This window comes from Talpa occidentalis, unplaced genomic scaffold (assembly GCF_014898055.3).
Source record: "Talpa occidentalis isolate TD23 unplaced genomic scaffold, MPIMG_talOcc4v2.1 talOcc4.5, whole genome shotgun sequence".
NCBI lineage: Eukaryota > Metazoa > Chordata > Mammalia > Eulipotyphla > Talpidae > Talpa > Talpa occidentalis.
The window spans coordinates 136,942,551-137,003,498 of record NW_023604861.1 but is presented as its reverse complement, the minus strand read 5'-3'; the positions used below and the strand labels follow the sequence as shown (position 1 = coordinate 137,003,498).

General features: G+C 47.7%; 1 protein-coding gene and 1 long non-coding RNA gene across 3 annotated transcripts; one reads left to right on the top strand and one right to left on the bottom strand.

Moving 5' to 3' along the window:
• Positions 1–10,996: 10,996 nt before the first annotated feature.
• YWHAQ (tyrosine 3-monooxygenase/tryptophan 5-monooxygenase activation protein theta) lies at positions 10,997–41,110 on the bottom strand. Its single transcript, XM_037528539.2, has 6 exons — positions 41,035–41,110; positions 40,374–40,701; positions 17,093–17,216; positions 14,723–14,886; positions 13,737–13,832; positions 10,997–12,073 (listed from the first exon to the last, which is right to left on the bottom strand). The coding sequence occupies exons 2-6, from the start codon at positions 40,665–40,667 to the stop codon at positions 12,014–12,016; spliced, it is 738 nt and encodes a 245-aa protein (XP_037384436.1). The 5' UTR covers positions 40,668–40,701; positions 41,035–41,110; the 3' UTR covers positions 10,997–12,013.
• A 516-nt stretch (positions 41,111–41,626) lies between these two features.
• On the top strand, positions 41,627–45,354 carry LOC119259566 (uncharacterized). 2 transcript variants are annotated; one of them, XR_005128498.2, is made up of 4 exons: positions 41,627–41,755; positions 41,880–42,027; positions 42,099–42,382; positions 44,149–45,354. It is a non-coding gene; the product is annotated as an uncharacterized LOC119259566 (long non-coding RNA). The 2 variants fall into 2 exon arrangements; XR_005128497.2 differs by lacking the exon at positions 44,149–45,354 and having other exon boundaries at positions 42,099–44,142.
• The last annotated feature ends 15,594 nt before the right edge of the window (positions 45,355–60,948 follow it).

The window sequence follows — 60,948 nt, the reverse complement described above, 5'->3', positions numbered from 1 at the left end:
TCACGTAAGGTCGCCAGCAGGGAAGAGAATACATTTCTATTTTCTTCTCTTCCTCCTTGTGTGCTGCCAAGTTTAATATTAACGTTCTTGTGATTGACTCATTGCTCTTCCTACAGCTGTTTTCTCTACGAAGGTGGGAGATAAGGATTCATGCTCCCCCCTCCCCGAGCTGTCCAGATCCTGTGGGACAGCTCTCCGGATCTCGGGCCAAACACTCTGGGAACAAAACTTGTTGCCAGGTTTGGGGACTGACGCCACCTACAGAACCTTATTCCATGTGTCTGTCCTTGGAAAGTAAATTAACGGTTAACAGTCTTGAAGAACTTGTTCTTTGCTTTTTGGCAAATTCCAATTTATTCTTGTTTGACAGTGAATGATAAACTGCATGAGTAATTCCCATTTTCCATCTAAATCCCCACATTTCCCACCTTGCCCAGCAGCTTCACCTCCTCACTCACCTGCCAAAGCTGCTATCAAGGAGTCAAGCACTGGGCCTCCTGCCTCTTCTCTTGCCCTGCCCGTGGGTCCTAAGAAGACCAAGAGCTCAGGCTGCAGTAGATGGAAAGAAAAGCAACACACCCTTGGGGAGCAGACCCAGGGCAGAAGGCCCGGGACCTGGGGAGTGCTTTGCATACCTTGGAAAGAGCTCAGTCGTTTTCCAGAAATGCTGGCTGGGGCAGGGAGGGCTGCCCCACCCCTAGCTAGCTCTCAAAAAAAAAAAAAAACATCTAATCTATTAGACAAAGAAACAAGCTGAGGCCTGAAGGGTTCTGGCTGAATAGGAATAAGCCTGTCAGTCCTTCTTGTGTAAAAGTGGCTCATTCATCATAAGGTAGAAAGACAAGGGGGGTCCAGTGGGTATGGCCTGTCGGTGCTGCAACCCCAGCTTGGCGTGGAAGCTGATGTGACACATCCCCAGAGCTGGGCAGTGGGCAGTTCACACAGCTGAGTGGCACCTCACAGGCATCAGGAGGTCAGAGTCTGGGATGCCCGTGGTGGGGTATGCTCCTAAGAACATCTTAGAATCAAACAGGCTGCAGGCGCCCTGCTTCCATGCCGCCTAGATTACGGTGCGCACAGGGAGAACGGACCACTGTCCCGTGGACCCTCTGCCATGGGGGCGCCCAACACTGACCTGTGCTTCTGAGGGACTGCTCACCACAGAGCTGGCCAGAGCTGCCTGGGGGACGTTCCCATTTCTTTGCTGGCTTCCCCTGAAGCAGCACGCGTCAGACAAGAGAGCCGACGCAGAATTACAACACTGGCTCACTTCCAGTCCCATGGACAGCCTGGTCGCTCCATCGAGTGACTTGTTGACTCATTTACAGTCAGATATTTTCTAGAAATACTCACAAACATCCACTCAACACTGCAGTTAGTGACATGGCTGTGAACTTTAAATGCACAAGGAATGTACTTGTCATCCTGACCAGCCATTTCCTTTGCAGTAACTTAATGCATGAAGCAGATCACAGCAGAGCTGCTGGGTGCAAGGCACCCCGAGGCCTTCCTGGAGTTTACAGAGAGGTCCAGTGATTTTCCCAAAGCCCCACGGTGAGCTCACTGCAGGGACAGGTGCCCAGGCCTCTAACTTCCAGCCCAGGGCCATCTGCTAGACTGTGGTAACTGCAGTCACCTCCTGGAGGTGGGCCTGGCTGACACGGGCTCCCCCTGTGGATTTTGAGCTCCATCCAATGGGTGTACCCAACTAATCGGATCACCCTCAAGGCCCAAACCATGCAAAAGGAAAGGCGGGGAGGCAGTCACTCACCTGGTCGCTGCCAGCACCTCAAGAGCAGGGCACTCAAGTGGAGCTCTTGATGCAAAATTCAAAAGTGAGACAACCATTTTGGGAGTTGAAGGAGGAGAACCGCACTCTCTGTACACAGGTAAGAGCTCTTAGCTCCTGGAGACGCAGGGAATTTGCCCTTGAGATTTTTGTTAAGCAAAAGGGGGCAGGCAGCCTCACTTGGGTCTGGAAAGGCTTCTCTGGTCTAGCTGTGAAGAGCGAGGAGATTGCTCTCCCCACTGCCACATTAGAAGCGTTATCTCCCGGGGGCCAGCAGGAACCCTCCTCATTCTGAACCCAGAAAGTTTGCCGCGGGTTTTCTCTCAGTGCTACTTCAACGAAAGGTCTGACAGGAGGAACAGGCACTGCCAGCCAGAAAGGCCATTCCAGACCCGGGCAGTGTTGTCCAAGAGCAACTCTCACGGACTCAGCCTGAAGCACACGGCAGTCATGGACATCGTGCCAGAATGGCTGGTCCTGAATCTAAGGGAGCTTCGGCACCAACGCTCTGGGAGAGGCAGCGGAGGGCCAGAGGGACCCACTCAATGAGACTGCAGAAGCAGACGAACCCGATGGGAGACACTCTAAGGGAATTCTGACTCCTGCAACAACAGTGCCCTCCAAACAAGAGGAGCTAGATTGAGAGGAGACCCTGCAAACAAATCGAACAGGTGGTCTTCATGACTCCAGATTGACAAACTACTGGAAATGTATTTTTGAGACACTTGGAGAAGTATAGCTATGAGCTAATAAATGCTGCTGAAGACTAGTGCAGGGGCAGGAAGGCAGAGGGCAGGATCTTTCATGATCCAGGCAGACGGGTAAAGGAGAGTCCTGGAGCCCTCAGCAGGCTCCCAGCCCCCGGCGAATCTTAACTCTTTCTGGGCTCTGGTGTTCTCTTGAGCCGCTGTTGCCCTTTCTCCTCTCCGGCGTCCCCGTGATGCCGCTCTTATAAGCCCTGGCTCAGGCCAGGTGCACCCACCTATGCATGCCCACACCCCACTCCAGGTGCCCGCCATCAGGCATGCGTGTAGGACCGCAGGGATCCATCATTGATGCTAATGGCCAGAGGGCGGAAAAGCCTGATAATTTTTCACCTACCTACAACTAGGTAACCTGGGAGACATGATAACGGCATGAAAGGAAATGCAGTATTTTTTTTTAATGATTTATTTAATTATTTATTTATTTATTTATTTATTTATTTATTTATTCATTCATACAAGCACTGGGTACAGTCAGAAGCGCGGGAGGGCGAGAGAATTCACCAGAGCCAGAGCGGGGAACATAACAGGCAGACTGAAGAAGTACACTGCTGAGGGGAGCAGCGGGCGGCAGGAGAGGTCTGCGCGCCATGTGGGACCCTCGCCGGCGGCCGGGGACTGAACAGGCGCTGCAGATGCTGCGGGCAGCTTCGCAGCCCAGCGCTCAACCGCTGCGCCACCAGGGGAGGCCCGGAAATGCCGTATTTCTTACATGTGCACTGAATTGTGAAACTGGGAAAAGACACGATGCCTGATGCTTGCTCTAAAATATTTCAGCAAAGAGAAATCAGTTATTTCATAATAAAAAAATCCAGCAAAATGCTCTAACAGTGTGAATCAAGGCCCATGTCTATCTGGGAGCCGCCCACTAGGTTCTTGCCACTGCCAGGACCTGGCCCTTGTCCGTTTTGTCCATGTGGCATAAGCTCCAGATTGTGAGCGAACATTTACCGCACACGGAACGCCTCGACTGGCTCGCCCCCCAGCAGTGCTCTGCCACGTCACCGTTACAGGCACGGTGACCTGCCCTAGGCCCAGAGCTGCGTGGCTGCATCCTCCTCACCGGCGCCCGCAGGTTCGTAGCGCCAGCTCTCCTTGTGAACAGGCGGCACCAAGGAACCCTAGACCACGTGGGGCTTGGGCCCTCCCACTGTGTCCCACACTGCCCAGGCTGCACCATGCCCTGCCCCAAACCCAGGCCACTCTGCTGCTTGCTGGACACACATGTTCCCTGAAGGCCACTGTGATCTGGGTGGTTTGGTGTTTCCTGCGCTCCTGGCTGGTCCATGCCCCCAGAGGAGCCATGAGAGGTGAGGCCGGTTCTTTCGTTTTTAAATACCTTGTTGCCAAACTCAGGTTAGAAAACACACCCTCAACAACCAAGACTTGGTCACTTCTCTTTTCATTATTTGATCTACTAGAAATTTAAGCCAACATGGGCCTCCCTGGTGATGCAAGGGGTTAAGCACAGCACTATGAAGCAATCCGCAGCCTCTGCAGCGTGAGGCAGGCCAGGGAGCTACCCACATGGCGCAGCAGACCTCTCCTGTCTTGCCCGCTGCTCCCCTCAGCAGTGTATTTCAGTCAATCTGCCTGTTTTGCTCCCCACTCTGTCTCTGATGGATCTTCTCAACCCCCGCGTCTCTGGCCTGTGCCCCAGCTTTTATATGCATAAATAAAAATAAATCTTTAAAAAAAAGAAATTTAAGCCAATTTGCAGAGGTAACTGCACAGCATGTCACCATACAAGGCACTTGTGATTTGGCCTGCAAAGCCGATCAGCCCTGCACCCTTAAACAGTCACAACATAGTCTTAAAGGCCTGCACATTATTTCTTCTCTTAAGAGGTTTGCTGGGTCCAGCGTTGGCCACGTGACCCACAGAGCCATTAATCAACTCCGCATGAAGCCCCAGCAAGTTCCTGGGCCTCTGACCCATCACCAAACTGCATCCCTGGCTTCCTCTCTCAAGCTTCTAGCCAATCTCCCATCAGCACCGATGGCCCATTAATTCTGAAGGCAGACATCTGACCCATCTCCACCAGCCAGACCCCGTCTCCTGACCAGAGGCCTTAGGGATCAATTTTTCTCATTTATATCCTTGGCATCTTGTCAAGTCATAAGATCTGTTGGGTCAGGATTAGGGTAAAATTGCATTCTAGTTCTACTTGAAAACAGTTAACGAGCAAGGACTGAGAGTCAGGGCAGTTACCCACAGGGCTGCCTGTTCTGCTTACAGAACCAACCTTAGGTGCTGAGAGGAAGGCGCTCTCATTCATTAGCATCAGGTGGGCACAAATCTCAAGACTGAGGGTCAGATCCAGAATGCGCCAACTGACTGATCTTCCCTGCAGAGAAACTCACCTGATCTGTACCTCACTGTTCGTGGTACCAAATCCTGGCCTGCAGCAGCATCACCCAGAGTTCTGAGGAACGCATCAGACCTACCCAGCCTCAGCAAATCAAAAATTCTGTGTGCTTCGGCGGGCCTCCAGCACCTGGAAGTTGGGTGCTTGCTAAAGCTTGAGGATTACGGCCTAGAGACTCTGTCACTTACCAAACACAAAACTCACAGAAGCAAAAGCATTTCTTCTTGACACTGGTTTTCTGGGTCTTGATTCTCCTTCACTTCCACACGATGACTTCCCCATTCTATTACAGCAGACAATGCCAGTTAGATGCAAAACCGTGCTTAGTAGTTTCTTTAAGCTTTGCATTCCCAAGTGACACTGTCATTTTTTTGTGCTTGTCCTTGAAAATCTAGGGCAAGAGGGCTGCTCAAAGCACGGCTGACTTTCTTACCCACAAGGCTGGTTTCACTTTCTCAGAACTTTCCATTCTGAAATGAGGCTGTCCTGCTCCTCACTCTGTTCCCACGTGGGTGCTCCACATACGTGGATTCCACAACCCTTCACGCCTGGAAATGCTTTCACACAGTGGCTCACAGGCAGGATCAGGATTGACCTTTTTATAGGTAAGAAAATTGAAGTCGAGAGGAGGGAAGCCCACAGCTGTGCAGCGTGAAGTCCCAGAGCCCAGTCCTCAGTTCAGTGCAGGGCTCCTGTGAGGACTCCGTCTTTCACAAGTGGAGGCAGGCACATGGGTGCCGGGTCTTCCACGTCCAGGCCACCTGCTCCTCGGTCGCACCATGTCTCGGGCTATGCGGCTGTGAGATAGACAAGTCTAGTGCAGAAGAGTGAATAGTCTCGTCTCATTTATTTCCCTGGATCTCAGTGTTGCCACCAATGCCGGAAAACCAGTCTCTAGAAGTCTTTCTGATGACTCCTGCAAGGTTCTTATCAAGACCCAGAATAGCTGGAAGACCACCACCGTCGAGGGGAACGGCTGAAACAAGGTCTGTCTAAACACCCTCACCTCCAGAATGCACTGCTCGGTACTGATTCTAGAAGGGCAAAAGCCTGGTAATGGCAGCAGAAAGCCAGAAACAAGTGGTTTGATCTCCCTTAGGGCCCCGAGTTATTCAAGCGGATGGTGTAGGGTGGAGTTCACCAATTGGGTGGGTGGCAGGGATGTCTGCAACCTACGTCAACAACCAGGATAGGGCACCCCCGGTGGTGCAAGGGGTTAAGCACCGCACAATGAAGCTGTCCACAGCCTCTGCAGCACGAGTTCGATCCCTGGCCAGGGAGCAAGCCACATGGCGCAGCAGACCTCTCCTGTCTCCCTGCTGCTCCCCTCAGTAGCGTATTTCGTCAGTCTGCCTGTTCTGCTCCCCACTCTGTCTCTGGTGAATCCTCTCACCCCCATCATCTCTGGCCTGCACCCCAGCTCTTGTATGCATAAATAAATGTTTAAAGAAAAAAAAAAAACCAGGATACATGTCCAGGTGCCTCAGCAACCTGAGGCTAACCCAAGCCTTAGTGGGTGGATTAGCAGCTCCCTTACACACCTGCAGAGGAAAGACGGCTGCACTCGGAGTTGAATGCAGGGGGCCTTGAACAAACCTTTTCAGGTTTACAATGCCACGGAGGCTGTCACAGGAAAAAAAAAAAAAAAGGATTTCTGCATATGATGACAGAGGTCTACTGCTATAACCATACCTGGGCCTTTAGGGCACAGCACGCACATCCCACACCTGAGTGGGGAGGGAGCGGTGGCCCAGCCCAGCCCAGCTCACATCCCCAGCAAGCGCGCCTGCAGGACAGAACTTGACTGGTTAGCAAGTTAGCAACTCCTGAGTCTTTGTTCAATTCAGTTAGCCCTTTGAATGGCATTTGACTAAGAACCCCAGATATTCCTGAAAGAGCATCTCCCAGCTCAGACAAACGAATTCAGGCACCGTCGTGAGGCCCATTGTGCTGATTTCACTCGTGGCTCAAGCCAGTTTCAAGTCCACTTAAGAGATTCCCATCCCGTGAAAGCCCGTTAAGCCTCCTCGCTAGGCCAGAACATCTAACTCTGCCGAGCTTCTGGGTTTAAGTGCATCCTTAGTGGCCTCAGCCTGTGACATGTGGCAGAACTAGCATCTGAGGACAAAGATGACAGAACTGATCTTCACCCAGTCCCTCAAACAACGTGGAATGTGAGCATCACTCTCATAAAGGCTGTCTCCCCTTCGTTCTAAAGGGTGTCATGGCACTTGCTGTCCAGCACATCCGAGGTAGGAAATGCGGCCGCTGTAGCGATGCTGTAAGGGAAAGGGACCCAGTGATGCCAACATTAAAACGGATCTTCTTCATGACAGTTACGAACCACCTACTGTCCAAGGACGTGCATTGCAAAGAAACCTTCAAGACCATCTAGGAAGAGCTTTCAAACTCACTTGAAATAAATTTGACTTCACCACCCACTGAAACTGATTTCACAAAATATTATCCCTGTCAACATGCCGTATGTCAACAGTCCACAGTTTTATTAAAAAAAAAAAACAGTAACAAAGGCTGGCTCTGATTCATGATGTATCCACTATCCACCATGGGTCATGGCCTGAACTTAAAAAGTACTTCTCTGCTACCCCTTTAATCCTGCACAAAGGGCTACTTTGCTCAGTAGCTAAGAGAACTGACTTTAGCCACCCAGACTCAAATCCTGGCACCACGACTTCCTGAGCTTAAGACCCAATTCTAGGACATGACTTCAGCTTCTGTGCCTGTTACCTCATCCATGAACCAGGGAAAACCCTACTTTGCAAATCTTAACAAAACTGAGCTGTACTGTACTCGTGAAGGTGGGAAGATCAAGCCCTCCCTGTGCCAGTCCAGGATCACATGCCGCCACTAGTCAGAGGGACGCTCAGGCCAAACCCCGACGACAGATTTCCCACCAGGCCTTAGCCCTGAGAACACTCCGCTAGCACGGACTACACGAGGGCCGCCCGCCATGCAGTGTGAAGCCAAACAAACGTGGATCATAACCTCGCCAAAATACTTGGCAAGAAATGCTTGCTTCCTTACTCTCTCAAGTTTATTAGAAAGCTCACACCTTAAAAAAAAAAGTCATTTTCACTGAAAATTTCTTTCAATTTAGCCAGTGGAGAATTGAGAATTTGGAATTATTTGCATCTGAGTTTTGGGTTGAGGGGGCTTTGGGAGTAGGAGGGTCTAGTTTCAGGCCGAACCTCAGCTAGTTGCTGGGAGTTAGCTGATCTTCTTGAACTTTTTTTCATACAAAGTTACTTCTAACATGTCCTAATATTTTTGAGATTTCCTCAAGACAAGGCTGGCAGATGAAGGGGAATAGGAGGAAGTTGAGAAGAGGAATATAAACACACAAACCTCTGAAAGGTAGTGGAAAAAGATAACAACCCCATTTATTTGCCACCATATCAAGCTGAACACCCACAGCAGGCAACAGCGGCTTAGCAATCAACCCGGTATGGCCTTGGAGTGTCATATCCAGCCTGTCACTTAATGGGCACATAACTTTGGACAGTAATTGTTTCCCCTGATCTCCTGTCCTCTTCAATCAAGGGGAAATAGAGTGGGGGGCAACTGTGTATAGTGCACAACCAACGCTGGCGGCCCACCCCAAAGGGCTTGCATTGTCTGTGGACACGCTCAAGGCAGGTCATGGGAGCTGAAGACCGGGAGGGCTCCAGCAGCCCCCACCTCCACCCCGCCCCAGGTAGTCACTATCACTTATCGCCCCTCCAATGACCAGCCCGGAAAGGGTAGCCATTTGTAAGTGAGACGTGCCCCAAGCTGCCTTTCCAAAGATGATCTTCACAGGTGGCCACTCCAGCTTCCTTAGAGACTGCTCACTGCGGAAAGCAGTTTATACTGGCACTTAGATTTGCACAAAATTCAATACTAATATATACCATATACCTATATGTAACTCTTTCACAAAGCTGATCAAGTACGAAATGCAGCAAGAAAGATGTAGATGTGACAGAGTGAAACATACACCATAACTGCCCCGATCAGCTTCAAATAGTCTTCCGAAATTAAAAAGAATTCTGAGCTTTTGTAGTTTTATTAGTAAACGGACACCTATAAATCACTTAGAATTAAGTTGGTGTACACAGTCACACGTCCTTGCCTCAAATGTATTTCACTGATTGGCTTGACTTATTAAAAAGTCCATTTAAAAATAAGTGACTAGAGGGCCTCCCCGGTGGCGCAGCGGTTGAGCGCTGGGTTGCGATGCTGCCCGCAGACTCTGCAGTGCCGGTTCGATCCCCGGCTGCTCCCCGGCCACCGGAGGAGGGTCCCACATGGTGCACTAGACCTCTCCTGCCACCCGCTGCTCCCCTCAGCAGTGTACTTCGGTCCTTCTGCCTGTTCTGCATCCTGCTCTGACTCTGGTGAATTCTCTCACCCTCCCATGCTTTTGACTATACCCAGTGCTTGTATAAATAAATAAATAAATCTTTTAAAAAAAATTTAAAAAAAAAAAAATAAGTGACTAGAACTCATCATTTCAAGTTATTTTACTTTTCTACAAGAATTGGTGCACCTCTTTCAATAGTCTTCTTAGTGTTTTCCCCAATTTCAAAAACTGTTAAGTGCAAGTCGACTGATACACATTTAAGGAACAGGCATGAATCTATTCTACCACCAAGAAAAAAAAAGTCCTGGTCTTGTAAAATCAGCCATTGCTGCTTGAATGTACTGTATCCTGGGAGGGCAATTCCTAATGCTTCTACTTTCGATAGTGTTTGAATACAACCCCTCCCAAAATATTTTGTTTAGATTGATTTTTTTAAAGATTGATTTATTTATGCATACAAGAGATATGAGGCCAGAGATACGAGGATTCACCAGAGACAGAGTGAGGAGCAGAACAGGCGGATCCACTGAAATCCACTGCTGAGGGGAGCAGCGGGGAGACAGGAGAGGTCTGCTGCAACATCTGGGTAGCTCCCTGGCCAGGTATCGAACTCCTGCTGCAGTGGCCACAGACAGCTTCATAGCGCTGATGCTCACCCCCTTGCGCCACCAGAGAGGCCCCTCACAAGTTATTTTAAATTATAAAACCTAAATGACATTTTAAAGAAAAACTGCCAAGTAAGTTCTAACTATAAAATCGGTTTAACATTAGACAATTCTGAACTACCTCTAATTTTAAAAATTAAAAGTGCAGACATGGCTCTCGACTCTCCCTTTCCTTTGAGGAAGGCTTGTCCTTATTCTCGGCACTGTGTCCACCTGGTATAAGCAAGGAGGCCGCCAAATCTGAGGGCCAAAGGAGATGCCACAGGCTGGGCCCCTTTTAAAAATGCCCGAGTCCCCTGAAGCAAGGCCAGTAAAATCTGGGACTAACGCTGGGAACAATCGGCAGAGGGCTGCGTTGGTAACTTGGGATGACAGCTTTATTCAGCACATACTACTTTATTAAGACATGGTAATTTTTTTCCCCCAATGCACAACATTCTTCCCATGTTTATAAAAATTATTTAAAATGCTATGTCTTACCGATTTAGATTGCTGAGAAACAAAATCCCATTAATCTTACTTAAACAGGCATTTTCCCAAGTACCATTCAATTCTTTCACTGCCCCTGAGAAAACAAATCAAAAGCACATTTGAGGAGATAAAGACAATCCTAAATAGCTTTAATTTCTCAGATTATCTTCTAACTTTAAATTCCCAGGTTAATAAAGACAGGTTACACACTGTGATAGAAAACCAAAATTTGGAACTCACTAATGATACCACTGAATGTTTACAAAGAAAATCTGAAAACGAAGCACGTGAGGTCCTCTTGGGCTCTGACGCGGCGTGGCTATCACGGAAGCGTAACTTCAACTCCAATACCAGCCACAGCACTCACGATCAGTCGACTTTTCTGATCTTAAAATATCCACTCGATTCCATGGAACACATAACTGGGTATCACATCTGAGGACGAGATGGCCCACATATTCCACCAATGGTAAGCCAGAACTCGGGAAAATTTTGCTCAGTCTTAGACACTTCGGATCTCCCTATACATTCTATCACAAGGCAGAGAGTATGCAATTGTTACAAAGCCATAGTACATGGTTTATAAAACGTAATTTTATTTTATGTTACTCTGCTGTTACACAGGGCATAACACTTTCACAAGGCTTTTTGGGACTACAGTCAATGATGAGCATCACACAGTAGTGGTCCAACTCTCTAAGTAACAATCACGAGACAAACTGGACACCCTCTCACACGTGCACAAATCTGCATGGAAAAGTACTAAAGTTTTAGACTTGGACTGTGTACTTTATTTTCCCTTTCGAGTGTATTAAGAAATGACATGCACTTTATTTTGCCAAAAGCAATGCTTGTATTTTGGCAACAACATGCTACTTCTGTTACACAGTAAAGTGAATACCAGAACTACAAAGGCAGGAGGTGTAAGTGAATTTTTATTGGGAAGGGAAGTTGTCAACTTCAACAGCAGCAATGAAGAGTGAATAAGGAAACTCCCTGTTGTCACAGACACACAAGCCTCCATCACACAGGACACAGGAGGCACTTGAAATTGTGACCCCTGGCCCAGAAATGTCAATGCTTTCCCATTCAATCTGATACTTCTGGATTCCTATGAACAAGGAATACATGAAGGGCATGGAGAAGTTGCCTGCTGAAAGGAAACCCAAAGAAGAGAGAGAGAGAGGGAATGCAGAAATGAGGAAGTGACGCAGAACACGCTTTAATGTAATGAGCTACATCTTCATGTCTTCACAGTAATACAAAACACAGTCACTTGCAGAACTGGTTCAGATTACTTAAATACCAGGTGCACTTTTAGTCCTCTACATAAGTGTCTGGAAGTTACTTATGTTTCTATGAAATGAAGCTATTAATACTTTTCTACAGCAGTAACTGCACACCAGGAAGGCCAGGACAAACACAAATCAAGGAATGGAGTTTTCCCAAAGCTGCAGTGTGAAAAGACTATAAACAGTTGATTCCATACACATGAATGGGTTTCTTTGCTATAGGAAATCCAAATGAAATAAGGAATGGAGATGTGTAAAAAGGTTTCTCTTGAGGGGAAGAAGGATGACACCCTGTATGCACTTAGTTTTCTGCCCCTTCTGCCGCATCACATTCTTCTCCTGCACTGTCTGATGTCCATAACTAGGGAAAAAAAGGGAACCATAGTAAGTCACTATTTCTTGATTAGGTAACTGTATCAAGCCCTACTGTGATAACAACATGAATTCTAAGAGAAATAAATTATTCAAACAAGATTACGATGAAGACTAGGAATTACGTTTCTCAAGACCCCAAGTACTAGCAGCTCCTCCCAGAGTATCTGTGTAGATCTTACCCAGTACATTTACAAAGACACAGACACGTACGCTCTTTGAATACAACCTTTAAATCTTGCCCTGTATCTTAAAATACAAAAATTTCAAGGGAAAAAAGTTAACACCCTTAATGCTAATGCTTGCTCCATTCACATAGTCCAATGGTCTTCTTGAAAGCACTATTAAAATATAATTTATGAAATTAATAAGGCAACAAATTATTAAGTGTGTGTGTGTGGGGAAGCACGATGGGGCACCTAACTGTGTTCCATTATGCAAAGTGCCATCATCTAAAAGAAGCAGGCTCACTCTGAGTTGCTGCCAAGAGTTAGATGGTAGAGGATGGAGGGCAGTACAGGGCAGCTGCATGCAGATACATGGAGGGGTCTTGAATTAGGATGTTAAGACAAATAAAACTGATCTCCAAGAATCTCTCTAATTTTAGTATGGAATGAAGAAGGGAAGTCAAATCTTATTAACTATAATCAACAGCTCTCAGAATGGGTTTCTATTAGACCAACACCGAGACACTAGTGGCAATTTTAGGAAAAGCTCAAATCTTTCATCACCTTTAAATGAGTAAGATACTAAAAACAAACAAATCTCTCTGAAGAGCTCTCACTTCAAGAAAGAAACGCCACCATGTAAGAGATGGCGTCTCCTCGGCACATCCGGGAAGAAACAGCACAGCCCAGCCTGCCCCCTCCAGAGCTGGCCATGCAGCCCGGGCCAGTGTCCGGCACGGCAACAGAGGCACTATGGTGGGGGTGAAGCGCCTTCACAACTTCCATGTTCAGGAACGCTGAACAGGAGTGGTGCTAAAAAAACAAAACATAAGCGCCACAAAGCGCTACCTAGCAAAAGATAAAACACCACCGCGAGGGGTGTGTGTGTGTGGGGGGTTCCCTTCTTTCACATCATTTCTAAATTTTCACATATCAAATGCACTTGCATCTACAAAAGGTAAGTAAAGCTCAATGTGTATTTTTCCTCCATTACTATCCAAGAAGTAGGGAGAGAAACACAAATTATTAAAAGGCAAATAAGCAAAACAGGTTTTAGCCTATGAGCAGGGGTGGAAAGAGAGGCAGTCTAATGACTAGGAAGCATCAGACACAGTTCACAAAATGATGTTATTGAAACAAGGACTTCATACTGCTGTAACTTCCTAACTTGCTGGAGCAAAGGAAGAGGTTACTGTAACCCCATACGCGCTATGTAAATACAATTCTCTGTACCTTTGCTCCAATGAAACAGTTGTGTTAATATTATCAGCCCCTGCAATCTAGGCAGCTTCTGGGGAAGGTGTGATAACACGTCCACTCAACTTGAGAGCCTGTCCACAAAAGAATGGCTATCCTACCCAAAATACTAACAAGTGATCAATATTCAATTCATGCATATATATGTAAGAGCTCCATATAACTGCCCCCAAAATAAACTTTAAGTACTTTTGCTCCTGAAAAGGAAACAAAAGAAAGAAAACTCACTGTTAGGTTGTCTCTAAGCAACTGCATGATGAGGGTGCTGTCTTTGTACGAATCTTCATTCAGTGTATCAAGTTCTGCAATGGCCTCATCGAAAGCCTGATAAACATTAACAGCTGCAGTGAACAACATTTACCTTGGCACAACCTGGTCAGTCTATAACTACAAGTCATTTTTTAATAAAATGATTTAACATCCACTTTGTGTTTTATTATCAATTAAAAACAAAACTCAATGGAATCATTTCCTCAGGGTAAGAACTTAACACGCATGACCTGAAACAAAATTACCCACACCTCCCTCAGCAAACAAGCACTTCCTAGCTCTATCACAGGACACAGCACAGCAGTGATGACCCAATATACCACCAATCATTAAGAACTTTTATTTGTGGGCCTCCCCAGTGGCGCAGCGGTTGAGCGCTGGGCTGCGAAGCTGTGCGCAGCCTCTGCAGCGCCAGTTCGATCCCCGGCCACCGGTGAGGGTCCCACATGGCATGCAGACCTCTCCTGCCGCGCCTGCTGCTCCCCTCAGCAGTGTATTTCTTCGTCTGTCTGCCTGTTCTGTTCCCCGCTCTGGTGAATTCTCTCACCCTCCCGTACTTCTGATTGCACCCAGTGCTTGTATAAATAAATAAAGAAAGAATTAAAACAAAGAACTTATATTTGCAAAAACCCATCTTCTACTCTCCCATTTTGAGACACACTGAGGAACTTAATTATTGTCTAGTGACCAAACATGGCAGGTGTTACTTTCTAAAATGCTTTACCTTTCTTTCATGATTTCTTTATTATTATTATTGTGACCAGTCTGCTTTTTAGACAGGTATTACTGCAGTTTAACCACAGTTGGGAGAGAGGAAGATGTTGAGAAGGGTGGCTGAGAAGGTTAGAAAAAGGAGGAGATACCCAAGTAGAATTCCTAAAAATGAATATACCTATTATCTCAAGTAACCTTAGCTAAAGAGGGTATTTCTAGTCACATCTTACCGTTTTAGCCAGTGTGCAGGCAAGCTCTGGGTTATTAAGGATCTCATAGTAAAATACAGAAAAGTTAAGAGCCAGCCCCAGGCGGATGGGATGTGTGGGTTGCATCTCTTTCTTGCTTATATCAAAAGCCTCTTGGTAAGCTCCCTGGGAATTATCTATCGTTTCTGTGAAGGAAAAACAAAGAAATACTGAAAACATCTCTCCAGTACACAGCACATCAACCTTCCTTTAACATGTGCTTCTTGCTCTCAGCAGAATCAGATTTTTCTCTACAGTTTTCTTGTAAAACCACTTTAGTAAACAAAAACCATCTTGTACTGCATGTTTAAAACTATAAAGTCCTTTGCTTATGTTCAATTTTTAAAAACCATGAGATTATTTTATCTCTAAGGCTGAGACAATTTTCTTTTGTTATGCCTTATTACTTAGAAAATCAGCAATTAAAGGTAATTTGACTGACGTATACAGCAATAGTATCTCAACAAAAATAACATAGCTGGAATACCCCTTCTCAAAATAATGCAAACATTTTATAAAGATGTGAATCAAAATCTTTATTTTTGTGATTTATTTGTAGAAACAATACTGATTCTAGATCTAGGTATTTTATGAAAGGCACCATATCAAAATGCCAATATGTACAATAAAATCCGCCATCTTACCAGAATTTGATTCCAGGCCTAATGAAAATGTCAACATTTCTCTGATTCCTGAATGTGGCCCACTCAGACCTATTTACTTTAGAAGTACTGACCTAACAGAAATTAAGTTATCCCTTTATGGTCTGAATGTGTGCATTTTCCTTCCTCTGAAACAACACATTGTTAATCGAAAGGTGCTGGCGTGGCCCTCACGTCCTAAGCAGTTCTTGTTGTTTGGTGCACACAGAAGAATACAATGAGTAATTGTGAGTTCCTGAGCTATAAGTAGATTACACATAAATGCCAGACCATCTGAATATACATACTATGTGTGGGACTAAAAAATGCCAACATATTGGCCAGAAAGGAATAAATCACATTAATGCTGGTGCTAACATCCCATCTTCCCCAAGACATCCCTTTGACTCATTGGTGTTTACATGTTAGAGTCTGTGTAAGTATTTTTCACGTTCAATTCTGTTTATCTTTAAGACAACAAAAATTATACATCAATGACACAGATTTTGTTACAGCAGGGTATAACAGTTATCTTTCTGTAAATTACACTGATCTTTGAATGGTAAAACTCTCAGTTTCAGTGAGCAAAAACACTCTGTGGGGGTAGGAAACCATACTAAATATTTGGGGCAGGGGAAATATCCTTTTTGGGTAGAGCAAAATTAAGAACCGTACATATTTTGGAAAAAAAATAAGGCATTAAGTGATACATCTACCTAAAACTTGCTTGATAAATTTTGTAGCAGGAACACAAAAAATTTAACAGCATCTGTATTACTACTCAACTGTCAATACTCCAGGAGTATAAATGGGCTGCTAATAACATCAGGTTTAATATTTTTCTTTTACAGTCAAGTTATAGAATTCAGTTACCTTTTCCCTCATATCTGTTTTTAATGACAAATCACATACTAGAAATAATACTCTCATCTCACTTTTCCTTAGAAATTTGGTTAGATGTAGTGATAGTAAATGTCATAAGCCTTTAAGGTAGGTAGCAGTTAATAAATACATCAAACAGAAAAAGTACATCCTGTTTTTACATTTGATACATAACTCCCAGTTATCTTAAGTTTCAAAGTATACTACTACTAGAGGTCACGTGACTGAGGCACACAGAAGGAAATAGAGCCGTCTGCTGTCTGGCCCAGTGGACGTGGTACGGATCTGCATGGAGGTGCTCTCTGAGAAAGCCAACCCCACTGAACATTTTATCTTGAAACTGGGATATTCTCCCAGTTGGAATTTTCTTTGTTTTTCAGCTACCTTTAAGATTATTTGGTATACCTACTTTTATCTGAATGGGGAAGCTATGTACCCATTAGGAGAATCTTCAGCTTTTTTCAAGGAGATGGTGTTTAACGGATTAGCCAGGTTAGCTCAGCAAACAAACAGCCTAGCTCTGAGCATACGGCTCCTGATGTTTTACATTTTCCACCTTCCTATTTCATCCGTTAAGCTAGCCAGCAATCCACCATCCTTTAAAGGTTGTTCTCATAACTGAACAAAATTTACATAATCTAAACAGAAAAAAGTTACAAGAAATAAATTTATTACAAAAAAAGTCATGTGCCATAACACAATCACTCAAAGCATATATGCGAAGATCTTTGGGGCTGAAATGATGGTGAACCAAATCCTAAGGCATGAAAGATTATATCCTCCCTCCTTTTTTATAGTTTAGCTTTACCCTTAAACCAAATATACCTACGTTTTCGATCATCACCACATGCAACTTCGGCGAGGTACCGGAAGTAATCTCCCTTCATTTTCAGATAGAAGACCTTACTCTCTGGATTGGTTGCATTGGCTATTAAATACTTATCCAACAATTCCTGAAAAGGAAGAAAACAAAACATTAGGTATAAACAGAAAGCTATTTCATTACAGACAAGAACTCACAATGAAATGCTTTTGAATCATTAATGACTACAGTAACTCCACACCCCAACCATGGTCCTGAGGCATGCGCCGGGACAGGGGCAGGTGGGTGCCGTTGGCTGAATGCTTTGGTCCAGAGCAAGTGACAATTTCCAATGGGAAAGTCAGATCACACCAACTCGTTCATTCACCAAGCACTTCCTGACATGATCCAGGTGCCCAGCCTGCATTTAAGCAGAGGGGATACAAAAGACACACGATAAGGCCCTGCCCTCAATGGGCTCACAAGCCAGCACAGAAAGGTGAGCGCAAGCACCCACTGTTCCCTGGCGTTAAGCGGTAAGGGACCAAGGCGCTACAGAAGGGAGGATTTGGCTCTGCTGGAGACGGTCACTGGCTTCCCTGGGGCAGGGAAGGAATGGTAGGTATGTAGCAGCTTGGAAAATAAGGCTGTGCAATTAGTTTAGGAAGAGAAAATTGTGTAAGACACTGGGTGTGAAAGAAGAATGCCATTACTGAGAGCCAGGCATCACAGCCCGAGGACTACTCCCGCACTCTGCAGACAGCGCCTCCCCAAGAGGATGAGAGCTAAGCAGTCCACAAACTTACAGAGCAATTGACAGTAATGCTGATATAAGATTATTTTTTAAAACTGGATTAGTATTTAAGTAAGTCTTTTGTCCCCCATTCCATACAAAGAAGTGTGCACTTCAATGAACTAATGTTTGTCAAACTAAGATATTTGCACAAGATGTGCCTGGGAGAGCAGAAAGTATGAAAATATGATCACTATCTTCTGCCAATAATTAAAAAATACACTTTTTTAGTTAAAATATAGGATAGAGTAAAAATCTCATAGAAATTTTAATATACTAATAGCTAAACCGCACAGGTTTGTATGGGGAGTAAAACCAATAAACATGTGTAAAAGCAGAGTATATATGTCACATGTGACGTGCTCAGTAAATGTCAGTGATGCTCATTCAGGTGTTCCTACTCTTCTGCCTAAGCACAAAGTTTGAGAAACACTGATCTACGCAAAGTGAAAGTTAAATAAAAATATCAACTGTGATAGAAAACTGAGAAGCCTGGAGAATAACCTAGAGTAAAGTAAGACTGTTTCAAATTCATACAAAAACATTCCTGAAGAAGTAAAAGGGCTGTTTACAGATAAGGTTTAGAAAGCACAGCTCTAACTCACAAACTGTTGTTTGTCTGATTGAAAATGGACAACAACATGGATGGGGCTAGAAGGAATTATGCTCAATGAAGTAAGTCACAAGGAAAACAAAAAATATCGGATGATTTCACTTATAGGAGAAATACAGGGGAACCGAATAAGGCATCAGGGGAAAAATAATAATAAAAAACACAACAAAACAAAAATGAACAGACAACGATAAACCAGAGACATTCTGCAGGGCAGGGGGAGGGACAGAATGGGGGAGGGAGGGCGCGGGGGGGGGGGGCCTGCGGTAATGGCGCCCAGGGGAACTGGTGGTGCAAATTCTATGGGGACCACACCTGAGGGAAAAAAGCAAAGATTGTTGAAAAATGAACAATGATGTAAAATACATATAAATACAAAAGAAATTTTTAAAAATGGACTACACGGGGCCTCCCCGGTGGCCTAGGGGTTACGTCTCGGCACTATCACTTAGCCTACGAAGTGTGATCCCCGGCCAGGGAGCTGACCCACGCGGGGTGCAGCAGACTCTCCTGTCTCCCTGCTGCTCCCCTCAGCAATGCATTTCAGTCCATCCACCTGCTCTGCTCTCAGCTCTCTCTGGTGAATCCTCTCACCCATCCACCTCTGGGCTGCACCCTAGTTCTACACAAAAATAAATAAAACCTTTAAAAAAATAAATAAAAATGAACTACACAAAACACAATTAAAAGACGTAAAGAGAAAAACATTTCAAATGTGTTAAATCCTTTAAGATATGGTTGGGTTTAAAAACAAAACAGAACCTGAAAGGGATCTGAAACTTAGGGAAAGTTAAACATTACAGGAATATTATTACATGATGAAACCCCAGAAATTTATACATTATAAAAGTGTCAAGTTATCAAAACTGTGGCTTAAATCTGTAAAGTTCATGGGCCTCGAATGCAGCAATAGATGTCATTAAAGGCCACACCCAAACACCAAAGGCAACTGTGAAAACAAACACTGCTTCCACACCGCCATACTTCTAAAATGGAAAAAGAATTTCAGATGGTAGGAATTTCCTCTACTCAACACCACCAACACAATTTTAATAGTTATTAAATTAAGCAAGAGCGGATTCTGAGTAGTCTCGAATAATGCCAACACGGGTTCAGACTGTGGGAACCACCTCCTCTGCGGTACTCACACTGTGGTGCTACAGTGTAAGATAAAGGGCCTCCCCCTTTCTTAGCTCCCCCAATGAGTCAGTGAGTCAGATGCTATCCCAGAGATCTCCGAAAAGCTGCCAGCTCTGGTGAAGACATCATTTAGTCACATTAAAAACTAGGCTCTATCTTTAAATCTAGTACCTTCTGCTTCCCACCGGCACACCAGCCTGCCAAGGAATCAGGAAGCTGCTGCACAGCTACTGTATTAGTAACTACACAGTCACAGAGGAGCTAATGGTAAACCTTTGCTTTCTAAAGTTATTAACTTTGAGTACTAGTTTGCATATAGCCGTTACGTACGATTTACAGTGCTGGCTTTTATAAAGTGACTTGTGCATTACTTCATCCTGGAGTGTCAGCCAGGTATCATGGTTCTTTGTCAGATGCCACTAGCTCTCTGTGAAGGAAACAACAGGCACATAATAATTCTGTCTTCCCATAAGCTACCAGTAGCAAGACGTAGATTTTAGCCCAATGAAAAGGCCATGGATTCTGCTTACCAACATGATCATGGCTATCTGAGGTATTACACTATTAATTATTAATTATTAATGCTAATTAGGATAAAGGCTATAAATACTAAATGATATAGCCTGTGTACAAATTTTTGTAAAAATTTTTTAAATTATTAAAGACAAACTCACTACAGATCAGACCAAATGACAAATGGCTCGACGAACACCTCTCCAGACAGACACCGTGGGCCGTCAAGAGAGGGGAGAGGACGATGGCTGAGGATTAACGTTTGCGTAAGGTAAAAGCTCCCGCACTGACTTCTCCTGTACTGACTTCTCCTGTACGTCATTCATGTCAATGAGACAGGAGAGTCCCTTTGTAACTCTTCAACCAGCAAAATTCATGATCCTGGGAGGCTTGGAAAATCAAGAGTTGAAGGCCTGGGAGACTGGGGAGGCCTCCAGGGACACCTGACTGAGAGGTAGAATGCAGACTCTGTGAAGTCAGTGTACTTGCTACCCCAAATTACAAGGTGGATTAGCCATTAAGGATATTCTGCATCAAAGAAATTCAAATATGAGCTAAGTCAGAGGAAAGAGGAAAGACTACAAGTTAGTACACTGGTCACTTTAGAAGATGCTAAAGGACCGTAGAATAAACTTAATCTCAAAAAAATTAAGGTGGAACTAATAATAAAATAAAGTGGAAACTAAATGATACATAAGGAACAAAACTGTCAAGAATATTGATGCATGTACAGTAACTATTCTCTCTCACCCCCATGTTTTAGAGAAGAGCAACAAAATCCAAATACTAGCTCCATCTCGAGGAGTGAATTTTTCTGCTAGTAATCTCATCCTCACTTCATCAGATTTTCCAAAACAATTCACTTGGCTTCAGTGGTAATATTCCATGGCATTCGACAAACTGAAACAATATCTTTACCTTAAATTCCTTTATAAGTAATTTGTTTTATAAAGATGCTCATCCCTCATTACATAGCTTGTTTTTTATATACAAAACTGACATATTTAAGGGGCCTCCCTGGTGGCACAAGGGGTTAAGATGCAGCACAAGTTAGCGCCCAGGCCAGGGAGCTGACCCACATGGCGCAGCAGACCTCTCCTGTCTCCCCACTGCTCCCCTCAACAGTGTATTCCAGTAGATCCACCTGTGCTGCTCCCCACTCTGTCTGTGGTGAATCCTCTCACCCACCACATCTCTGGCCCACACCCCAGCTCTTGTATGCAAAAATAAATAAATCTTTAAAAAAAAAAAAACCAAAAACTTGACTTATTTAAGAATAGGTTAACTGATAAAGAGCCTTAAAATACAAGCAAGATAGCAACAGGAGGGCCTCCCCGGTGGCGCAGCTGTTGAGATCTGGGTTGCGAAGCTGCCCGCGGCCTCTGCGGTGCTGGTTCAATCCCCGGCTGCTCCCCGGCTGCTCCCAGGCCACCGGAGGAGGGTCCCACATGGCGTGCAGACCTCTCCTGCCGCCCGCTGCTGCCCTCAGCAGTGTACTTCGGTCCTTCTGCCTGCTCTGCTCCCTGCTCTGGCTCTGGTGAATTCTCTCACCCTCCCGCGCTTCTGACTGTACCCAGTGCATATATAAACAAACAAACAAACAAACAAATGAATAAAATACATGCCTCTTAAAAAAAAAAAAAGAATTAAAAAAAAAAAAAAGATAGCAACAGGAGACACAAATGTTCTGAGGATTTTCAATTTTCTCTATCAGATTACTGAAATATTAATAAAACACCATTAACATTTCAATCTTTAACTTTAGGTACATGTACCAGTCACAGTCCAGCTGTTCAGTCAGCAAATATTACTATAAAAGTTTGCTTTTTATATGTGTATAATATATATACAATACACACACGTACACGTCAGAGTTCCATTTCAGAATGTGCCAAGCTGCGCTCTAAGCGCTTTATCATGTGTTATTTACATATGAACAATCCATTATGACAACTTACACATAAGTAAAAAACCACACCAAAGAAACTTGATCAAAGTCTTACTGTTAATTAAAAAGAGCCAGAATCTGAAGCTAGAACTAGCATTTTTAAGCACCTCCCTATATTAAAATAAAGGTTATCATATTCTAAATCCTAAAGTGGAACATATCTAAGAGTGAGGAGTCTTTGGTCTTCAGTTAGATATTTAATGAGTAAAGTAAAGAAAAGAATTCTCAGCACACAAGACAAATTAACACCTGGAACGTTTATCTAACAATAACAGCTAAATATTCTTACTTTCCAACTTCAAGTATCATAGAACAAAGAACCTCTAATATAATATGGGAGAATAAAGTCTCTAGACAAGTCTTTAAATTAAGTTGGCAATTCCAAGAGACTGAAATGAAAGCACAATTTTAAGACTCAAGAAGTCATATTTCATTCATCCAGAATGAACTTATCCACGTAGGCCCACTCTGATTTGGGCTGAGATGACCTTTCTGAGGGTGAAATTAAAGGAGAGGTACGGAGAGAGGAAGCCTAAGGGACAGAGTGCTGAACCAATACTCTCGTTCTAGAACCTCAATCTATTATAGAAAGTTCCCTTCTTTTCCTCTTCTACAAAATTATCAAAATAAGGTCTCCAGTTTTAAGACTCTGTGATCATTTAAGGTACTAAATCAAAAGAACCACCTGTTAATCAGATTCACCATTAGATAAAAATGTTCCTTAAATTTTCTTTGCTCACACAACCCTTCCACGGCACACCAATCACGGAGCACAGCGCCGCCCCAAAGCGTGACCACCCGTCACAGCGCCACAGCGAGCCGACATGGAGGCCAACAGCCAGTGCTCACAGGACGCGCTACTTTAAAATAGTACGGTTCTTTTTTTGAACTATTGTTATGAAAGTAATTACATGCATGAGTTAGTGCCACTTCAGATTTTTTAAAGAAAAGCAAATTTCCCCACTGTTTTCTCACTGTTCCGCATCTCCAGCAAATTTTTTTTGTGAAAAATCATGACCTTCTACTGATATTTCCAATTCAAACTCAACACCACAGAATCCTTCCTCCCTTATTTGTACTTTCTCTTCACATAAAAGACTCTGGTTTCCATGAAAATAGCCAATAAAGGTACATTATATAAAATCTGAAAGAGCAAAACGAGTTTCTTGCCCCTCTGTGGACCCTTAGACAGCCCGTTCTTCTGCCCTCACAGCAGCCACTATTACTAGTTTCTTGTACACCTCCCTCAGACATTTTATACAACTACAATGCATGTTCCCACGCCCTCACGCAAACACACTACATGTTCCACACCTTGCTTACTCCATGCAGTCAGCTCTCCCGACCATTCGTGACTCCACAGGAAACACTGCAGCCAGCACCCACAGCGTGGCTGTGCCCTCATTATTTATACAGCCTTGTCTGGAGAACATTTAAGTTGCTTCAAATCTTGGTATTTCCAACAATATACCAAATGTACACTTGATCCTTAGTGTGAATTGTCTAACTGTCCTCCCGGGAGGCAATTCAATTTCCAGTTCCATTAGGGATGCACGCGTGTCCCTACCTCAGCATTCTTTTGAACAGAGGGTATTATTAAACAGTCCAAAAAATCTCCAATCTGGTAAGTAAAAAGTATCTGACTAATTATAATTTTATTACAACGAAGTTGAAAATCTGCATGTCTTTTTCTATTAATTGTGCTTCTATCTTCTGTCATTTTCCTTAATGAGGTTTTTTCCCCTTTTTTGCAGTTTTTCTCTGATTTGCAGGAATTCTTAACATGTTAATGATGAGCTCATTTTCCAGATGTACCTGATATGAACGGCATGTATTTAAAGATTCCACCTGGCAATAAAACTGCACTTATTAATATTTTTCTATTTTACTAAATCAGATCTAATAACCACCAACATTTCTAACCAACATGACAATCACAAGTTAATGTGACTGCTCAATTTCAGCACTGGTAAAATACCTACACAAATAGATTTTTAATTGAAATATAAATCTGAATGCACTTAGTTTGTTTACTTGATATGAAATATTAACGCATTTTAAATGGTACCTGAAAAAGGACCTCCCTAGTAGCAGAGGGGTTAAAATCTCAGTGTTATCAGGCTATCACCAGCCACTGCCACATGAGTTCAGTCCCCGGCCAGGGAGCAGCCCACATGGCGTAGCAGACCTCTCCTGTCTCCCCACTGCTCCCCTCAGCAGTGGATTTCAGTCAGTCTGCCTGTTCTGTTCCCCACTCTGTCTCTGCTGAATCCTCCACCACCTGCACTCTGGCCTATACCCCAGTTCTTATACGCATAAATTAAAAAAAAAAAAAAGAATCTAAAAAAAAAAAAGCTACCGGAAGAGCAGCATATCAGAACCCCCCCACCCCCTCCCCAGCATGGAGTACTTGAGAAAGTTGTGACTCACCTCCTTAAAATAGATGGGCAGAAACATGACTTTCTGATTCTGGCAACACAGTGAGTCTGAGCAGACTTTCCCCTCTTCTAAAAATAATCCATATGCGATAGAAACAGCTAAGAAACACTACAGCAGGGCTCTGAGAAGGGGAGAGCTAGCCAGGTGCCAGCTAGGGAGATGAAATGAAGAACAAAAAGCAAAAGTCCACAACACAAAGACAGTGCTAAAAGGGGCGGGGGCCCTAGAGAAACACTGTCTACCAGTCTAGAGAAGCAGCAAGGAAGCTATTTTCTGGGCTTTTGGGGAGGAACTGGCGGTGATGGTGAACATTGCCTTCCACAGAGCTAAAACCCAGACCTATGTTCTGCGCAAGTGAGAGTCAAAATTTTACCTCATCCATGTTGTGTGAAAAACTCTATAAAAATGAAGTCAAAGCTTAGTGTATTCAGCAGAAACAAATCACCAAAACCCCTGTGTACAGATGCTTTCATTATCTGAATCACGTTTTATAGATACAGCTATATTTAACGGTTATTAAAACCAATACAAGTATTCGGGAATTGATCCACCACATTGAGAAATGCACAGCAGTCTTAAAGATGTGTTTTTTAAACTTGATGGATCAAACAGATGCCCAGGACTAGCTTCAAAATGATGGGGAGGGACAGATGATGAATGTGCTTGATGGGGCAGAAACAAAACGACGGCTGAAGCTAAGGGAATGGGTTCATGTGGGGATACAGTATCATTCTTGTTTTTAAGTATGAAAATTTTCTTGATTATAATAACCAAACAGATGTAAGGGGAAAAAAGAAAATAGAAGCCTGGGAAAGAAGGGATGTGAGGAATTTAAAAAAGTCAGGTTGGACAAAGAAGAGAGGTAAAGGGCATTCGAATGAAGGAGGAAAAGTAGGAGCACAGAAGGTATATTGGAGAAACTCCTCAGGACAGAACAAAGAACCAACAAGATGAAAAAAACACGGGCAAGCCAAAAGCTGCAAATATAAAGACATGTCTAAGATCCGGTGTCTAAGAAAGCATGTGATAGGAATTCCAGAGAGAACAGAATGAATGAGGAAGAAATGTTATTCAGAGATGACTGAGACTCTCCCATTAACAGCATATGGGAACAATCTTCAGAGTGGAAAAGGAGACTAAATCCTAAACAAAGTAAAATAAAAATAAATTCATACCTAGACCATCAAGGTAAAACTGCACCATGCCAAAGACAAGAAAATTCTTAAAAGCAACCAGAGAAACAACACGTTACCTATAAAGGAAGAAACAACAATATGACTGACAGTTAATTTTTTTATCAGAAAATATCTCAAAGTGTTGAGAAAAACAACCGTAGGTAGAATTCCATAATCAATTCAAGTACCATACAAAAGCAGGTGCAAAAACAAACACTTCCAGACAAAGACAGACGTTCTCCCTCAGATTTTTACTAACAGGATATTTTTAGAGTGGGAAGAAGGAATGAAAAGAGGAATCACCAATTAGAAAAATTTACAGTAACTAAGGTATCTAGTAACTGAAATAGTCACCATCCGTCAAGCTTCCACTCTCCCCAAACTGTAACACAGAATTATTACAAGATGCTGAACAATACATGTCATGTTTCATATAAATTCTGTGTGAAAGATTGAGTTGGCTAATAAAGCCAACTAATAGCTAATAAAGCTAATAATAAACATATTTCTCAACCCCCTTTTATAAGATTACTTAGATTTTAAGGTTATTCTTTTTTCTTCAACCCAACAAGTGCCTGTCTTTAAAACGACACTGTTTAAAATCTGGCAATTATGACAATTTGTTATCAGAAAAAAATGTCTCACTAGAATAATCAAGGATCTCAAAATATTTCAGTGGTCCACTATTCATTTTAAGGTAACTGACAACACCTGGGGTCATTTGAGGCATTTATTGCAAGGCTTTAAGCAATATCCACATGCTCGGGACTCACAAATCTGCCCCTTACTAAGCTGGGCAATTTACTTTTACAACTTTGTGCCTCAGTTTATTCATTTGTAAAAGAGTTAATGACTGCTTGGGCCTCCCCTGGTGGCGCAGGGGTTGAGCGCTGGGCTGAGAGGCTGCCCGCAGCCTCTGAAGCGCCGGTTCGTTCCTGGCCACCAGCGAGGGTCCCACAAAAAAAAAAAAAAAAAAAAAAAGACTGCTTCATAAACCCTGAGTTTGCGCCATCACGCAAATCTTTCTGTTAAGCAGCATGGTGCTTCTACATACACTGACAGCGGGAGGGGCATTAGGACTTTAAACCTCACTCATTTTCACAATATTAAACTTGTCTTTCTAACAAAATCTGCTCCTAATTCCCTTCCCCTATTCAATTTCCTATCTTAAGAAAAGCTGTCCCAGGTTAGAAACCTAATTTCATCCTAATGGTCTCACTCCCTTGGCCTCCCACATCCAATCTCCCAGATTCATCCTTGGATGTAATTTCCTCTAAGACTTAGTCTGGAAACCTTCTCAGACACATGTCTGAGAATACACAGTAAACTTTGGGAACATACAACTCCCCCCCCGCCCCGCAACTGTAAACCATTAAGAGCAAAAATACTTTATCTTCTCTTCATTAAATATACAGTTGACACTTGAACAAAGTGGGGGTTATTGGCATCGAACAACCCCTCTCATCAAAAACCCAAATATAACTTTGACTTTCCAAAAAGCGTAACTATAGTAAACTGTGAATGGAGAACTATGACTATAGAGTCAACTGCATTTACTAGGGGAAGATTCATTCATAAGTGGAACCAGTTCAAGCCAGTGTTGTTAGGGATCAACTTTATTTATTTAAGATTTATTTTATACAAGAACCAGGGTACAGGCCAGATGCGCGGGAGGGTAAGAGGATTCACCAGAGACAGAGCGGGGAACAGAACAGGCAGACTGACGAAATACACTGCTGAGGGGAGCAGCGGGCGCGACAGGAGAGGTCTGCTCACCATGTGGGACCCTCGCCAGTCTAACCTGCGCTGCAGAGGCTGCGGGCAGCTTCACAGTGCGGTGCTCAATCAACTGCACCACCAGGGGAGGCCCGGATCAACTTCATTTATGTAGAAAATTAAAAAGAGCATAAAACTTAACTATAACCTACCAGTACATTAAAAAATACATACTTTAAAAGTAAGGGTGATTTAATCAAAAAAGAACTGGGGGAGGTACGGAAACAAAAAAGGAAGGAAAAGAATCCAATCTATAGTCTGGTGTGTGAGAATCACAGTCCAATAACCCCCGGAGAAAACCAGGCCCAGCCTCGGAAGTGATGGTCATCAAACCCCTGAGCAGGCAACCAATGCATCCTGTCGTGAGGCCACGATAGGTTTCAGTCTGATTCTGAGTGGGTCTCTGCCTCCTGAGTGAGAACACAGGGGCAGGCCAACTCAAGTATTTAAATCATTGGGCTAGTGTTCTTCACTGTAAATGAACAATGCTCTTGGTTTTATACACCAGTCACACCAGCTTGGTAACTGTGCCTCCACCCTGGAGTGTCTCAGTTCACAAGGCTACAGGCTATACTGTAAGCTGCGCAAAGCCCACACTCCCTGCTTCTCTACATCCTTATAGTGAGTGGCCATAGACCTCAATATGTCCTAGTTTATCACCAAACCTGTTATTATACTTCTATTTCTTTTTTTAAAAAGATTTATTTATTTATGTATACAAGAGCTGGGGTGTAGGCCAGAGGTGTGGGAGGGGGGTGAGAGGACTCGCTAGAGGCAGAGTGGGGAGCAGAACCGGCAGATCTACTGAAACACACTGCTGAGGGGAACAGCGGGGAGACAGGAGGTCTGCTGCACCGTTTGGGTCAGCTTCCTGGCCAGGGACTGAACTCATGCTGCACTGGCTCCGGATAGCTTGACAATGCTGAGACTCAGCCCCCTGTGGCCCCAGGGAGGCCCCCTATAATTCTATTTCTTATTTCTACTAATTATCCCATCATTCCCACCTCTTAGCCACTAAGTTCATCAATACCCTTCTCATTTCCATCTTACCACCAGCTCAAGACCTACCAACTCTACCCTATCTTTTCACCTCATTCTGGATTTCTATTACCTGAATAAACCATTTCACCTCAACTAATCCAATAACTTAACTGACCTACTAGGTTGTAGGGTCTTTCTCTAAGCCATTTTATATGCTACTGTCAGATCAACCTCACATTCCCTTCTAAGCATGTTAACCCCTCATTGCAAAATCTCAGTGGCCTGTTAAAAGAAGAAATTAAGTCTCACACTCATGGTTCTCCAGGATCAGACTCTAGGCTGGAGCTTCCTAGTGGTGAAGATATAGATACTGACCCCTCAGCCATCACAACAGAGGGAAGTGGGGGGTGGGGGTGGGAAAGAGAAATCTATTTTCCCCAGGGCACCATACAAATAAGATCGTTCTCTGTAGGCCATAAATAAAAGGAATCAGGAAGCACTGTCCTAACTGCTTGGCATCTGCCCTGACTTCCGGCATCACCATGCGTGTGCTAGCAGAAGAGCACTGAGCAGCAACACAGAGCCTCCAGAACACGTCAAGTGACACTCTAAGAAACAAGACAGCAGGAGCTGGGAACAGGGCGGAAGCCAATACCGACGCAGCCGTCCGACAGTGAGCTGTCCAGTGGGCCAGAGCAGCAGCGCCCAAGTAACCGGTCAGTAAGACATCCTGCCTCTCGTGCTCACCAAGCAATCTTCTAACGCTAATTTGGTTCTTCTTGTAAACTTACCTGCAACCACCCATGTAGCTAGTCCCTGATTCTGCCCATTCAGAGTCCTGCAATCCCTCTTTCAGTGTGCCAACTCATTAGATTTGTGATTTGAAGTCCGTAAGGCCCAGGGACAAACCCTGGACCGCAAGGACACTAAAGTATTAGTCTACTCATCTGGTACCCCTGCTGAACAATTCTTCCCTATACTGACTTGGGGGGCAGGTGAGAGTGAATCCCTGAATAACTGTTATTGGGGCTTCATAGTCCCAATTTCTACTTATTAAAATTAATATAATTCTGGAACATTCAAGAAAATGAGCATGCCTTTCTAGGAAAAAGTTTAAGATCAGTATTTTTGTAGGCTAAAAAACCACCTGTATAAAGTTTGAACTTTTGAGATATGTGAAAGTAACAAAAGACCTAAAATCCAATGTTTGCTGGAATATTTGTCAAATTAATAAATCAAATTAAATGAATTAATGTCATGAATTATGGTTATAGTCAGACAATTAATTCTGATTCCTCAGATCCAAAGGGGTATGTGCCCAAGTGAAAATAAGCCAGAAGAGCAGCCTGTGCTCTTCTGACCCCTCAGGGAAAATAAGGGATTCAAACACAGAGACTAACAGGCTGAAGGAAAGAGGAAAAAATAGATGAGAAAGAGCCAAGGTCCCAGTAAAAAAGAAAAAAAGCTTTATCCACCCCCTGTCCCAAATATTTCTCAACTCCTCCTCCTGGTCTATAAAATCTCTAGCACCACCCAGGACCTAGGCAAAAGCAGTCTCAGCCACAGCAGTATCCCATGACATGTGCTGCGGCTCAGTGGTGCTTTTTCAGGGGGATGGGATGGCCCTTTCGTGAGCACAGTGCACCCTTCTCTCTCCTGCCCTTAATGATTAGGACTTCAAAAAACCAAACCCCAGCCTCCCTGGTGGCGCAAGGGGTTAAGACGCAAACCTATGAAGCTATCTGCAGCCACTGCAACAAGAGTTCGATCCCCGGACAGGGAGCAACCCACATGGCGCGGCAGACCTCTCCTGTCTCGCCTGCTGTTCCCCTCAGCAGAGCCTCTCCCCTTAGTCAGTCTGCCTGTTCTGTTCCCCACTCTGTCTCTGGTGAATCCTCTTACCCGCCCCGCCATTCCTCTGGCCTGTACCCCAGCTCTTGTATGCATAAATAAATAAATTTTAAGGGCCTCCCCGGTGGCACAGTGGTTGAGCGCTGGGTTGCAAAGATGCCCGCGGCCTCTGCAGCGCCGGTTCGATCCCCGGCCACAGGGCGAGGGTCCCACATGGGCGCAGACCTCTCTTGCCGTGCCCGCTGCTCCCCTCTGCAGTGTATTTCTGTCGTCTGCCTGCTCTGCTCCCCGCTCTGGCTCTGGTGAATTCTCTCACCCTCCCGCGCTTCTGACTTTACCCAGTGCTTGTATAAATAAATAAACAAACAAACAAACAAATAAATAAATCTTAAAAAATAAAAAAATAAATCTTAAAAAAAAAAAAAAGCAATAAAAATGCTCTTGTATAAGAATGCCCATCCCGTCTTCCAACTCAGCTACAGAGCTGTTAAGAATGCGATGAAGACACATAACAAAGTTTTAGCCTCTGACAAATAATGACGCTTTGGCTCATCCAAAGCAGCTGAGCCAATTCCAGATATCTCTAGACACAAATACCCAACCCTTTCCCCCTCTGGCCTCTGTCTGCTCTATCCCCACATTTAGAAGGTGGATCCTGAGTGGCAACAACAGCAACATAGGAATGTTCTACCTTCTGCGCAAAGTTTTCCCATTCACTGGCCAAGAGACTGAGGTTTGAAAAGACAGTTTGATGCATCCGCTGGTGACACTAGTTCTACTTTCCAAATTTGTCAAATGCATCAAAAGCACAAACACAACTTACGAGCATCTACTGATAAGGGCACCTGAAAGAACCACGGCCAATACCAGCCTGCCCCTGCAGCATCTGTAACCCACTAGCATTCGGAAACGACTTTAGCCCTGATTTGTAAAGGAAAAGACAAGTAATGAGAAATCAAAAGAAGTTTTCCTTTAAAGGAAACAAAACTAATAAGGAAGTCAAATCTTGATTTGGTCATAAGTAATCCAACCGGACAGACGTCCTGTAGCTAACAGGAAAGACTTTCCAACAATTAAAAACAGGTTAAAATTGCCTTATTAGCTTAGTGTTCGGAGCAAGTTTTACTATATCCTAGGAAAACTACTAAAGATAAGTAACAGCTTATGCTAGCAAAGACCCCAGCAGACTTACAGGAGTTTTGCCTCTTGTAAGCTTATGACAAATAGAATCAAACCATTATTACATTACAGAAACTACATAATTATTTGCAGACTAATTTTTCCACTCATGGACAGCCTATTTCACATGTATGTGAAGCGGGTTACCCCACATACACTCTGAAGCTCTACGATGTACATAATCCTCTAGCCCAGCGGGTCTATTACAGGCTGCAAAGGGAAGGAAAGGGTCATCAGGGGATTAGGAGGCTACAATATGAAAATTTTGCATTTCCAACTACTTACACGGGTTGTTGATTCTATTCAAATGAACTACCAGGTACAGCACAAAGGTAACCTTGAGAAGCAAAGATGAGGTCCTTACTCGTGCGGACCATTACAGTTTATTAATACTCATCCGAGCTGGATGGAATCTATGCTGGGGTCAGCCACAAGACAAACTCAGGACACTGGTGAAGCCCAGACAAAATAGAATGAGTTCTCTTTCACTAGACTTGGTGAGAGAGATTGTATTAGTGACACATTTTACATGCAGGAGAGAATTAGCACAAAGGTAAGAAAACACAGGAAAGAACCACAGGTAGTCCCCGGTGGCTGGAGCACCGAGGGAGAGCAGTAGAAAGGAGGCTGAAAGGCAGGCTGGAAGGGCTAAGGCCTGATATAGGATGTGAGCTCCACTTCATAGGGTGACAGTTGTGCAATTTTAAAGAGCAATAATTATTTCCTCTCCTCAAGTGTTTTTAAACAATACCAGTAAGATGAAGAGATCAAAGGGAGTCACAATTGAACTTCATGGGTGTATAAAGCCCTGACTCCCCCCCCCCCCCACCGCACACAAGAGAAGATTCAGAGGAAGGGGAGAGGACTTGAGGAGACCGGGTCTGCAAGGGAGGCTTTCCCAGGAAAGGCAGCGGGAGCAGGAGGTGCGCTCCTCTCCGAGAGCCGGGTGTGAGCGCGTGGCTATCTGGCCGTGCAACTGAAAAATGAACGAACATCAGCAAGCTTCAGGATAGGGTAAGGAAACAGATCCGAAAGTATCAAGCTGTAAATCTGTACCTGTTTCATCTGTAACTCACCCACTGTGGCATGGAAGCAGCGGCCCCTCAGCTGTATCTTGTAGGACAGGTGTGATTCCAACATAGAGAAATGGGAAAGGCGGAAGGGACAACAGCAGTGGGTAGAGAGATCAAAAAAGGAGCGTGCTCTGGGCACACACTCTGGAACAAAGTTTTCCTTAAATGAGCTTTCATGCCACACCTTCTGATTACTTTCTCCATAAGGCCAGAATTTCAGAGCAAGGGAATGACAAAATATTTCACTAAATGGTGGTGCGACAACAGGATGGCCACCTGCACAGTGATCGTGGACCCCTCCCTCATACCATAGGCAAAAATTAACTCAACTGTACCAAAAACCTAAAGTTAAGATGACATAACTCAGATGAAAGCATGGGTCTAATTCTTCATGAACATGAATTAGGCAATGGTTTCTTAGATATTATACCAAAAGCACAAGTAACCTAGTAAAAAATTAATTTGAACTACATAAAAATAAACAACTTTTATGTTCCAAAGAACACTATCAAGAAAGTAAAAGCCTACAGGACAGGAGAAAACATTTGTAAATCACAGACCTGATAAAAAAGTTGTATTATATCCAAAACATACAGAGAACTATTACAACTCAACAAGACAAAGTAATTAAAAACTAGCGAAGTATTTGAATAATTTTTTAAAATATACAAACGGCCAATGAGCAAATGAAAATATGTTCAACACCCATCAATCAACTGAGAAATACACATCAAAAGCATAGTAAGAAACCACTTCACATCTGGCAGGGTTGCTGGTGACAATGTGGGTATCAGAATTCTACTACACCGCTGGTGTGAACTTTAAATGGTACAACCACTTTGAAAAACAGTCTGGCAGTTCTTCAAATGGTTAAACAGAAATGAAAACACGTCCATATAAAAATATGTACACGAAAATATGTACATGCTCAAAACAGCAGCATATGTAAGAGTCAACACAAAGGCTCGTCAGTGCACGAATGGTTTAAAAAATGTGGTATGTCCACACAATGAACTAGTACTCAGCCATTACAAAGTACAATACTATCTCACACATGTCAGAACAGGGATAAACCTTAAAAATGTTATCCTAGAAGAAATCAGACACAATAGCCCACATAGTGCATGATTCCATTTATATATCCCAAATAGGCAAATCCACAGGGGCAGGAGACGGATTAGGGAGATCGGGGATGACTAACGGGCAGGGTTCTTCATGGGCGGCAACACCGTTGTCCCCCAAACGCCCCCCAAAAGCCAGGAAACAGCTTTCATGTCCATTAACCCAACAAATAGAGCTTCTTATGAGGTAATTAAAATATTTCAGACTTAAGTTGTTAGTGATGCTTCACAATTGTGACATACTAGAAACTACCTAACTGTACACTTTATAAAGGTGAATTTTATACTTACCAAAAAATCAGTGAACATTAATAAACACCGAGAAGGTCTGAGGTTAAGAGGTAGGGGGGAGGTAAGGGACAAAGGGAGATAAAAGATGGTAAAAAAAAAAAAAAAAATTGCAAAGGGGACTTACAGTATTTGAATTATATTTAATTATAAAGATATATGAACCAGCACCTCCAAGTCATAAATAAAAAGAATGAAAAACAAGATAGAAAGCTTCTCTAATATGGATAGTATCTGCAACTAAGCTAAATTTACTTTTAAGCATTTCTATAAAACTCTAAGGGAAGGAGATCTTTAAATTTCTTTATAGGAAGAAATTACTGACTTCAAAATAAATGTGAAATGTTTTGTGTGTTGTCTTTATTTCTGGAAACGTTTAAAATTGGAACAAACAAAAACAGCACACAAGACAAAATGATGGGAGAATACTCGCTAAGTGAAAAACAGCACAGGGATTTTAAAGATTTGTGATCTCCACCCATCCCTTTAATCTTCTCCTTTCCCCATAAACTCATCATCAATTTTATTACCATAAGTTAAGAGCACTACACACAATGAAAAATAATTAAGAACTTATACTATTAATTGTAATGGGGCATTCAAATATTCAACAGATTTGTATTGTATACAATGCTTTGCTATCTTTACAGAAAATTAGAAGGCAACCTGCTCAATCAACAGCTAAAATAAGCTGTGTAAACTCCTGCTGGGTCATTTAGAGTAGAAGCAGAAATGTTCAGAAACCGCTAAGTGTGTTCTGGGGTCAGTACCCCCCAAGATGGTGACAACAGGGGCACAGCCTTCACTGCCACCTGCTCACTAGCCCAACCACACGAGATCACTCCTCCCAAGACATAATACAGAAAAACTGTTTTCTTGATACAGCCTCATCGCTGTGCAAAATCAATCAAATACAAACTTGAGGGAAAAACGTGAGCAAACAAATACCACCATCCCTGTGTTTTCTTTTATCTTAAATTTAGCCACTAGGTATGGCCAATGCATGCTGCTCCACCTCCTTCTCTAAGGGGGAGCACACAGAGGGCAAGCGACACAAAGTTAATACTAATAAGCTATTTTTCACTGCCACTGTCTCATGAGGGTTTTCCAGAAGCTACAGGAGATATGATATGGCAGTGGACTGAAGGCAAAGGAATGCTTCCTTTCTTATTCGATTTTGTGTCAAGCTTTTAATTAAAAAAAAGTTACCCACTTGGATGCGTTTCGCAGAGTAGTCAATTCAGACACAGAAAGCAGGTTAAGTGGCTGCCGGGAGGGAGATGGGAAATCTGTTTAGCAGGTAGTTTCGGCCGGGAAACGCGATGACTGGCGGGAGATGGCTGCACATATTAACATACCGGATGTTACAGACCACGCATTCTAAATGCTAAGTTTTACATTATGTATATTTTATCAATAAAAAATGTTATGTCATCTTCCATTATTATGATTTGGAAATTTCATTTCCAATAACTTAACCGTTAATGCTAGCACAAAGCTGGCAACAAGCATATCCCGCCCCCACTATTATTTATAAAGGAAAAAAATTATGTACAACCTAAACGCTCGCTAGGACACTAGTATAATTATGCAAATCCATATAAACACACACCACGGGGTCAGAAGTGTGGAACCACATATGTGCAACTATTACCAGCAGTTACGCATGAGAGGGGACTATCTGCTGCTCCTCGACTGCCTCTTCCGGTCAAGAGTTCACTGTGATTTCAGTTGGATCTTTTTCTCTGTGCCTGAGTTTTTAAAAGAGCAAAGCTCTGGGCTGCAGAAGCAACCGTGAGGTAGAACTTTGAAAATAGAAGAGCCACTGCAGTTCAGACAGAGATGCTTTAAGTCACAGAGTTAAGTAGCACAAAATAGTGACAAGGGAAAAAAACGACCAAAGTCTAGGCAAAGGGTTCTGACAAGACACCAGCATGTCAGGAATAGCACCATCCAGAGCAGGTTCATACTGATTGCTGACTTTATGCTCTCACCCAGAGTTTCCAAACATTACTGATGCTCAGTACATTCTAAGCATTACAGATACTGGGGTGGGAAATGCTTCCTTGTGGGGAATTTTCCAGAGGATTCTATGAGGTTTATTGCATTCGGGCCTCTAGTCTCTAGATGGTAGCGTTACTCCCCACAACCCTTCCAGGTTATGATAACCAAAAAACTCAAATGTCCCCTGGAGGGAGGAAATTCACCCTGGCTGAGAGCCACACATTTAACCCTGCACTTGAAAGCCTGTATGGACAATATTCTCTTCCATCCCATTCCAATCTGCCTTCAACAAGCTTATAATCAAAAGAAAAAAAATCCCAATGTGAAGGCATTTAAAATTGTACGCACTATCCTACATACACAGGAGGCTTCAAGATGACTGACACTGGGAGTTTTGTCTACCACACATCTCCCCTCCCTCCCTCCCTCCCAACTTATCAACACAATGAAATTCCTCAAACGAGCGCTCCACAGTGGCCTTCAGCAGCTACCATATATTCGGGGCTGAATGCGTGTCACTGAATTTCATCTGGGGTCACCTCACCTGGTTCAAATCCTTGCTAGCTCTGGGACGCGATGTTGACTAAGTCACTTAACTTCCTCCACCTCAGCTCTCTCAACACAGAATTAATACTATGCACTTAATACTATGCACTTAAGTAAGGATATAAAGTGCTTAAAATAGTGCTTAGCAAACAGTAAAAATTCAAAGTCTGCTGTCAGCTAGTATTTCGAGTAGAAGTCTCCAAGCAGGCGATCGCCACCAATGTGTAGACAAAGACGAGGTGAGAGGCGAAGAAACTTGCCTGTGGTCAACACTAGAAGGTTATGGCGCAGTGATTCAAACGTTAAGATCTACTAGTCACCAGGGACAGTATCGATCTTACTTCAAAATAGTAACCAGCACGTATTTTTTTTAAGCGATTAATTTAGGACACTTTACAACACACAACTAAATTCAAGAGCATGGTCACAGAGCTTAACACACTTAACACAGACAACCTGCAGAGCTGATATAGATTATTATTTTAATGATTCTAATTTTTAAAAACCGGAACACAGACCTTAGCTCCTGAAACTGTTCACACGTTCTGTCAGAGCAGCTTGCTGCAAGGCCATCGACACCAAAGGAGAACAGGCCCGTCTGAGAAGACAGTCATCTCGCGTACGATCTCGAGCGTCCAGGCCTAACTCCAAGGTCACTACCTCCCTAGATGAGAAGTCTTGTCCCTGAGTCCCAGAAGGGCTCTGTGGACTCCCTGGATTTCTCCAACTGGCCCTTAATTGAAGACACCCACACACTGTGCACGAGCTATTTAGCCAATGCCTGGTTGTCATTCAACTTGTTCACCTTTACTTGAACTTTGTTCCCAATACTCCTTATTAGGGTCACCGGTGAATTCTGCAGCACCCCTTCCTGAAACCTTTTCACCCAGGCTTTGCCACATTTCACATCCTGTCAACCTGGACTTGAAAAACTACTTACTTTAGAGCAGGGAGGAGGAGCATCAGTAGACCTACATAACCTTATGGTCCCAAGAGGAAAGATCTGGAAGAGCCCCTGAAGCCCTGGCCCACCCTGTGGCTCCCCAGAGCCCCGGACAGGGGGAACTCGGGACTCTCCCCCGCCCTCCCGTGGGCTCCGTGAGGAGTGTGCACCTGGCGAGCTGGGCTCTCTTAATATTCTTTGCTGTTTTAGTTACACATTTGGATTTTAACCCCTTTTCCTGCCTTCACGGTTCAATAATCTCTCTCAGTGAGGGATGACCGAGGGGTTGAAAGTTGTCCGTCATGTTCATTTAAAAACAGCCCAAATAACCCCAAACTACTGCACGAAAGGGCAAGAGGCGGCTGGGTCTCTCCTGCTGTGTAGAACCAAAATCCTGCCGCCCCTTACTAGCCTTCTATAAAAGTCAGTCTCCCGGCTCTGTCCATACCAGGGGCCATACTCTGGTCTCTTTGCTGATCAAAGGGAAAACAAAAGAAACCTTATTTTAGCTCTCATGTTCCGAAACTTTAGGTCTCACTCTCCTTTCCTCATATTGTTGAGACTCCCTATTAAGCGGCTAATTTGTCCATCATCGGTCCTGTGCCAGGAAAGCCTATCCTGGCCTTGACCACCAGATGACAGACAGGTAATCAGTGCTGGACCCGCGAATTCCAGGTGCTCCCACATGCACACCGAAGTCTTCCCACAAATGACTGAAATTCCCGCTGATAAATTATAGCTCCTCCCTCCCTTTCTTTACACACACACTGCTTCACACGCAAATCTTCCCTCAGAAAGCCCTGTACACACTCCTCCCCGGGGATGGCCGCCCTCACCGCTGCTCCCTCAATGCCAACTCTAAAGTCCCTGTCTCTGCAAAGCCTCCCCGAGGTTTCTGTTCCTTTGAGTCACACAGCATTTGGTTCATAACAACCTAACGGAACCTGTCGTTTACACTGTGTTTCTTTCATTTCTCATGCACACTCCTGATGACAAAGCACTAGAGGACAAAATCTCTAGCTCTCAGCTTTGCGCTTCCCCACACTGCCCGGCACAGTGCCTCACACATCCGAAGCTTTCAAATATAGTTGCCAACTTAAAGGTGGGCCTCCCAGGACTTTTGGACACCAAATTAGTCTCTTAAGGTCTTTCACTAATAACTACATTTTACGTATGCCTCACATTAATTCTTTTTCACTTAGTATTTTAAAAAAACTGTCCTAATTTCAGGGCAATCTGTATAAAAAGTCTACTCCAAAAGGTATCTGGGTCTCTCCAAGTCACTTATCAAATGAGCAACTCTCCTCCACTCAAGCCTACTCTACACCAAAAATGCATTCAACTCAACACCTCAGGGCTGAAGCACAGTTACTTAGAGCCATCACGAAAACTGTCCGAGAGGCACAAAATAAATATTCCTTGTCAGAGCTAGCTTGCTAGAGAACAGAAAAATCTTGCGGTAATTCTGAAAGGCTGCAGGATGACCAACTGCCAAGTAACACCTGAACAGGAAAAGAGACTGAAACATGCTGAGAGTCCCCAAAGTAATATTCCTTACTTCCCAAAGTAAGAGGAAAACTTCCCATTAACATATGGAATTCCTGTGCGCTTTCCCTTGATCAGAGCCAACGCTGTCAGTGGCCATCACCACACGTCACAGATGCCCACCGCTATTTTTAAGGCAGAAAACTCCTTGAGCCCAAAGGCAATTCCGTTCACAGAGCTTTGGTTAGAGCCTCCCCAGGGCAGGCAGGGAGCGGAAGCCAGGGGAAAAGCAGGTATCATAAAATCTTTCCCTCACAAAGTAAATAATCTCAAATAGTTCTCCACCGCAGGGTAGATTCTGGATTGTCTTTGCCACTTTATACACCATCGCCATGACTTTGTTCATTTTACCTGTTACTTGTGCTGGAAAAACAAGCTTAAAGGTTGATTTTCCTGCCTCTCAAACCCAACGGGACAGAGAGGGGTTGGGAGGGAAAGCAGCAGCACCTCCCTCTCGAAGACACACCATGGAGCGCGCTTGTCTTCTGACCCACCTACACATGTGCACAAATCAGTCAAAAAACACAGGCCTCTTGTAGCGGCGCTTGAAAAAATGGGAAACAATCAGTTCCTATTTTATTAGCAAGATGACTCTTGGCAGTATCAAAATATTTTAACACTCCAGGAGACGGTGCCGGTATTTAAGTTTTAAGCACGTATCTCAGAGACAGGCAGATCCGTGCAATGACAAAGCTAAAACCCTTCTCTCTCATGAATGAGGGTGAACCACGGCAGTCACCCACTCCACCCTATGCCCACCCGTGCCGCGGGTGGCCAGTTCAAAAATTCGGAGAGCTGTCCTTGCCTCCGCTCCACCAAGACACAAATTCCACACAACACCTTAGTGCTGAAGCACAGTTGTGCAGAGCAAGAAAATGCTGTTAATGCTGACATTTATCATTCTATTCCCCAGATTTACCTGCGCCTTTTTCACACTCGCTGGACCCCACCCCTCCCCGGCCTCCACAAGGGCAAAGCTCCTGAGGCCGGCTCCCTTGCAAGGAGGCACCTGCTCAGATTTTCGAGGTGAACTTCCATCACCAGGTTCGGGACGAACACCTACCACGCTGCCCAGGTACCGTCTAGCGGAGATACCCCGAACCTGCGTCCCACCTCAGCCTGGAGCCTGCGAGCCGCCGGAACACACGGGGGGGGGGGGGGCTCTCCCGGAATTTGAAGGAGAGCCGCAGCCCCGGGCGAGCGCGCCTGGGTGTTTCCAAGTTCCACCGCGCGGGAGAACCCCGGCGCGCTCGGGACAGAGGCGCTCCCCGGGCCGGGCGGCCCCGCGGTCTCCGGAGCTGCAGGGGCGCCGCCAGGAGGCCCGGCCCCCCAACCCCCCGGCCCCCGCGCCCCCGCCGCCGCGCGCCGAGCCCGCCTCACCAGGACGGTGGTGCAAATGGACCTCAGCTCGGACTCCACCTTCTCCCGATAGTCCTTGATGAGCTGCAGCTTCTTGTCCGAGGCGTCCGTCTTCTGCTCGATGCTCGAGATGACGCGCCAGGCGGAGCGGCGGCCGCCCACCACGTTCTTGTAGGCCACGGACAGCAGGTTGCGCTCCTCGTTGGACAGCTCGGCGCCCTGCTCCGTCACGGCCTTCATGCAGGTGGCCATGTCGTCGTAGCGCTCGGCCTGCTCGGCCAGCTTGGCCTTCTGGATCAGCTCCGTCTTCTCCATGGGCGGCGCGCGCGGGGCTCCGACCCGGGCGAGGCTGCGGGGGCGCGGGGGGCGCGCGTCAGACAATGCCCCGCGCCGCCGCGCCCCTTTGTCCGCCCGCGCGCGCCCCACTTGAATTTCCCTCCCGCCGCCGCGCCCGGCGCCGCCAGGCCGAGGTCCCCGGGCGCGCGGGGGGCGCGGGGCCCCGGGGCGGGAGGCCGCGCCCGCCGCGCGCCGCCGGCCCAAGATGGAAGCGGCCGTTGGCCGCCCCTTCCCGCCGGGCCGCCCGGGCCGCGGGGAGGCCGCCCCGCCCGCGCCCCGCCGCCCCGCGGCCCCCGCGGCCCCCGCCCGCCGCCCGCCCGTCGGGGCCCGGGGCCGCCGGCCTCACCTTGTCGTGTCCGCGGCCGCGGCGCGAGTCCCACCACTTTGATCCGCTCGGGGCTTTAGCCGAGGACCCTCCCGTCGCAGCCTACCCCGCCGCCGAGGGGCGGGCCGTCGCGCGGCGCCCTCGCTCCCGCCGCCCAATGGCGCGCCGCCCTGCCCCGCGGTCCCGCCTCCCTCCCCGCTCCTGGCCAATGAGGGCCGAGCGCGCGGAAGGGGGCAGGGGGCGGGCGGGGGAGCGGAGGCTGGGAGGGCGGGTCGGCCCGGGGAAGTTCGGTTGGCCGGCAGGCTGCGGCTTCGGCCACGGGGTTTCCTCCAATTAGATCCAGGGTACAAGGACGTCACTGTTGCCATGGCGATGCTGCTACCAACGCCCCTCGCCGCCCGCCACCCCGGCGCTGCGGGGCGCGGCGCGGGAGCGCCCGGCGGGAGACCCGTCCTGCCCCCGCGGGCCGCGCGCGCCCGGATCCGCCGGCGGGTGACACCCCCGCGGCCGAGCGGCCCGCGCGCCCCCCGCCGCCTTCCCGCCGCGGCAGAGGCCGGGCGCCCGCGACCCCGAACCAGCCTTTCCAGACGTTTCCGCGGGGCTGCGGGTGGGAGACCCCTCGGCCCGGAGAAAGCGCGCGCTCCCTCCCCTGGTGATGCGAGTTTGGGGGCCGCGCCTGAACCCTAGAACCGCCTTGTAAAATTCCCGGGAAGGTCCAGGCAGGTCTCTCTGGCAGTGCCAGGTATTGCGATTTTCCTTCAAAAGGGAACTGCCATGAATGACAATTTAGAGGAACAACGACTACTCCCTCCCCCCCCCCCATAAATATATAAGCAGAAAGCAATAGCTTTTATGTGTCTTTCCAGCCTCCAGGTTATGCATCTGAAGACACATCTTGCACACCACTGACTGACGTGTGCACAGTTGTTATTTCCTGGTGTCGTTTTTGAAGGACTCTTGAGAGGCCAAACTCCCGCACGTGGGCTTCTGACTTTCCCCTAGTGACCCTCTGAGGTGAGGAGGACTGCCCAGGCGCCTCACAGGTGGGGTTCTTGCTTTCTCATTAAACTAGACACTCCCTTCAGCCACTCCCTCTCTCCTGGCACTTTCCAGGGGACCTGGCCTCCAAATAAGGTGACCGTCCCGGGCGTCTGGGAAGTGGCTTCTGTGCCTTCTGAAGATGAGCTCCCCCCTGGCTCCCCAACACACGCACAATGATGCTGGTTCTAGCACATCCACAGAGAGTGGACCGTTGAAACCCAAGAATGTCACCACCAGAAAGAATTTCTAATTCTGGGAGGAGACCCCGGGAGATCTGGCGAAACTCGAGAATGGAAGAGCTGAGCGTGCAGGCAGATGGCCGGAGAAGGTGTGGACTTTCCAGAAACCTGAACTCCCTCCCAGCTGCCCCTCCCTGTCCTGACTTGTAAAGGTTGCTTTGTGCTTTGACAGACAGGAGAGGTCTGGGTTGGAAAGGGCCTGTGTTTTAATGCAGGAATGCCTTACTGTGTCCAGTGTTCTAGTGGAGAGCTCTGCTGTTATTTCTGGAATCCCTGGGGCCAGACTGCAGACACAAGAGTGTTTATGGCCGTGTGGGCTGGGGTGGAGCCGGACACCAAGAAATCCCAGTGGAAAGAATTTGCATGTGGAAGGTCAGATAAAATGCTTTCTGTATGACCAGTGAATTTCAAGCTTACTGAAATTAGAGACAAACCAGGCAAGAGGAGAAATCAGTGGGGTGGATGGACGATGGAGACCCTTGAGGGGAGTTATCAGGGGGCTGAACCCCTGTAGCAGTCTGGGATGCGCTGCCATCTCCCCAGGTGACCTTAGTCACATCTAGGTTTTTTTGTTGTTTTGGGGATTTTTTTTTTCTGCTTTCGTTACTCAGTCCTTAAAATTTCTGCTTTCTTTCAAGCATCGCATATTTACTGAGCATAACTCATATAGCTCTGATCATCTGGGATCACGGGTGAAAAGTGCTTTGAATCGATGGCACAGACTAAAATGGTAAAGTGTTTTAGGAGAGTCCGGAAGAATAGGTGTGTAGCTAATGACCACTGCACGTGACAGGACTCAGGTAGGAGAAGATAGAAGTTCTGGAGCCTGAATTCCCCAGACACACAGAGAGATGACACGTTTGCGTCATTCTTTGTGTCTGTCAAGCACTTTTAAATCTTTTGCAAGTACTAACACATTTGTTCTGCTCCGTGACACTACAGAGTGCTTGCTTTCACGGCCAAGGTCTCCATTTCATAGATAAGAAAAGTGAGGCACAGAAATTATGCGTCACACAGTGAGGGGCAGAGCCTGGACAGAGCAGAGTAGAGTCTGGGGCCAAAGCCCACCCGGAGACATTCTTAGTGCTCTGAAGACTCTAGGAAAGATCAGATAACTTTGTCCTCCAGGAGTTTCATCCTAGAAAATAGGAACCATGTGGAGGAGAGAAGTTGAGGGAACCAACTGCTAACAAAGAAAGCACTGAGAAGTTATTACTCTGTTTATTTGCTGGGTTTGTTATTTTTTCTAAATTACTTGTGAGAAGCTTCTGGGGGAGGAGCACACTGAATTTGAATCCAGAAAAGTCTAAATCCCAGCCTTGCTATTTATTTGGGTTCGACCTTGGACATCACGATCCTTTTTGAACCTCAGTTTCCTGATCTGATAAAAGAGCCCCTACCTCAAAGAGTCCTCAGTGGAGGCCCCACAGGACAACGCCGGCCAGATTACATGCGTTCAGTAAATACTGCCTCCTCCTTCTTCCCCTCTGCTGGGGTGGAGTCCAGGGGGAGGAGAGAGACCCCTATCAGGCAGCCAGGAAACTCTGAGCCTATGAAACTTTGGTGAAGGATTATTTCTTGAATCGTGTTTTGGTTAGTGGGGTTAATGACGGAATTCAGCAACATCTCAGCCCTGGAGCGAGAGAAAATTCCCCAGCAAGTGTCCTTCCAACTTCATCTGCAACATTTGCTCTTCCTGGATCCACAACAGCTTTCAAACTCGCCCTGACACATCGGTCCTCCAGGGTCCCCAGCCCCCCAGCCCACCCTGTAATTTTGGAATTTGAATTTGCTAGTTCTTTATAATTTCTCTCTCTCTCTCTCTCTCTCTCTCTCTCTTCCTCTCTCCCCACAGACACACACACATACAGTGAGTCTTCACTCATCGTCATCGACAGGTTCTTGGAAACTGTGACTTGAAGCGAGACCACACCTAACATGAGCAGGTCCCCGCATAAGTCAGTGTGTTCAGTGAAGCCTGGGTTTCTTTCCTCTCACCGGAGTCTGCACAAGGTGATACTGAAGAAGCTTTGAGGATCTGCTGTGCTCTTGGAAGGGCCGTCCCAACCCTTAACTTGGCTCGGTTTTCCTTAGTTCATTCACCACAATATTAAATAGATCTACCACGTGCCAGCCACTGGGGAGGATTCCCAAAATGACGAAGGCACTGGCCAGAGAGCACCGAGTACGGACCTGGAGCTTCCTTTTCAGCTCTCATGTGTCCGGTCCCTGATTTCTAAGCCCACGGCACCCACAAAGGCTTGTTTACAAAAGTAGAGTAGAATTATTCTGGGGAGTCCCCCCTTCTCCCCTAACGATTCTGAGTCAAGGAGGAGCTGGGGCTTCAGGGATCCTGCGGGCAGGCCGGGATCCAGGCTACTTCTAAAATCTGTGCCAGGTGAACAGTTCGCAGGTGGAAAAAATAAATTTTAAAACTGACGAAAAAGCTCAAGAGGCTGGTGTGACTTAGCGGAAGGGCACACGAGCCACACGTCTCAGGCAGGGCTGGGAATATAGCAGTGAGCCTCGATCACACACACAGAAATGTTCATTATGTCTTATTTTTTGGTTTTCTCCATCCATCCATCCATCCATCCATTCCTCCCTCCCTCTGCCTCTCTCTGTTTTTATCCATGTATCTAACTATGTATCTAGCCTCTGTCAATACGTATTTATTTATCTACATATCTACATAATTTTTAATGTCCAGAGTGTTTTCTTTTCAGTTTTGGTATATAAAGCAACAAATCTTCAATCATCTCCCAACTTATGACTCATTTGCAGACAATTCAGGACAACTGAATGGGTGAATGGACACAGGGCAGCTGGAACAATGCACACAGGAATTGATTGTGTGGTCCTCACACAAAGTGCGATGGGAGGAGGGAGACATGAATGTGGGCTGGAGCGACTTCAGATTTCAGCCTCCAAAGTTCTGCGGAGAAACAGTCAGGCCAGGAAAAGGGGGGAAGTGCAGAGACCATGATGGTTTGTTTCTGACCTTCCCCCACTTGGGTAGAAGCTTCTGGAAGGCAGGAGGGCCACAGCTCCCGAGCAGGAGTCAGCTTTAGACAGGGCTGTACCCCGAGAGGGTGGCCCTGGATGTCATGTCGGGCCGCAGATCCCCGGGGAAACTAGTGATGTTCGCCTCCAGGCCCCTTCAGCTGGGTGATCTCGTGACACAGGCAGCCTGACTTTGAAGCGACTTCCCTGCACAAAACCTTCTAGCGGCAGCTCGGGGCTGGACTGGAAGCCTGGATTCTCCTGTCTGTTCAGCTGCACTGCTCACCAGAAATGTGCTCTCACACATTACCTAACTAACCTGGGCCTCAGTTTCCCCCTTTATAAAATGGGGTGATCGTAATCCTACCGACTTCTTTGGGTTGTTATGCGGCTGGCTGCAGTAATGCCGGAAAGTGCCGTGACCACTAGCACACGTGTTTGCTGGTTAGACAGATTCAACTCAAATCTTTGACTCTTAAGCCCCCCGGGACCCTCCCCCACCTCCACTCCTGGCTTCTCTCCTGGCTCCCCGCTCCTGCTTTGCTTGTGCTTCCAACCCTTCTGAGCTTTTCTCCAGTGCTTCCTCTCGGCCAGCTCTTCGGCTCCTCTCTGCTCCCAGCTGGTTGAGCCCCCCTCTCACGCGTGTCCAGACCCTGCCTGGCTGAGGGCATCAGGGAGGCAGAGCTACGTGCCCACCTAGCAGAGTGCTCGGCAGGGGCTTTGGGTACCAAGAAACAGGCGCCAGGATGGACGAATTAACCCAGGCTGGAAGAAGGAGTCCCAGCCAGGCTTGCGGTGGCCGCAGGCCCGACTGAGCCCAGGCCTGCTCAGGACATCTTCAGGCTCTGGTCAGGGTCCAGCCCCACTGGGGACCTGGGGGACTCTAGCTGGGAAAGGCTGGAAGCTCCAGGGCCCCCGCCAGCCATCCCTCCTCAGTCCCTTCCAGCTGCAAACCCCAGTTGCACTGAACACCAGGCCATTAAAAGAACGCAAGGGTTATTTTGGAGGGAAAGACTCATTCGGAGGATGAATAAACTTCAGACCATTTCTCTTCTGGTTTCTTAAAAGCAGAATAAGGACAGGGAAGAAACTGGCGGGGAGAGGGTGAGGTGGTTCACCCATCCAACAAAGCTTGTTCCATCAAAAGCCACCCCTGGAAGAAAGTGGATCCCTACTACCTGCCCTGCTATTAGCATGCCACAGGTGCTCCGAGACGCGAGATCGCTGGGATCCATGTGGACGATCAAAGGCTCCCCAGCCACACCCGGGCCTGCAGCTCTGAGACTCAGCCGGAGTGACGAAGCCAGAGCCGCTTCGAGGGCCGGCACAGGGGCAGATTCTGACTTGGGTTCACACATTATGCAGTAGCCACGGCCTCGGGTGCCCCACCAGCTTCCTGAAAAATAAAGGGGAAGGACAGAAGTGGGTCTCTTCTGGAGCCCATGAGCCCAAATAAAAGAGATTTTTTTTTTTTTTTAATTTAGGACGTCGGTGAAATGAGAATTTAGTCATAGTCAGCCATTTGGGGTCTTTGATGGGAAGTGGTAGCTGCCACACAGACACCCCTGGGAGACTGGAGAGGCTGCTGCGGACGCCCAGCCTGGACGTGAGAGGAGGCAGCTGGGGGCTGGCAGCCCTTCCACTCCCCAGGTCTGGTCCAGGTGCCACAGGCCCTCAGGGCCTCCGAGCCTTCAGCATTAAAAGCACAGTTAGCTGGTAGCAGCTCAGAAAGCAACAGTTTCCTCTCCTTCCTGAAGACTGGGGTGCCAGCTTGGGCAAGGGTAATTTCTGCATCAGAGTCCTTAGTTGCAAGTAACAGAAACAGACTCATTGGCTGATAGATAAGACCATCACTCCCCACCCATGGTGAGGGGGCCTGGCCAGCCTGGGCGGGCAACGGGAAGGGATTGTGGCCGAGTCACCGCAGACCCCACACAGAGATGCTGAAATCTGAGGGGGCCTTGCCACCTCCCCCCCTCAAGGGATTCTCTGCAATTTTGCTTCTGTGGGTCACTGTCTCCAGATTTACAACCCTCGGTGGGGTGTCTGGCCAAGTCTGAGTCAGGTGACACACCTTGCTAGGAGACAAGCTGAGGCAGGTGAGTCTGGAATCCACGTTCCAGAGAGGAAGTGGACTTGGCATCCCCCTGAGACTCAGAACATGCGAAATTCCTCAAAAGAAGGGGTCTCAGACCCTGGGCAGTCCCAAAGTAGCCCCTGTCTCCCGCCACGAGGCCTGGGTACTGGGCTGCCTGGAGGAGAAGAGCAAACGCCTTGGGGCAAGTCTTGGTCTGCATCTCACACTCTCTCCCAAGACCAGGCGGGAGGCTCGGGGACCCTCAACACCCCTTCCTGAAAGGCCGACCTCGCCAAAATTGACCTCCTCCTGGACCCACAAATGTCTCTCTCTTGCTGAAGGCACTAATCCACCTCTAGATTGCATCATGTATTTTAGAAATGAATTACTTCATTTGTGTATGTCTTGTAAAGCTCCCCCAGGATGGAGACAAAAATCTTATTCATTAAATAGTTAACAAACATTTACTGAGTGTCTGCTGGGCAGGGGGTGGGGCCCAGGGGACAAAGACAGGGCCTGTGCCTGGGAGAAGCTGGTCACATCTGGTGCCAGGTGTGCGGAGGTGTGAAGGCTGTGCAGGGAGGCGCCGATTTGAGAGGGTCTTCCCTCTAGGGGAGGGGAAGCAGCGCACCCCAGAGAGGGAACAACCTGGACAGAGAAAAGGCCTGTTGTGTCGGGTCACAGATGTGGCCTTGGTGTGTGTGTGGCAAGCAAGGACAAGGAGGCCGCAGCTGGGGCTGGGACCACCTTCTGGGGGGCCTGCATGTCTCTCCTGAGAGCTTAAGGAACCACCAGATACTCTATTTTTGTTTTTATTGTGGTAAAAGACATAACCTAAAATGGTTTTAACCATGTTGGAGGGCATGGTTCAGTGGCATTAAAGTGTATCCATGTGGGCCTCCCCGGTGGCGCAGCGGTAGAGTGCTGGGTTGCGAAGCTGCCCACAGCCTCTGCAGCGCTGGTTCGATCCCTGGCGGCTCCCCGGCCACCGGAGGAGGGTCCCACATGGCGCGCAGACCCCTCCTGCCGCCCGCTGCTCCCCTCAGCAGTGTCCTTCGGTCCTTCTGCCTGCTCTGCTCCCCGCTCTGGCTCTGGTGAATTCTCTCACCCTCCCGCGCTTCTGACTGTACCCAGTGCTTGTATAAACAAAACACACAAACAGATAAATAAATAAATAAAACATGCCTCTATAAAAAAAAAAAAGTGTATCCATGTTATTGTGCGTCTGTCCCCTTCCTCCGCCTCCAGAGCTTTTTCATCTTCCCAAATAAAACTGCGCACATTAAATAACCCCTGTTCCTCTCCCCCCAAACTCTGCCACCCTGGATCCTATTTTCTGTCCCTCTCATCAGATACTTTTAAGCAAAAGAATGACCGAATGGAATTTTCTAGAAGGATCCTTCTGCCTACCAGATGAAGGAAGGGCTAGAAGACCTAAGGTAGAAAGAAATTTCAGAAAATTCCAGAAGAGCTAGAGAGGCTGACAGGAGGGGACGGAATGGTTCAGAGATACTGATCGGTAGATATGGGAGTCAAGAGTCATGCAAGATGATTCCGGGGGGACTTTTTCTACTTTATTTTCTCTATATTGACCCTCAAACCCTTTCTTGAGTGAGGAAAAAAGATTTATGATCCTATAAAATTGATTTTTGAATAATCCTCTGACCCCAAGGACTCACAAATATTTCAAAATTACAGCCCAAACAGATGGCGCAGCACACACTCCCTGCACTGTGGCAGTGGGGCCGATGACCTCGGAGAGATTTGACAAAATCGACCTGTGCTTGATTTTATAAGAGAAGTAAGTTACAAGAGTAGCTGCTGGTCATTAAATGTCCACTGCAGTTCAGATCGGTGTCTGTGCTAGGAGAATGATCTGAAGTTGCATTCAGAACACAACGTGTAGGGTCTAGAGTGGATCTCAGAAGACCTGGACTCCAGCCCAGTCCTGCCAGCTGCTTGGTCCTGGGCAAGGGACTTAACCTCTCTTCAGGTTAAGAGAGAGGTGAGAATTAAATGAGCTGAGTTGTGTAAAGCAGGAGAGGAGTGTGTGACCCACAGTCAGTACTTAGGCTGGCCGCTGGTGATGGTGGTGTTGGTGATGGTGGTGGTGGTGATGATGGTGAAGATAATGATGGTGGTGATGACAATCAACTTGCAGGGATCATTCAGCGCAGAAACCCTGTGCTTTGCAGATGTTGCTGGGAGGGAGATGGAATTGTCCCTTTCTTATCATTTTACATAAGGGAGCTTTCCCTCCCCTTGTGGGGTTTCCCTCCTTCCCTGAAGACTTGGACTCAATTTTTCTAGCAAAGACAAGCAATAACACTGTACACATTTCTGCCAGCCTCATTCTCTCCCTGCTCATTGCTTCTCTGCACTTGCTTTGGTCCTGGCTCACCTGCCCAAGCCTTCCTTAGCAGCTGTTTCCGTTGGCGCCCCTGTGATACCTGACTCTCCTGCTGGGTCTGGGGGCACAAGGGGTGGAGGAGCAGGGCCCACTCTCTTCGTCCCGTTCTCACACACCTGCTTTCCCTCCGAGCCTGTGCACCAGCTTGTCTCTCTGCCTCCCATGCCCCTTGAGCCCCCGCAGCAGCCTCCTATACATCCAAAAACTAGGACGATGGGCCCCATCCCTCAGACTGAGTGTGCAGAGCAAATCCTTCAGAGCTGAGATGCTTGCTTATTTATTTAGGAACTGATGTGGGCTGTGAGGGAACACTCAGGACAAAGAAGTCCAGAAGCTCCTCTGAAGTTCAGAGCATTGACGGGAAGCCCGTGGCTTGTCGAAGACACTTCTATGCCACACGTGTCATTCCTAGTTAGAGAAAGGACGAAACCAGCCATAAGCACCAAGTCCTCCCACCACCTCCCTCAGCAGCCACCTGCCAGCTGTTCAGAGCGGTGCCCCTGCGCCCCGACTGCCAGCGGGGTGCCGACCCTGTTCTCTCCTGGCTTCACGTCATCTTGTGAGTTGTTTCTGGACCAAGCCTGTTCTGTTTCAGTGTCACCTCAGATGCCGTGGACCCATCAGCACTCTGCAGGCTGCAGGCTTGCTGGGGTGCAGAGACAGCGAATACAGGAGATGAGAGGCTGTGCAGGCCCTGGCTTCTCTGGGAAGTGCTGGTCTCTGCGCGCTGGAGTTTGCGGAGTCGGAAGTAAGGGACAGAGTGGTGGGCGATGCCTGCGCTGAGCACCTTGCCCAGCGCCTAGCCTCCAGGTGACAGCTCACTCCTCAGGGCCTCCTCGGCAGCTGACCCACAGGCCCAAGATTGGGTGGCATCTCATGCCCAGGCCCACTTCTCGCTACCTCCACTCCAGTTCAGGGCACCATCTTCTTAACTGGACACGGGGGCCAGCACTTCTGCCCAGCCTATGTGGGATGGTGGGTCCCACCTCTGCACTCTTTGGTACCTTAATTATATGGGGTCGTGGGCCACACCCAGGTATGCTGTTAGAAAGATGAGATGCACGGCTCTGAGAGTTACATGCTGGCGACTTTGATAAGGTCACCTGCCTTTTCTGAGCCTTTATTTTTGCAATAGCAAAAAAGGTGACCTGGGATGTCACTACGGTAGCTGCTGACCTTAGGTGGCTGCTGGAGACTTGCATCATGGCTGGTGCCTACTGCAGTGTGTGTGTCCCAGGCTGCTGGGACAACGGTAAACAGAGACACTTGGGGGGGTGCGTTTCCACCCTGGTACAGCCGGCACTGGAGACCTGCAGAGTGCGGGGACCCTCCTCCTGATGTCACACTCACGGGGACTCTGGACACCTGGCAGGCCAGGGCTGCTGGGCCAGCAGCCTCCTGGGGCCAGGCCTGCTCCTGATGTAGCATCCTGATGGCACAGCCCAGGAGAGGGCGTGCCGCCTGCCCACACGGGGACAGCGGGAGGGGACTGTGCCGGCCCATCTTCTAGGTCCCTTACTGCCCACTGCCACTGGGCGACCTCAGAGAGCAGCTCCTTCCACAGGTCATCTTGCCCATCTCTAGGATGTTCTGGCCTCCCAGCTGGAGGGGAAAACGAGACCCCCGCCCTGGAGGAGCTGAGCCTGCCGCTGTGACGTAGCAAACACGCAGGAGTGTCAGCCGGCATCCCCCCAGCCTGGCGGTGGAGGAGGCCCAGAAGCAAGGGGGTCAGAGTTCCGGGGGCTGCTGAGTCTCAGACTTTTTAGTGAGCTGGCGCTCTTCCCCTGGAAGATGCAGCTGCTGAGCCCGGGAGGCCCCCGCAGCGCCCCTCATCTGGGCCCCATCCACCCAGAGCTGGTGTCAGAAGCAGAGTTTCTAGGCTCTTCCGCTCCAGAAGGGCACACTTTAAAAGACCAGCTTCTCCCTTTTCACTCACGTATTTAATCCATTCACTAACAAAGGCTTATCTACATCACGTCAATAATAGCTCATGAATACAGGTAGTATTTGTCACATCAGGAAAACCTGAATATAAAGTACATGTCCCCCTGCAGCTGTATCTGCATGTATTTGGTGCAGGTAACACGTAGCATGTACCTTAGACAGAGGACATAGGAGAGCAGTTAGGAGCATGGACTGTGCCTCCAGATGAGCCTGAGTCTGAATCTTAGCTCTGCCACTGACTTGCTGCAACGTCTTGGGTGAATCCCTCAGCCTAACTCTGTGCCTGTTTCTTCTGTTCTTAAATCAGAGTTCCTGCCTGCATCTAGTCAGTGATACAGGGCTCAGAGCAGTCTTCACTCTCACCCTGGAGGGGTGCTGATGAGCATGCGTGTGTCTGTCTGTCTGTCTGTCCACCCACCCACCTGCTCTCTTCTGTCCTGTGCAGCGAGTGTTCACCTTGGATACTCAATATACTCAGCAGACACGGAGCACCCATGCATTGGCCAGGGCGAGGCCTGAGCCAGGAATGCAGGTGAGCAAATACAGTCCCTGTTTTCCAGAAGCTGGTGCTGCAGCCCAAGGATAAGAAGTATACACACCCCCCTTAACAGCTCTGTGCCTCGTGGCAAAAAACCAAAACTAAAATAAAACAAAAAACTGTAGCAAGTTACTCAAGTTAGAGAGGCCTTGGGGGTTGTTCTAAGCTCTGTTATTATTTTATGTTTTGAAGAAGTTTGGGTCTTAAATGTTGTGTCTGTCTTCTAAGAAACAGAGGCCAGAATCACTCATCAACATCCCCCACGAGGCTTCCCTGGGCTGCTCCTGACCATGACCTGGGGGAGCCGCCCTGGCTGGGCTCTGAGACTCTCTTACTCCCTGGTCCCCCCAGGAGGAGGTGAGTCTGAGATAAAAACATGGGCCCTGCGGTGGAGGGGGGAGGGCAGAGAGGCACCCAGGGCTCAGGTGCTGCCCCTACGGGGTTTCTTTATAACCTGCAAAAAGCTAAGCAACAAAGAGGGGCCATGTGGGGGGGCTCTGGAATGTGCCATCTCCAAAGATGAGTAACGTCAGTGGATCCACCGTGCCAGGCTTGGACAGGACACCCGGGGTCCTCAGAATTCTACCCCCAGCTGCATAAAAACATGATGCAGAGCAGGGTCCATGAGACCCCCAAGGTTGTGCAGCTGGCCGGCAGGTGTTAGCTGCCAGGCGGTGATGCAATTTATTGAATCTATTGAGTGCCCACAACGTGCCTGACACTGTCAGGTGCCTGGCATCAGGACATGTGGCTGGGATGCAGAGAGACAGGCCCTCTAACTCAGAAAACTTCCCTTCTGAGGGTGAGGTGGGCAGCCCGGGGGAGACCACATTTCTTTACTCTCTACAAGCTTCCAAAGCTGCCGAGAATCGAGCAGAGCAGCAGGGAGACTGTCTTGCTCTCCCTGGCACCCTGGCACCAAGCACACAGTAGGTGCTCAGAGAACTCTGTAAAAGGAGGCCTTGAAAAAATGAGGGCATGAGGACCATCCTGCACCCAGAATGTTAGGATAACAAGTGAGCAGCAGTGGGCCTGCTGGAAAGGCAGCCCCGCCCCTCTCTTCCTGCGTACCTCTATGGTGACCGCAGCCAGCAGTGGCCAAGGTCAAACATGGTCAACCAAGCAGTAATACTCCCAGGGGCTCCAGCAGCTGCATCTTGGGTTGACACCACTGCGAGATCCCTGGTTTTTCACGTTATGCATTTCTGCCCGCTCTCCATCCAAGTCTTGTTATCGTACAAATATAATAAAAACATTAAATGCATTTTTAAGAAAGAAAAACAAACTTTCCCTTTGCCATAGAACTGATTTAATCGCTGCATTTCCCTTGCAGCCTTTGTCTATCTGCACACTTCACACTCAGTGGAAATCATACTATTTGGTATTCTGCTTGCAAAGTCTTTTTTTTTTTTTTTTTTTAAGCATTTGTTCTTTCATATAGATTTTCTGTGCTCGGGGCCAGTCTTTGTTGACCCGTCCATTTTCCTCTTAGGACCACGTCACTGAAAAGACAATGGGAGACGTTCTCCTGGCTTCTATGGGGTGTCTGTGCAGAGCTTTGTTTTTCAGAATTCTACAGACTAAGGAGTGAGCGCAGGCACGGAACAGAACAGACTTTTCATACAGATTATTTGTCGTGGTATCTAAATGGACTGTTCTAGCTACAGGAAACCTCCCACCTAAACTGAGTGGACGCAGAGTGGGCGGTGACTCCTGGGCCACGCTCACAGCTGTGTGACCTGGGCGGCTCTCCTGATTCCCAGGTAAAGTCCAGGTGGCAGGTAATCCGGGTCATCCCTCCTCCAGGGTCTAGCTGCTCTGAAGCTTGGTCTTCGCTCTTTCCTCAACACTGAGTGTTCCCCTCGCCCACTTCTGTTGCTGACAAGCGAGAACCCTAGCGGAGAGGTGCCTACCTGGCACCCCTGGTCCAGGACAGCGTGGACCTGTGGCACACAGCAGGGGTCAGGACTGCTGAACTGAGTTGAATGGTGTTGATCCCCTTGCAGCCTGGGGAGGGAGGGGCGGGGAGGGCAGAGACAGAGTTATCTGGATGTCTTTGTTGTTTCGACTGAAGGAACACCGGCTCACAGAGTGACGCAGGCTTCGGGGGCACAGCCCATCGGCCAGCGGTGTCCACACTACATCGTGCTCATCACCGGAAGTCCAGTCTCCACCCACCCCGAACCCTTTACTGGGTTCCCCCCCTCCCCTCTCTCCTGGTGGCCACTGCTTTGCTCCTTGGTCTGAGCACCGTCTTCAGGGAAGGCGCTGGCCCGAGCGCCACGAGACGCCACACAGAGCTGGGCGGGACCTAACAGGACCCTGGTCTCCAGGGCTTGTTCCCGCCTTGCTGTTAGGCATGAGCCGGATCTGAAGGCCCCATGGATTCTGATCCACTGTCCCCCCTTCCAGGCTCCCCCAAATACCACCTGCTTTACCTCCTGCCTCTCTGTTCAACCCTGATCCCCCAATTCTGTTTTTTGGAGTTCTGTTTGAAGATATTTTGGGATAGTATCTTTCGAGTGCATTAGCTATCAGGTATCTTAAAACTCAGAAACCAGATAGGATTTTTTTTCAAATGGGGGTTCAGAAGAAAGGTGATAGAGCAGGCAATTAAGTTACAGGCTCCCAATGGGGCAAGTGTGAGGCCCGACTCCCTCTCTTTTTCCCAGTGCAGTGTCAGGGCAGCCCGGGCCCCACGCCTACCGGCAGCATTACCAAAGGAGAAACACCTCCCTTCCCATCACACCAACACTCCTCCGACCGCAAACTTGTGGGGTTCCTTCCACACCAGCCAATCCCCCAGCCAGGCGTCCCACGACTTAGTGCAGACCCCACAGATCAAGGCTCAGTCCCACCAGCCCACCCTTACTGCAGACACCAACAGCGAGTGCTGCGCCCCCAGGTGACCCACACTCTGACTTTGCTGCCAATCAGGGTCCCTATCACTCCCTCCCCAGGTCTGATCATTTGCTCTATTAACACACAACTCACGGACACTGAGAGTTACCGGTTTATTACATAGTAAGGACACAGAGGAGCAGCCAGGTGAAAAGGCCCAGAGGGTGAGATGGAGAAGGGCCCCCCGAGCAGGGGCTCCTGTCCCCCTGGAGTTGGGGTGCATGCAACCGGAAGCTCTCTGAGCCCTTAGCCTTGGGATTTTTACGGACGCTTCATCGAGAGGATGATCAGTTATTAAGGCCATCCTGGTCCCTCGTCATCCCGGAGGACGGGGTGGGACTGAAAGGCCCTTACTGGTGACCAGTGACCGGTGACCGGCCTCCATCCTGACCCGACAGACCTGGGCGTCCCTGGCCCAGCACCCTCCCTCCCAGCGTCCTGCCTCTCCCCTCCCGCTTCCTTCTTTCTGAATCTAATCTTTGTTTATCAACATTTTCTCTGCATAAAAGTAGAGAGAATTGCACAGTAACACATCCCTGTGGCCGCTGAAGTGATGAGAACGGTGCCCTCCCCCCGCACCCCCCTCCTCCCGCCGAAGCGCTGCGGCTCTGCGGGGAGAGCGGCTAACAGGAGGGGGGGCCTATTGCTCCTGGGCTACCCACAGATGAGCCAGAGAAGCCCCCAGCTTCCCAGCCTCGTGTGGGCTCATTCTGAGACATGTTCTGGAGGCCTCTTCTGAGGTCACCCCCAGCGCACCCATCCTGCCCTGACCCGTGGTTACTCGGGTGCTGAGGAAGGGCGCCTCCCTCTGTGACTAACACACTTGACTGCGTCTCCTCCCAGGCCATACTCCTTCATCCATCTCTTCTTCCCGAGCCCCTCTCCAGGCAACCTACCTGCACCCAAACCCTGTGTCAGGCCCTTCTGCTGCTGGGCCACCCACTGGGACGCCTCCTTAGATCAGTGGTGTTCATGTCTCCCCGGCCCCGTCCCTTGCTCTCAGGCGTTGGCTTCCTAGTGTGCGCTCTGCCCCACCCGTCGCGGCTGCAGGAGGGCCTGCCAGCATCCTGTGTCTAAACATATTAGGGGGCCTCCCTGGTGGCACAAGGGGTTAAGTACCGCACTATGAAGGGATCCGCAGCCTCTGCAACACGAGTTCGATTCCCGGCTGACCAGGGAGCTACTCACATGGCGCGGCAGACCTCTCCTGTCTCGCCCGCTGCTCCCCTCAGCAGTGGATTTCGGTCAGTCTGCCTGTTCTGCTCCCCACTCTGTCTCTGGTGAATCCTCTCACCCCCCGCATCTCTGACCTGTACCCCAGCTCTTCTGTGCATAAATAAATAAATCTTTTAAAAAATAAACATATTAGGGCTCTGCCTTGAAAACTGGGGATTCTTACTCTAATGTTGCCTGGTAAGCTATTCTGGAGCTTTCCTCCCTGTGCTTATGTACACACTTTGCCCAGCCTACAGCAGCCTCTGTCTGCAGGGCGCCCGTGATCCTTTTCGCAGGAGGGTTTGCCTCTGCCTGCTGTGCAGCCATCTCACAGCCATCTAGGTTCCTTCCCTCGCCAGCTCACTTCTGCTGGGGGCGGAGGTTTAAGGTCCTGGGGGTATCACAAAACCAGAAACTCAAAGGTGCTTTGCTCAGCGGTGGCTGCTGACCCATTTCCCAGGGGCTCAGCCACTGTGCGTGGTGTGGTGGGTCACTGTGCTCTGGCAGGTCCTGTGCAAAGCAGAAAAGCCCATTTGGGACTAGGGGGGCAGCACGATGGCTCAATGTTTATTTTTAAACATCATTTTCCTTTAAGGAAATTGAAAAGGAAGGTAGCAATATCAACACACATAGTGAAGGCAGAATAAGTACTTTGGGGGGACGATGTTAACAATATGCAAAACTGGAGTCGCATCCTCTGTGGGACGCTCTGGATTTGTTATGGGGTTGCAGAGTGAGAAGGCAGGGGACGGGCAGAGGTGCTGGTGGGCCAGTCCCTGCCTCGCTCTTGCTTTCAGGAAAAGCGGACTCCCAGACTCCACCCAGTGACCTGTCTCTCGAACCTCTGCGGTTTCCTTGCAGCCTAAAGGCTCCTTTACCTGCTGCTCCCCTCTTTCCATAGGAGTTTCCCAGTCCAGGGGCACACCCCCCATCCCCCATTGCTGTGACTCCTGCCTGCGTTCTCAGCTGGAGAGGACGGACTGGTCTCTAACTCACCCTCTCCTGCCTCCACCTGGACCTTGACCCTCAACACTTCCTGTCTATTCTTTTTGTTCTCTCAAGTTTTATTGGTTTGTTACTCATTTATACAACTATATAATTTCAGGAGCCTGACCTCACCCCTCCACTCGCCCTCACCGACTCCTCCGGCCACAGCCCTGACAACTTCCCTCCTTCCCCACCCCCAGCGCTCTGGCAACCAGTGTATTTTTCATTCTTGTTGTGTTGCACGTTGGTTTTATTTACTGACTGATATTCCGCAAAGGACAGAAACCATCCAGGAAATGTCTTTCACTTTTTGACTTACTTCTCTTAGCATGGTCACCTCGAGATCTAGCCACTTTGTTCCAAAAGGCACAATTTCATCTTTTTTGATAGCTGAGTAGTGTGCCGGTGAGTGTACACCCCAAGTTCCTTCACGCAGCCGTCCATCAGTGGGCACCCGGGTTGGGTCCCTGGCTTGGTTATTGTGGAAAATGCTGCGTGAACACCAGGGTGTGCCAGTCTTTCCATATTGGTGGTTTCGTGCTCTTCAGGTATATGCCTGGCAGTGGTATTGCTGGGTCACCTGGCATTTCCAGTTGTATTCTTTTGAGAAATTTCTGTATCGTTTTCCATAGAGGATGAAGCAAATTACATTCCCACCAATGTGGGTGAGGGTTCCTTTCTCTCCGCGTCGCTCATCCTGCCAGCCCACAGACCCAGCTTCCGCTGGGAGAGAAACAGATGCTGCTGCGTTTTGACACAAGAACTTCAAACTGCACAAGGAGATGGGTCCGGGGTGCTGATGTGGCCCCAGCTTATCACCCACGGTTTCTCTGATCGGGGCATGTGAGAGATATGCCTAGCACTCAAGATGGAAAGATTAGGCAAAGTGTTAATTGTTTTGGAAATTTACCAAAAGCAACCCCACTTCATATAAGATGGAGGGCCGGTGTTTTCATCACCCGTGGCTTTGGCAGAAACAAGACCTGACAGGCACAGCTTCGCCAAATTCTGCAAGAGTTTTTGGGTTTGCTGGATACCATTTGAGAGCATTTCCAAAATGGCATCTTTGGTCTTCTTCTCACCCTGTGCACACTCGCTGTCTGCAAGATCTCATTCATTCCCACGACTTTCGTCTCCGTATTTGGTAAATACCTACTCCATTATTTGAGCAGAGCAGAATGTAACCCGCTGCCACTCAGGTGTACAAAGTGGGTGCACTCTAAAATGTTTCCATAATTACAATGGTCTTTCTCCAACTGTTGACCCACCCTCCATTCATTGATTAGTAAAAGATTAACCTACTATCTAATCCTATTATTTAAACATGGTCTCATCTATTCGTCTAACTGGCTGCTTTAGGAAATTGTCTTCATGTGGATAGAGGCTCCATCCCTAAGACGCCTATTCCTTTGCCATCTTGGCTCTGAGCTAGTGTCTCAGTGTTTGGGGAAGGACAAGCTTTCCTGGGAGCCACTGAGGAGACTTGGGGTGTCCACCAGTGGTTTCTTGCTGGGCCCCGCCGAGAGGCTGTCTCAGAAGAGCCAGGTGGGAAGGGGCGATGGGGCAACCCTGTGCATAACCCCAACTCTTCCAGACTAGGGATCCTTTGGCAAGGATGGCAGGAAGAGAACAAGGATGAGCAAGGACTTGCAGTCAACTCTAGAACTCTCTTTTCCCCGCTTGAAGACAAGGAGACCTATGAAATACCTCCCAGCCCCGCCAGCCCCAGCAGACATTATAGAGGAAGATTTTCAGACCTGCTCCCTTTTGAGAGACCACCTGGAGGGAGACCCCAGAAGCAGGCAGCACCACATGGGGTGACAAATGGAAAAGGGCCCCACCAGGGAAGCGGACAGCAGGCAGCTTGTGCCCTGGAGACAGGATCTGCAGGTCGTGAGGAGTTAATCCCTCTGCAGTTAACGCCGTCAACACCAGTGAGCACTGTCCCGTTGACTTTGCAGGGCTGAAATGGATGGAGCACAGCGAGAATGGTGAGAAGAGCTGGTCTGGGCCAGAACCAGTGACAGTGACACCGACACCAGACGCTTCCGTTCAGGGACTGAGGCTCCGACTAGTGGGTGAAATGGGCTGGTCACTCCAGACTCCCTCTGGAATACTAATTTTATATCTGCAGCGATATTACTGTCTGAGCCCAACGCAAAGTCCAAAGTGCAAGAACCGCCGCAGGAATTGTTTGGGAAGAGACGCACTGGGCTGCTACTTCCTTTCAGTGGGAGCCTGGGCAGGGCGAGGGCTGTTGGGCCGTCCATGCCTGCCCTGGCTCAGGGTTGGCGTGCATCTGCGGTCCTCGGGCCTGTGCCAGCCTGCGACAGAGCGCTTGGAGTGTGGGCTGGCAGGTTCTTCTCAGGGGCCCGGGGCAGCCCCCGAGGCTCGGGTGGAGGTGCTGAGGCAGTCCCCTGGCTGGGCATCTCCAGACCGCGGTGACTTGAGGTCGAGGGCTGGAGCAGCAGCCTGGGGCCTCCTGGAGGCCGCTCTTGAGTTAGGATGGGGCAGATCTGACCCTGCCTGGGTGAGCTTGCACACTTATGGCTTTGCCTCTCCAAGGCTTTGTTTATCATGTGCACAAAAGGAGATGCTGAAGCTGCTTAAAAAGTAAACCATTTTGGGCAGCTGAGCAAACCCCCATGGAACTGTCTCACAGACTCTCGAGGAGAACGCGTGCGGATGGGTGCGTGAAGGAGTGGACGCATGAGATCTATTCTGAGCCCCTGCTTGTATTCGGAGTCTCCTCTGCCCACGTTGCTGGCCTCCCCGCCCTGAGGCTCCCTGCTTCACGCAAGCTCAGCGCCACCCTGACGTCAGCTCTCCGACTTCCAAAGCCTCCTTGTCAGCACGTCAAGGCGGCAGTGCTCATGTTGTCATCATGACAGATTTAAGGTCCTCCGAGCCTTGAATTAGAATTACTCCCTTGATGGTCTTTAATCCTCCCTAATACCCTCTGGGCAGCCGGAGCCGTGGGGACAGAGCCATTAGTTACTCTCTGGCTGTCACACAAAGGAGCTGATGGATTCCCAGGCCCTGTCAATTATTTATTTATTTTTTTTAAACTAAGGGGTTTTGTATATATTTTTTTTAAGAGGCATGTATTATTTATTTATTTATTTGTTTGTTTCTTTCTTTATACAAGCACTGGGTACAGTCAGAAGCGCGGGAGGGTGAGAGAATTCACCAGAGCCAGAGCGGGGAGCAGAGCAGGCAGAAGGACCGAAGGACACTGCTGAGGGAAGCGGCGGGCGGCAGGAGAGGTCTGCGCGCCATGAGGGACCCTCCTCCAGTGGCCGGGGAGCAGCTGGGGATCGAACCGGCACCGCAGAGGCCGCGGGCAGCTTCGCAACCCAGCGCTCAACCGCTGCGCCACTGGGGAGGCCCCCTGTCAATTATTTTTAAAGGACTGAACACCACTGCAGCAGTCCAGTGACTAGAAAATGTCACAACAGAGTTTTGCTTTGCAAAAAAAGTTCAATTCAGGTGCAATTTTCCTAAAACGTGCTGACTTGATAAGAGTGGGACCAGCGTGGGGCACAGGTGCGAAGAGCCAAGAGGCTGTCTCTGAGGAGAA

Excerpts from the sequence above, each read along its gene's own strand:
- YWHAQ (XM_037528539.2), bottom strand. The coding sequence starts at position 40,667 with ATGGAGAAGACGGAGCTGATCCAGAAGGCCAAGCTGGCCGAGCAGGCC. Across the intron at positions 17,217-40,373 it reads CCATTTGCACCACCGTCCTG|GAATTGTTGGATAAGTATTT; the intron begins GTGAGGCGGGCT and ends CTTCCTTTTCAG. Across the intron at positions 14,887-17,092 it reads ATGTGGTGATGATCGAAAAC|AAACGATAGATAATTCCCAG; the intron begins GTAGGTATATTT and ends TTTCCTTCACAG.